The sequence below is a fragment of the Lepisosteus platostomus genome, chromosome 28 (genome assembly GCF_059453375.1).
Source record: "Lepisosteus platostomus isolate fLepPlt1 chromosome 28, fLepPlt1.hap1, whole genome shotgun sequence".
Lineage (NCBI taxonomy): Eukaryota > Metazoa > Chordata > Actinopteri > Semionotiformes > Lepisosteidae > Lepisosteus > Lepisosteus platostomus.
The window spans coordinates 12,272,147-12,344,235 of NC_142638.1; positions in this window are offsets into that span (position 1 = coordinate 12,272,147).

Genomic DNA, 72,089 nt, shown 5'->3' on the forward strand with positions numbered 1-72,089 from the left:
GAATTAATCTTTTATTCTTCACACCTGCAAAGTCATTCCTTCATTGTGTAATATGAAGGCCTTTCATTATTCACGTATACTACAACATCTGAAAATAATAGGTCTTGAAATAGTTGAATGAAAGAAAATCCTGAATAACTCCTCCAAATGCGTGTTACACTTTCATCAAGTACACACACTTTGAATGTGATGAACTATAAAAAGTTATTTTAACCATACCCAATGGAGCTCGGGAGTGCGATTGCATACACAATCATGTTTTCAGTGTTTGGACATCAGCCGTACATCAGAACAATCATTTCACTAACACAGCTCCATGTTGAGTGACTTCCCTCCAAAAACACAAAGTCACTTTCCCTTAGCAATTATTGCATGGACTTAGATTATCTGCCTTCTGCATCAGGCCCTGTATGATATACTGTACAAAGCCAAGCTTTGGGAAAGTGCTTTGTTTGGATCCTTGTCTTTATCCTTTTGGATCCCAGGCTGCTCATTTGCAAATGTGTTTTGACATTAATTATAGTGACTATAGCAATGAGGTGGCACTGTGGTTCACAGAGCTGGGGTCCTGGGTTCAATTCCTGGGGTGCAGTCTGGATGGAATTGTATGTTCTCCCTTCATTTGTGTGGATTTCTTCCAGGTGCTCCAGTTTCTTCCCACAGTCCAAAGACATACAGTACTAGTAGGTTAAGGTGGAACTACAGTCCCAATTTTGCAGACACAAAAGTATTTAATTTCAGTCACAAAATAAAATCATTGACATTATAGAAAAACTTTACAAACTCAAAATTGAGCACAAAATCATGAATTTTGTGAAAGTACTGTAAGTTACGCCATGTTGTAACAAATTCGCATTCAAGTTCCACACAAATTGCGATGTGATGCAGCCCTTCCTGCTCACTAATCACTGTAATGACTAATGCAATGTGATGTAGGAGAGAAAAGGTATAGGTTATGCAGCAAACATTTCACTGCAAAAAACGTTCCATTCCAAGGTTCTTTATGCAGAGTTAACAATGTAATATTATTTATTGGCAAAAACGTAAAAAAGTTGAGAGCAATATTTCCATTGGATTAAACGAGATGTATTCACAAGCCTGCTCCTTTACAATGTCACAGGGCCACATCAGATTACAGGAAGTTTTGCTGCCTCGTTCTGAATCGCAGAACACGGTAATTCTTTAACCTTGAAATGTAGTCTATTTTGTGATGTAAATTGGAGGTTTTACAAGTTATTGTGTGTTCCCCTTTAGATGGCTTCTGGGAAAACTGGCCTCAACACTGTATTGGATAAGGCACTTAGAAAACAGATTCATGCGTGGACCACAGCAATGTCCCTTTACTGAGAGCCAGCAATCAACGGATGTGTCTGATCGTGAATGGTTTTCCCTGTTGTTTGTTGTATTACTCGGTGTTGCATTTTAAGCTGTGCATGAGGCAGGACCCGGAGGCTGCTGCTTCTGCTGGGATTGAGGAAGAGCTGAGCGCCATGTAAGGCAAAGACACTGCGTTCCACTTTATCAGGTGCCTGGAGTGTAAGAGCTGCAGATAATATTGAGTCACATTAATCCCAACATATTTCAAATATTATGAAAATTAAATAAATTAAATCAAATAACTTTCATTAAAAAAATCAATCACACTTTACCTTGCTTTTTCAGTTGTTTTAAAGGAAAATTGATGCAGAGAATGTGTGAATACTACTTTTTGATGGTTCCAAGGCCAATGTGACCTGTTCTATTGCCTGCTAATTGTACGTTCCAGGTTGAACAATTATTTTTAGGAGGTCAAGGTGTATGAATGATAAGAACAGCTTGAAATTTATTTTCACGGTCGACACACATTTTCGCAAGGGAAAAAACTGAAATAACCACAGTTACGCAAACACCAGTCCACCAAAAAAAAATCATTTTATTAAAACAAGGTAACATTTTTTTTTATCATCATACGGATGAACTGTGCTAAATATATTTCTAAAAAGAAAAAGCAGGACGTGAGTCGTGAGCCAAGATCATGACTCTTTTACTCTTCTTCACATCAGTTTTCATCTGTGAGGAGGAGGAGGAGGGCGGCTCCTGATGTGCTGACACTTGGGGATGTGCCTCTGTGCCGGCCTGGGGGCAAAGCGCCGGCCGCAGTGAGGGCAGGGCACGTAGTCGGGGTTTGGATTTGCGGGGGGCTGGGGCAGGTTCACAACCTTCCCTCCTTGCGTGATCACCTGCTGCACCTCCCTGGCCTATTTGATGCTCCGAATGAAATCCTCGTGCTTCTGCCTCCAGTTGTTCTTTCTCAGCTGGGAACAGGAAATGAAACCAATGAAACAGCTTCCAGAAAAAGTCCAGACTAGCACTGCGTACACAGTCTGGTCGTAAACCATTCACAAGGCAAGAAAATATCAATACAGTAATAACGTAGCTTTCTGGGCCTACCTTTCATATCATTGGGTAGAGAGTACAATTTAGTTATGGTTTTGTTTCCCGTGAGTGCTATTTGCTTGATATCTCATGTAGATTTTTACAACAGAATTCAGAAGTCACTAAGACCCATTTATTCTGTCTGGCAAATGTGCCTTTGCGGCAGTTTTTCAGAAGAGTACTTCATAAAACACTTATTTATTGTTTACATTGATTTATAAGCTGAGTCTGACTCTAGGAGAAAACAAGGGAAGCTTGGAAAGAGTTTAAGGATAGCCCTTACCACGATTGGCGGTCTAACCTTCTTCTTATGGATGTATGTCTCCAGTTCTGTTCCCTTGGCCCTGTGCTTGAAAGAGTCAAAAACCTTCCTCTTTGAATTCTGAAGCTTCTTGCAGATCTTGCTGTGTTTCTCCAACCTCTCTACAGCAAACTTCCTGTGACACAGTTCACAGGGCACCAGCTGAGGGTTTCCACTCTGGCTATTCTCATATGGAAATTGCTCAGCGATAGGGCACATCAGACTTGTAGGGGACAAATATCTGTTTTCCACTGACAGAGTTTGTTCATCCAGACATGCGGTGTTATTTCTGAAGTGGGCCTGCGCGGCCTGTGCCGCTGACACGTCACTTTCAGGGAGCCTTGCTTTCTTGAGGTACTTTCTCCTTCCACAGGGGACGTCTTCTAGCCCACGGCTGCAAGGGCTCACTTGACATCTCTCCTGATGGGAAAGCGCAGAGGGAAAGTGCGATTCTGCGCATCCGCCGTCTTCCATTGGAGAACCATAATCAAGGTTGTCTCCTTTGAAAGGAAGGGCTTTCCTTGGAGTGAAGGCTTTTTGCTTCTCCATTCTGCAGGTCAGAAGAGGCACGGCCTTAGAGCAGTGGTTGGCCCACGGTCCTCTGGGGCGAAGCTCGCTCTGCCTCGCCTGGAGTGTCTTCCTTCGGGTCAGGAGTCCTCTATTTTCCCTTCCGGCCACCTCTCTGGAGTCTTCCATCTCTCTCTGAACCATCCTCAGCTCCTCCTGAGGTCTAAAGAGCTTCGCCTGCATCATGGCCTCCTTCTGGCGAATCTCGTCCTTCATCATGGCCTCCTTCCGGCGCATCACATCCTGCAGACTGGCCTCCCTCCGGCGATGCTCCTCCTTCAGTGCGGCCTCTGCCTCGGCCACTTTTCGTAGCTCCTCTTGCAACTGAAAGTGCTCCTTCCCATTGGCATGAGAAGGGCATTGCCCTGGAGGGGTCGCCACCATGGGGAGGACAGTCCTGTCCTTAGGTTTGCGTACTCTTGAGTCCCTCCTGCCCGGCCTCTCGCAGGGCCTCTCATGACCATCCTGAGGCGGGGTGGGGGCAAACAAGGAATCACTCTGTGCTTCCGGGCGGTCCACAGCCCGAACCTCACCAGGGCCGGAGACTTTCCTGTTACCCATAGGCTTCAGGGGGTAAGACCGATCATACCCCACAATGTTCTTCTCGGGGCCCTGTTGGGTTTGGAAGCGATAGCTGTTCCCCGTCTTCTTCTCCGCAGCGTATTTGACATATTGGAAAGATTTTCTCATCTTCTGTAGAGCCGCCTCCTGCCGTCGATTGTATATGGCGATCATTTTTTTCTCCTTTTCCTGCATCAGTTTCTCTTGGAAGGTGTCCTTCAGAAGCTGTATCTTGGGAGGCGGGCAGTACGTGGAGATCAGATCCTGTCGCCTTAAGGGCGCAGGTCGATTCGAGTCTGTGTCCTTCGGGGAGGGGGACAGAGCACCAGGCTTAGGACTGGGCTCCATTGGCAAATGAGATATGAGCTTTGTTTCCCAGGTATCTGGAAAAGGCAAAAATGGCAAATAAATGATATCCTGCACAGTCTAGTATGGTCTAATAGAAAAGAATAAAAAAAACAATTCAGGAAATACACAACTTTTTAATATTAAACCTAATGGTGTTGAATGCTGCATGCTGACTCAGTAGGAGACAGATCCTAAACATAAACATTATAATAAACATTTGTTTCCCAAATAACATTCTCAATGTTCAGAATGCTTAAAGTCATGAGCTTTTTTAAAAATGTTTAACTGAAACCTGGAAATGTACTATTTCATTTCAAAGCTTGTATTATATCTATGATATAAATGTTTTTTATATAAAATTAACCCATTATGCAACAGGGGTTTGAGCAAAAGTCACTGTGAATAAGGGAATTTATCAATATTAATTAGCCGTTTCACTACATTATAGATAGCTGAAGGATTATGATACAGTATATCGATTTCGCTACAAATTGACAAGAATATTTGATGACACTTACCAAACAAGTCTCAAACAGCGGAGAAATAGTTCACCACGACGATAGCAATGCAATGTTTGACTGCATCTCCCTATGTGATATATCTGTATTTGGGTAAATACAGATCACGTAATTCAGGGAGCACTGTTACGTCAGGTCACCAACCATTATTACGACGCTCATATGTCATAGAGCTCCTTAGGATGTTTGTATAATCTTTATCCAAATTTTCATATGGCCGCAGTTACGGCGTTTATTTTACAGTTAATGTAACAGGATGTCATTATATTTTTCTGTCTTTATGGTGGCAGACCACTTAACTAAATCTGAGTAGGCGGTTTCTACAAATGGGTCAGATAAAATATTAAATATACAGTAAAAGCTCACACCTATTCATACCCTTTATGTACTGTATATCTACAATTACGTATACTGTATAATACGATAACTACCATTACAAAATGTCTCCCTTTTGATTTGAAGTGGTTCTTTTAAATAAGTAAATTGCAATCACTTAGCCTACATCTGAGCTCCTAATTCATCGCGACGACGGACTGAGACTCCAGTTGGATTTGTGAGAAGCAAAGGGGTGTGCCTGTTTTAAAACCGATTCATACGTCTTAAACACATGGACATTGATAGCAGTCTGTGTTATATAATTTATCTTTTTATTTTATTTAAATTTAAGTATCACATACACATTTTCAAAGTAACTGTACCCCTTTTAATTATGATCCCCATCGCTCACAGCTCCGAAGCTGAGACGAGGGCTACTTCAGATGGGATTTCCAACATTTCTCTCTTAGCTTGTATACCGGTGGAAAGGAGAGCGCTCTTAAAACGTGTTGATAGTAAGATTGGGATGTATTTGCAGTCTAGATATAGTTTTTTTAATGTTCGGAGCCGCCACAGATTCATTTTCTTACGACTGCTTTTCTGGATGACAATAACAATGCAAACGATGGTGTTAAGGCGAGGCTGTGCCTTAAGGCTCCTCTGCTTACAATATTCAGCGCGTAAATCGCAAACGAGCGCCTCTCTTACGATGAAAATGCGGCAAATAAGAACACGAGATTTAAACCTACGGCTTACAAATTTATGCGTAAACACTAAAACCGTATCTTTAGCAAAACTGGCGAGACAATGTGTTTTATCATTTAAAAAAGTACTGGAAAATAATTAAAGGTTATCACGATAAACAGAGGTTACTGATCTACTGCTGTACGCTGTGACCAAAAATGAGAGTCCCCCGATCCTCGCAGCCTTCATGCTTTGGTCTGGGCCTGGCCGTTTTTTTTTAGGATAATGGGGTCAAGTTAAGAAATTATGCAAGTTTCTAATCAAATCCAAGGGCGCCTCGATCTCCTAAACATCTTTAGAAGGCCGACGGACCACACTGCACGGTCCGGGTCCGGGCCCTGACCCGGTTCTGGATAATGCCAGCTTAAAGTGAAAAATTCTACTGTACATATTATGTTTCTTATTATGGTATATATGTATAATGTGGCGCGACCGCTTCACGAAGCTAGAAAGAAAGTTATCCGCCATTTTTATTTTACCTGCAATTGAATTTGCCATTAAAATCACGATTAATACCGCAGCTGCTAAATTACTTACCTAAAAGCGTTCAGATACAAAAGCACTTGAGCTGTAATGTTTATATACTGTTGGCCCGATGACCTACTTCAAGAAGAATTGTTACATAGACCGCCAAGGACTGTCATCACACTTTACGTCATAAAGCGCTTTAAAACTTTTGACAAGTTCAACACCTCATATTTTGTACTGTTTATCATGGTAAAAGCAACTCAAAGCAATTCTAAAAATGATCGAAAGGTAAAAATACAAGCTTATACGAGCTGTCGTTTTAACATTTATAACATATATTTAAACAAAACATATATAATCTATTTTAATAAAATAGAAAAGTGTTCTTAGTCTTCACTTAAAAGCTGTTAGAAGCTGCCTTTCTGACAAGAGAGTTCTGTGAGTTCCACAGTCTTAGTGCATTAAAGTCAAAACCAGTTGCTTTTTATTTCCTGTTTTACGACAGAGCAAGGAGGGTGTCCACAGACCACTGTGGACCTGCAGACTGATATGGGGGGTAAAAAGTCTAGAAGTTAGTAAATAAGATTTTAGCACATGTTCTAAAACAAACCGGACACCTGTACAGTGATGCCAACACAGTGATCTGAGCTCCTTCTTTGAGTTAAATCCTAGCATCTGCATTTTTTACAAGTTGTTGCTATGGCAGAGCATGACCAGAGCATAACAGAAACCACCCATTTTCTAACCGCTTCATCCAATTCAGGGTCAGGGGGTCAGGGGGTCGCGGGGCACGGGGGAGCCAGAGCCTCAGAAAGTAATAACCAGGAGATACCTGGGACTGGATGGTAGTCCAATGCAGGGAAGACACAGACACTCACCAATTATCCCAGAAGCCAATTAACCTACCAGTAGTTCTTTGAACTGTGGGAGGAAGCCGGAGCACCCAAAGCAAACTCATGCAAACATGGGGAGAACATACAAGCTCCATACAGATAGCACCCCAGGTCCAGAAGTGTACCCAGGGCCTCAGCACTGTGAGCTAGCAATGCTAAACGCTGGGCTACTGTGCATGCTAATTTCTAGGCATCAGGTGATCAATCAGGTAGTGTTTCTCAGATAAAAGGACACCAGTAATTTAGTATGAGATTCAAATTGACCTCAGAACAAAATATAACTTATGTTATATAACTTATATAGAACTTACTACAGCATAACTGTCTTATTTGTAGAAAATATTAACAGCATGCCTATTAAACATACAGTATCTAGCAATCAGCAATCAAAATAAAAACATTTCCAAACATGGAAACTGCCCAGTTAATGAAGCATTTCAAAGACATTAATCTATTCAGTAATTACAGTTTCAAGTAGATAACAGATTTATATTCAGATTACGAAAGTATCATAACAACGGCTGCTTGTGTAAGGAATCCATGAATACCACTGTACATGAGAATTTCACACCTATTTGTAATCAATACACAAAATCCTATTGAATTTCAGGTACTTGTTTATTCAGCATTGCTTGACTCCGCGGACTCCTTGTTGTTTCAATATTCTAGCAATAGGACTAATCGCCAATACAGTGCCGTTGTAATCTATTCCTTCTGCCAGCAGAGGACGGTATTCGCACAGCCAGTTCAGGATAAGATACGGTCCTCGCAGTTCACAGTACAACTGGCCACAGCCGTACTCGGAATATGCTCTCGATAACCTCGTTTAGTTTAAGAACGGCCGTATTTCATATCAACCCACAGATGCATTGCATAAACACTAGAATTCTGGTTGTACTTAAATTGACCGTATACGTTTTGGATTATGTTTAACCTTCTTCAATTTCTTCAACCATATTTTGAGATGATTACGTTTACAGAAGCAAATATTATTCAGTGCTTTTTCTTCACTCCTTTAATCAAACCCACATTTCTTTAAGGAGGGCCATTGTGAAACTCCCCAAAGTGAGCTGAATTAATCTTTTATTCTTCACACCTGCGAAGTCATTCCTTCATTGTGTAATATAAAGGCCTTTCATTATTCACGTATACTACAACATCTGAAAATAATGGGTCTTGAAATAGTTGAATGAAAGAAAATCCTGAATAACTCCTCCAAATGCGTGTTACACTTTCATCAGGTACACACACTTTGAATGTGATGAACTATAAAAAGTTATTTTAACCATACCCAATGGAGCTCGGGAGTGCGATTGCATACACAATCATGTTTTCAGTGTTTGGACATCAGCCGTACATCAGAACAATCATTTCACTAACACAGCTCCATGTTGAGTGACTTCCCTCCAAAAACACAAAGTCACTTTCCCTTAGCAATTATTGCATGGACTTAGATTATCTGCCTTCTGCATCAAGCCCTGTATGATATACTGTACAAAGCCAAGCTTTGGGATAGTGCTTTGTTTGGATCCTTGTCTTGATCCTTTTGGATCCCAGGCTGCTCATTTGCAAATGAGTTTTGACATTAATTATAGTGACTATAGCAATGAGGTGGCACTGTGGTTCACAGAGCTGGGGTCCTGGGTTCAATTCCTGGGGTGCAGTCTGGATGGAATTGTATGTTCTCCCTTCATTTGTGTGGATTTCTTCCAGGTGCTCCAGTTTCTTCCCACAGTCCAAAGACATACAGTACTAGTAGGTTAAGGTGGAACTACAGTCCCAATTTTGCAGACACAAAAGTATTTAATTTCAGTCACAAAATAAAATCATTGACATTATAGAAAAACTTTACAAACTCAAAATTGAGCACAAAATCATGAATTTTGTGAAAGTACTGTAAGTTACGCCATGTTGTAACAAATTCGCATTCAAGTTCCACACAAATTGCGATGTGATGCAGCCCTTCCTGCTCACTAATCACTGTAATGACTAATGCAATGTGATGTAGGAGAGAAAAGGTATAGGTTATGCAGCAAACATTTCACTGCAAAAAACGTTCCATTCCAAGGTTCTTTATGCAGAGTTAACAATGTAGTATTATTTATTGGCAAAAACGTAAAAAAGTTGAGAGCAATATTTCCATTGGATTAAACGAGATGTATTCACAAGCCTGCTCCTTTACAATGTCACAGGGCCACATCAGATTACAGGAAGTTTTGCTGCCTCGTTCTGAATCGCAGAACATGGTAATTCTTTAACCTTGAAATGTAGTCTATTTTGTGATGTAAATTGGAGGTTTTACAAGTTATTGTGTGTTCCCCTTTAGATGGCTTCTGGGAAAACTGGCCTCAACACTGTATTGGATAAGGCACTTAGAAAACAGATTCATGCGTGGACCACAGCAATGTCCCTTTACTGAGAGCCAGCAATCAACGGATGTGTCTGATCGTGAATGGTTTTCCCTGTTGTTTGTTGTATTACTCGGTGTTGCATTTTAAGCTGTGCATGAGGCAGGACCCGGAGGCTGCTGCTTCTGCTGGGATTGAGGAAGAGCTGAGCGCCATGTAAGGCAAAGACACTGCGTTCCACTTTATCAGGTGCCTGGAGTGTAAGAGCTGCAGATAATATTGAGTCACATTAATCCCAACATATTTCAAATATTATGAAAATTAAATAAATTAAATCAAATAACTTTCATTAAAAAAATCAATCACACTTTACCTTGCTTTTTCAGTTGTTTTAAAGGAAAATTGATGCAGAGAATGTGTGAATACTACTTTTTGATGGTTCCAAGGCCAATGTGACCTGTTCTATTGCCTGCTAATTGTACGTTCCAGGTTGAACAATCATTTTTAGGAGGTCAAGGTGTATGAATGATAAGAACAGCTTGAAATTTATTTTCACGGTCGACACACATTTTCGCAAGGGAAAAAAACTGAAATAACCACAGTTACGCAAACACCAGTCCACCAAAAAAAAATCATTTTATTAAAACAAGGTAACATTTTTTTTCTCATCATACGGATGAACTGTGCTAAATATATTTCTAAAAAGAAAAAGCAGGACGTGAGTCGTGAGCCAAGATCATGACTCTTTTACTCTTCTTCACATCAGTTTTCATCTGTGAGGAGGAGGAGGGGGGCGGCTCCTGATGTGCTGACACTTGGGGATGTGCCTCTGTGCCGGCCTGGGGGCAAAGCGCCGGCCGCAGTGAGGGCAGGGCACGTAGTCGGGGTTTGGATTCGCGGGGGGCTGGGGCAGGTTCACAACCTTCCCTCCTTGCGTGATCACCTGCTGCACCTCCCTGGCCTATTTGATGCTCCGAATGAAATCCTCGTGCTTCTGCCTCCAGTTGTTCTTTCTCAGCTGGGAACAGGAAATGAAACCAATGAAACAGCTTCCAGAAAAAGTCCAGACTAGCACTGCGTACACAGTCTGGTCGCAAACCATTCACAAGGCAAGAAAATATCAATACAGTAATAACTTAGCTTTCTGGGCCTACCTTTCATGTCATTGGGTAGAGAGTACAATTTAGTTATGGTTTTGTTTCCCGTGAGTGCTATTTGCTTGATATCTCATGTAGATTTTTACAACAGAATTCAGAAGTCTCTAAGACCCATTTATTCTGTCTGGCAAATGTGCCTTTGCGGCAGTTTTTCAGAAGAGTACTTCATAAAACACTTATTTATTGTTTACATTGATTTATAAGCTGAGTCTGACTCTAGGAGAAAACAAGGGAAGCTTGGAAAGAGTTTAAGGATAGCCCTTACAACGATTGGCGGTCTAACCTTCTTCTTATGGATGTATGTCTCCAGTTCTGTTCCCTTGGCCCTGTGCTTGAAAGAGTCAAAAACCTTCCTCTTTGAATTCTGAAGCTTCTTGCAGATCTTGCTGTGTTTCTCCAACCTCTCTACAGCAAACTTCCTGTGACACAGTTCACAGGGCACCAGCTGAGGGTTTCCACTCTGGCTATTCTCATATGGAAATTGCTCAGCGGTAGGGCACATCAGACTTGTAGGGGACAAATATCTGTTTTCCACTGACAGAGTTTGTTCATCCAGACATGCGGTGTTATTTCTGAAGTGGGCCTGCGTGGCCTGTGCCGCTGACACGTCACTTTCAGGGAGCCTTGCTTTCTTGAGGTACTTTCTTCTTCCACAGGGGACGTCTTCTAGCCCACGGCTGCAAGGGCTCACTTGACGTCTCTCCTGATGGGAAAGCGCAGAGGGAAAGTGCGATTCTGTGCATCCGCCGTCTTCCATTGGAGAACCATAATCAAGGTTGTCTCCTTTGAAAGGAAGGGCTTTCCTTGGAGTGAAGGCTTTTTGCTTCTCCATTCTGCAGGTCAGAAGAGGCACGGCCTTAGAGCGGTGGTTGGCCCACGGTCCTCTGGGGCGAAGCTCGCTCTGCCTCGCCTGGAGTGTCTTCCTTCGGGTCAGGAGTCCTCTATTTTCCCTTCCGGCCACCTCTCTGGAGTCTTCCATCTCTCTCTGAACCATCCTCAGCTCCTCCTGAGCTCTAAAGAGCTTCGCCTGCATCATGGCCTCCTTCTGGCGAATCTCGTCCTTCATCATGGCCTCCTTCCGGCGCATCACATCCTGCAGACTGGCCTCCCTCCGGCGATGCTCCTCCTTCAGCGCGGCCTCTGCCTCGGCCACTTTTCATAGCTCCTCTTGCAACTGAAAGTGCTCCTTCCCATTGGCATGAGAAGGGCATTGCCCTGGAGGGGTCGCCACCATGGGGAGGACAGTCCTGTCCTTAGGTTTGCGTACTCTTGAGTCCCCCCTGTCCGGCCTCTCGCAGGGCCTCTCATGACCATCCTGAGGCGGGGTGGGGGCAAACAAGGAATCACTCTGTGCTTCCGGGCGGTCCACAGCCGGAACCTCACCAGGGCCGGAGACTTTCCTGTTACCCATAGGCTTCAGGGGGTAAGACCGATCATACCCCACAATGTTCTTCTCGGGGCCCTGTTGGGTTTGGAAGCGATAGCTGTTCCCCGTCTTCTTCTCCGCAGCGTATTTGACATATTGGAAAGATTTTCTCATCTTCTGTAGAGCCGCCTCCTGCCGTCGATTGTATATGGCGATCATTTTTTTCTCCTTTTCCTGCATCAGTTTCTCTTGGAAGGTGTCCTTCAGAAGCTGTATCTTGGGAGGCGGGCAGTACGTGGAGATCAGATCCTGTCGCCTTAAGGGCGCGGGTCGATTCGAGTCTGTGTCCTTCGGGGAGGGGGACAGAGCACCAGGCTTAGGACTGGGCTCCATTGGCAAATGAGATATGAGCTTTGTTTCCCAGGTATCTGGAAAAGGCAAAAATGGCAAATAAATGATATCCTGCACAGTCTAGTATGGTCTAATAGAAAAGAATAAAAAAAACTATTCAGGAAATACACAACTTTTTAATATTAAACCTAATGGTGTTGAATGCTGCATGCTGACTCAGTAGGAGACAGATCCTAAACATAAACATTATAATAAACATTTGTTTCCCAAATAACATTCTCAATGTTCAGAATGCTTAAAGTCATGAGCTTTTTTAAAAATGTTTAACTGAAACCTGGAAATGTACTATTTCATTTCAAAGCTTGTATTATATCTATGATATAAATGTTTTTTATATAAAATTAACCCATTATGCAACAGGGGTTTGAGCAAAAGTCACTGTGAATAAGGGAATTTATCAATATTAATTAGCCGTTTCACTACATTATAGATAGCTGAAGGATTATGATACAGTATATCGATTTTGCTACAAATTGACAAGAATATTTGATGACACTTACCAAACAAGTCTCAAACAGCGGAGAAATAGTTCACCACGACGATAGCAATGCAATGTTTGACTGCATCTCCCTATGTGATATATCTGTATTTGGGTAAATACAGATCACGTAATTCAGGGAGCACTGTTACGTCAGGTCACCAACCATTATTACGACGCTCATATGTCATAGAGCTCCTTAGGATGTTTGTATAATCTTTATCCAAATTTTCATATGGCCGCAGTTACGGCGTTTATTTTACAGTTAATGTAACAGGACCACTCAACTAAATCTGAGTAGGCGGTTTCTACAAATGGGTCAGATAAAATATTAAATATACAGTAAAAGCTCACACCTATTCATACCCTTTATGTACTGTATATCTACAATTACGTATACTGTATAATACGATAACTACCATTACAAAATGTCTCCCTTTTGATTTGAAGTGGTTCTTTTAAATAAGTAAATTGCAATCACTTAGCCTACATCTGAGCTCCTAATTCATCGCGACGACGGACTGAGACTCCAGTTGGATTTGTGAGAAGTAAAGGGGTGTGCCTGTTTTAAAACCGATTCATACGTCTTAAACACATGGACATTGATAGCAGTCTGTGTTATATAATTTATCTTTTTATTTTATTTAAATTTAAGTATCACATACACATTTTCAAAGTAACTGTACCCCTTTTAATTATGATCCCCATCGCTCACAGCTCCGAAGCTGAGACGAGGGCTACTTCAGATGGGATTTCCAACATTTCTCTCTTAGCTTGTATACCGGTGGAAAGGAGAGCGCTCTTAAAACGTGTTGATAGTAAGATTGGGATGTATTTGCAGTCTAGATATAGTTTTTTTAATGTTCGGAGCCGCCACAGATTCATTTTCTTACGACTGCTTTTCTGGATGACAATAACAATGCAAACGATGGTGTTAAGGCGAGGCTGTGCCTTAAGGCTCCTCTGCTTACAATATTCAGCGCGTAAATCGCAAACGAGCGCCTCTCTTACGATGAAAATGCGGCAAATAAGAACACGAGATTTAAACCTACGGCTTACAAATTTATGCGTAAACACTAAAACCGTATCTTTAGCAAAACTGGCGAGACAATGTGTTTTATCATTTAAAAAAGTACTGGAAAATAATTAAAGGTTATCACGATAAACAGAGGTTACTGATCTACTGCTGTACGCTGTGACCAAAAATGAGAGTCCCCCGATCCTCGCAGCCTTCATGCTTTGGTCTGGGCCTGGCCGTTTTTTTTTAGGATAATGGGGTCAAGTTAAGAAATTATGCAAGTTTCTAATCAAATCCAAGGGCGCCTCGATCTCCTAAACATCTTTAGAAGGCCGACGGACCACACTGCACGGTCCGGGTCCGGGCCCTGACCCGGTTCTGGATAATGCTAGCTTAAAGTGAAAAATTCTACTGTACATATTATGTTTCTTATTATGGTATATATGTATAATGTGGCGCGACCGCTTCACGAAGCTAGAAAGAAAGTTATCCGCCATTTTTATTTTACCTGCAATTGAATTTGCCATTAAAATCACGATTAATACCGCAGCTGCTAAATTACTTACCTAAAAGCGTTCAGATACAAAAGCACTTGAGCTGTAATGTTTATATACTGTTGGCCCGATGACCTACTTCAAGAAGAATTGTTACATAGACCGCCAAGGACTGTCATCACACTTTACGTCATAAAGCGCTTTAAAACTTTTGACAAGTTCAACACCTCATATTTTGTACTGTTTATCATGGTAAAAGCAACTCAAAGCAATTCTAAAAATGATCGAAAGGTAAAAATACAAGCTTATACGAGCTGTCGTTTTAACATTTATAACATATATTTAAACAAAACATATATAATCTATTTTAATAAAATAGAAAAGTGTTCTTAGTCTTCACTTAAAAGCTGTTAGAAGCTGCCTTTCTGACAAGAGAGTTCTGTGAGTTCCACAGTCTCAGTGCATTAAAGTCAAAACCAGTTGCTTTTTATTTCCTCTTTTACGACAGAGCAAGGAGGGTGTCCACAGACCACTGTGCACCTGCAGACTGATATGGGGGGTAAAAAGTCTAGAAGTTAGTAAATAAGATTTTAGCACATGTTCTAAAACAAACCGGACACCTGTACAGTGATGCCAACACAGTGATCTGAGCTCCTTCTTTGAGTTAAATCCTAGCATCTGCATTTTTTACAAGTTGTTGCTATGGCAGAGCATGACCAGAGCATAACAGAAACCACCCATTTTCTAACCGCTTCATCCAATTCAGGGTCAGGGGGTCAGGGGGTCGCGGGGCACGGGGGAGCCAGAGCCTCAGAAAGTAATAACCAGGAGATACCTGGGACTGGATGGTAGTCCAATGCAGGGAAGACACAGACACTCACCAATTATCCCAGAAGCCAATTAACCTACCAGTAGTTCTTTGAACTGTGGGAGGAAGCCGGAGCACCCAAAGCAAACTCATGCAAACATGGGGAGAACATACAAGCTCCATACAGATAGCACCCCAGGTCCAGAAGTGTACCCAGGGCCTCAGCACTGTGAGCTAGCAATGCTAAACGCTGGGCTACTGTGCATGCTAATTTCTAGGCATCAGGTGATCAATCAGGTAGTGTTTCTCAGATAAAAGGACACCAGTAATTTAGTATGAGATTCAAATTGACCTCAGAACAAAATATAACTTATGTTATATAACTTATATAGAACTTACTACAGCATAACTGTCTTATTTGTAGAAAATATTAACAGCATGCCTATTAAACATACAGTATCTAGCAATCAGCAATCAAAATAAAAACATTTCCAAACATGGAAACTGCCCAGTTAATGAAGCATTTCAAAGACATTAATCTATTCAGTAATTACAGTTTCAAGTAGATAACAGATTTATATTCAGATTACGAAAGTATCATAACAACGGCTGCTTGTGTAAGGAATCCATGAATACCACTGTACATGAGAATTTCACACCTATTTGTAATCAATACACAAAATCCTATTGAATTTCAGGTACTTGTTTATTCAGCATTGCTTGACTCCGCGGACTCCTTGTTGTTTCAATATTCTAGCAATAGGACTAATCGCCAATACAGTGCCGTTGTAATCTATTCCTTCTGCCAGCAGAGGACGGTATTCGCACAGCCAGTTCAGGATAAGATACGGTCCTCGCAGTTCACAGTACAACTGGCCACAGCCGTACTCGGAATATGCTCTCGATAACCTCGTTTAGTTTAAGAACGGCCGTATTTCATATCAACCCACAGATGCATTGCATAAACACTAGAATTCTGGTTGTACTTAAATTGACCTTATACGTTTTGGATTATGTTTAACCTTCTTCAATTTCTTCAACCATATTTTGAGATGATTACGTTTACAGAAGCAAATATTATTCAGTGCTTTTTCTTCACTCCTTTAATCAAACCCACATTTCTTTAAGGAGGGCCATTGTGAAACTCCCCAAAGTGAGCTGAATTAATCTTTTATTCTTCACACCTGCGAAGTCATTCCTTCATTGTGTAATATAAAGGCCTTTCATTATTCACGTATACTACAGTACAACATCTGAAAATAATGGGTCTTGAAATAGTTGAATGAAAGAAAATCCTGAATAACTCCTCCAAATGCGTGTTACACTTTCATCAGGTACACACACTTTGAATGTGATGAACTATAAAAAGTTATTTTAACCATACCCAATGGAGCTCGGGAGTGCGATTGCATACACAATCATGTTTTCAGTGTTTGGACATCAGCCGTACATCAGAACAATCATTTCACTAACACAGCTCCATGTTGAGTGACTTCCCTCCAAAAACACAAAGTCACTTTCCCTTAGCAATTATTGCATGGACTTAGATTATCTGCCTTCTGCATCAAGCCCTGTATGATATACTGTACAAAGCCAAGCTTTGGGATAGTGCTTTGTTTGGATCCTTGTCTTGATCCTTTTGGATCCCAGGCTGCTCATTTGCAAATGAGTTTTGACATTAATTATAGTGACTATAGCAATGAGGTGGCACTGTGGTTCACAGAGCTGGGGTCCTGGGTTCAATTCCTGGGGTGCAGTCTGGATGGAATTGTATGTTCTCCCTTCATTTGTGTGGATTTCTTCCAGGTGCTCCAGTTTCTTCCCACAGTCCAAAGACATACAGTACTAGTAGGTTAAGGTGGAACTACAGTCCCAATTTTGCAGACACAAAAGTATTTAATTTCAGTCACAAAATAAAATCATTGACATTATAGAAAAACTTTACAAACTCAAAATTGAGCACAAAATCATGAATTTTGTGAAAGTACTGTAAGTTACGCCATGTTGTAACAAATTCGCATTCAAGTTCCACACAAATTGCGATGTGATGCAGCCCTTCCTGCTCACTAATCACTGTAATGACTAATGCAATGTGATGTAGGAGAGAAAAGGTATAGGTTATGCAGCAAACATTTCACTGCAAAAAACGTTCCATTCCAAGGTTCTTTATGCAGAGTTAACAATGTAATATTATTTATTGGCAAAAACGTAAAAAAGTTGAGAGCAATATTTCCATTGGATTAAACGAGATGTATTCACAAGCCTGCTCCTTTACAATGTCACAGGGCCACATCAGATTACAGGAAGTTTTGCTGCCTCGTTCTGAATCGCAGAACATGGTAATTCTTTAACCTTGAAATGTAGTCTATTTTGTGATGTAAATTGGAGGTTTTACAAGTTATTGTGTGTTCCCCTTTAGATGGCTTCTGGGAAAACTGGCCTCAACACTGTATTGGATAAGGCACTTAGAAAACAGATTCATGCGTGGACCACAGCAATGTCCCTTTACTGAGAGCCAGCAATCAACGGATGTGTCTGATCGTGAATGGTTTTCCCTGTTGTTTGTTGTATTACTCGGTGTTGCATTTTAAGCTGTGCATGAGGCAGGACCCGGAGGCTGCTGCTTCTGCTGGGATTGAGGAAGAGCTGAGCGCCATGTAAGGCAAAGACACTGCGTTCCACTTTATCAGGTGCCTGGAGTGTAAGAGCTGCAGATAATATTGAGTCACATTAATCCCAACATATTTCAAATATTATGAAAATTAAATAAATTAAATCAAATAACTTTCATTAAAAAAATCAATCACACTTTACCTTGCTTTTTCAGTTGTTTTAAAGGAAAATTGATGCAGAGAATGTGTGAATACTACTTTTTGATGGTTCCAAGGCCAATGTGACCTGTTCTATTGCCTGCTAATTGTACGTTCCAGGTTGAACAATCATTTTTAGGAGGTCAAGGTGTATGAATGATAAGAACAGCTTGAAATTTATTTTCACGGTCGACACACATTTTCGCAAGGGAAAAAAACTGAAATAACCACAGTTACGCAAACACCAGTCCACCAAAAAAAAATCATTTTATTAAAACAAGGTAACATTTTTTTTCTCATCATACGGATGAACTGTGCTAAATATATTTCTAAAAAGAAAAAGCAGGACGTGAGTCGTGAGCCAAGATCATGACTCTTTTACTCTTCTTCACATCAGTTTTCATCTGTGAGGAGGAGGAGGGGGGCGGCTCCTGATGTGCTGACACTTGGGGATGTGCCTCTGTGCCGGCCTGGGGGCAAAGCGCCGGCCGCAGTGAGGGCAGGGCACGTAGTCGGGGTTTGGATTCGCGGGGGGCTGGGGCAGGTTCACAACCTTCCCTCCTTGCGTGATCACCTGCTGCACCTCCCTGGCCTATTTGATGCTCCGAATGAAATCCTCGTGCTTCTGCCTCCAGTTGTTCTTTCTCAGCTGGGAACAGGAAATGAAACCAATGAAACAGCTTCCAGAAAAAGTCCAGACTAGCACTGCGTACACAGTCTGGTCGCAAACCATTCACAAGGCAAGAAAATATCAATACAGTAATAACTTAGCTTTCTGGGCCTACCTTTCATGTCATTGGGTAGAGAGTACAATTTAGTTATGGTTTTGTTTCCCGTGAGTGCTATTTGCTTGATATCTCATGTAGATTTTTACAACAGAATTCAGAAGTCTCTAAGACCCATTTATTCTGTCTGGCAAATGTGCCTTTGCGGCAGTTTTTCAGAAGAGTACTTCATAAAACACTTATTTATTGTTTACATTGATTTATAAGCTGAGTCTGACTCTAGGAGAAAACAAGGGAAGCTTGGAAAGAGTTTAAGGATAGCCCTTACCACGATTGGCGGTCTAACCTTCTTCTTATGGATGTATGTCTCCAGTTCTGTTCCCTTGGCCCTGTGCTTGAAAGAGTCAAAAACCTTCCTCTTTGAATTCTGAAGCTTCTTGCAGATCTTGCTGTGTTTCTCCAACCTCTCTACAGCAAACTTCCTGTGACACAGTTCACAGGGCACCAGCTGAGGGTTTCCACTCTGGCTATTCTCATATGGAAATTGCTCAGCGGTAGGGCACATCAGACTTGTAGGGGACAAATATCTGTTTTCCACTGACAGAGTTTGTTCATCCAGACATGCGGTGTTATTTCTGAAGTGGGCCTGCGTGGCCTGTGCCGCTGACACGTCACTTTCAGGGAGCCTTGCTTTCTTGAGGTACTTTCTTCTTCCACAGGGGACGTCTTCTAGCCCACGGCTGCAAGGGCTCACTTGACGTCTCTCCTGATGGGAAAGCGCAGAGGGAAAGTGCGATTCTGTGCATCCGCCGTCTTCCATTGGAGAACCATAATCAAGGTTGTCTCCTTTGAAAGGAAGGGCTTTCCTTGGAGTGAAGGCTTTTTGCTTCTCCATTCTGCAGGTCAGAAGAGGCACGGCCTTAGAGCGGTGGTTGGCCCACGGTCCTCTGGGGCGAAGCTCGCTCTGCCTCGCCTGGAGTGTCTTCCTTCGGGTCAGGAGTCCTCTATTTTCCCTTCCGGCCACCTCTCTGGAGTCTTCCATCTCTCTCTGAACCATCCTCAGCTCCTCCTGAGCTCTAAAGAGCTTCGCCTGCATCATGGCCTCCTTCTGGCGAATCTCGTCCTTCATCATGGCCTCCTTCCGGCGCATCACATCCTGCAGACTGGCCTCCCTCCGGCAATGCTCCTCCTTCAGCGCGGCCTCTGCCTCGGCCACTTTTCATAGCTCCTCTTGCAACTGAAAGTGCTCCTTCCCATTGGCATGAGAAGGGCATTGCCCTGGAGGGGTCGCCACCATGGGGAGGACAGTCCTGTCCTTAGGTTTGCGTACTCTTGAGTCCCCCCTCTCCGGCCTCTCGCAGGGCCTCTCATGACCATCCTGAGGCGGGGTGGGGGCAAACAAGGAATCACTCTGTGCTTCCGGGCGGTCCACAGCCGGAACCTCACCAGGGCCGGAGACTTTCCTGTTACCCATAGGCTTCAGGGGGTAAGACCGATCATACCCCACAATGTTCTTCTCGGGGCCCTGTTGGGTTTGGAAGCGATAGCTGTTCCCCGTCTTCTTCTCCGCAGCGTATTTGACATATTGGAAAGATTTTCTCATCTTCTGTAGAGCCGCCTCCTGCCGTCGATTGTATATGGCGATCATTTTTTTCTCCTTTTCCTGCATCAGTTTCTCTTGGAAGGTGTCCTTCAGAAGCTGTATCTTGGGAGGCGGGCAGTACGTGGAGATCAGATCCTGTCGCCTTAAGGGCGCGGGTCGATTCGAGTCTGTGTCCTTCGGGGAGGGGGACAGAGCACCAGGCTTAGGACTGGGCTCCATTGGCAAATGAGATATGAGCTTTGTTTCCCAGGTATCTGGAAAAGGCAAAAATGGCAAATAAATGATATCCTGCACAGTCTAGTATGGTCTAATAGAAAAGAATAAAAAAAACTATTCAGGAAATACACAACTTTTTAATATTAAACCTAATGGTGTTGAATGCTGCATGCTGACTCAGTAGGAGACAGATCCTAAACATAAACATTATAATAAACATTTGTTTCCCAAATAACATTCTCAATGTTCAGAATGCTTAAAGTCATGAGCTTTTTTAAAAATGTTTAACTGAAACCTGGAAATGTACTATTTCATTTCAAAGCTTGTATTATATCTATGATATAAATGTTTTTTATATAAAATTAACCCATTATGCAACAGGGGTTTGAGCAAAAGTCACTGTGAATAAGGGAATTTATCAATATTAATTAGCCGTTTCACTACATTATAGATAGCTGAAGGATTATGATACAGTATATCGATTTTGCTACAAATTGACAAGAATATTTGATGACACTTACCAAACAAGTCTCAAACAGCGGAGAAATAGTTCACCACGACGATAGCAATGCAATGTTTGACTGCATCTCCCTATGTGATATATCTGTATTTGGGTAAATACAGATCACGTAATTCAGGGAGCACTGTTACGTCAGGTCACCAACCATTATTACGACGCTCATATGTCATAGAGCTCCTTAGGATGTTTGTATAATCTTTATCCAAATTTTCATATGGCCGCAGTTACGGCGTTTATTTTACAGTTAATGTAACAGGACCACTCAACTAAATCTGAGTAGGCGGTTTCTACAAATGGGTCAGATAAAATATTAAATATACAGTAAAAGCTCACACCTATTCATACCCTTTATGTACTGTATATCTACAATTACGTATACTGTATAATACGATAACTACCATTACAAAATGTCTCCCTTTTGATTTGAAGTGGTTCTTTTAAATAAGTAAATTGCAATCACTTAGCCTACATCTGAGCTCCTAATTCATCGCGACGACGGACTGAGACTCCAGTTGGATTTGTGAGAAGTAAAGGGGTGTGCCTGTTTTAAAACCGATTCATACGTCTTAAACACATGGACATTGATAGCAGTCTGTGTTATATAATTTATCTTTTTATTTTATTTAAATTTAAGTATCACATACACATTTTCAAAGTAACTGTACCCCTTTTAATTATGATCCCCATCGCTCACAGCTCCGAAGCTGAGACGAGGGCTACTTCAGATGGGATTTCCAACATTTCTCTCTTAGCTTGTATACCGGTGGAAAGGAGAGCGCTCTTAAAACGTGTTGATAGTAAGATTGGGATGTATTTGCAGTCTAGATATAGTTTTTTTAATGTTCGGAGCCGCCACAGATTCATTTTCTTACGACTGCTTTTCTGGATGACAATAACAATGCAAACGATGGTGTTAAGGCGAGGCTGTGCCTTAAGGCTCCTCTGCTTACAATATTCAGCGCGTAAATCGCAAACGAGCGCCTCTCTTACGATGAAAATGCGGCAAATAAGAACACGAGATTTAAACCTACGGCTTACAAATTTATGCGTAAACACTAAAACCGTATCTTTAGCAAAACTGGCGAGACAATGTGTTTTATCATTTAAAAAAGTACTGGAAAATAATTAAAGGTTATCACGATAAACAGAGGTTACTGATCTACTGCTGTACGCTGTGACCAAAAATGAGAGTCCCCCGATCCTCGCAGCCTTCATGCTTTGGTCTGGGCCTGGCCGTTTTTTTTTAGGATAATGGGGTCAAGTTAAGAAATTATGCAAGTTTCTAATCAAATCCAAGGGCGCCTCGATCTCCTAAACATCTTTAGAAGGCCGACGGACCACACTGCACGGTCCGGGTCCAGGCCCTGACCCGGTTCTGGATAATGCCAGCTTAAAGTGAAAAATTCTACTGTACATATTATGTTTCTTATTATGGTATATATGTATAATGTGGCGCGACCGCTTCACGAAGCTAGAAAGAAAGTTATCCGCCATTTTTATTTTACCTGCAATTGAATTTGCCATTAAAATCACGATTAATACCGCAGCTGCTAAATTACTTACCTAAAAGCGTTCAGATACAAAAGCACTTGAGCTGTAATGTTTATATACTGTTGGCCCGGTGACCTACTTCAAGAAGAATTGTTACATAGACCGCCAAGGACTGTCATCACACTTTACGTCATAAAGCGCTTTAAAACTTTTGACAAGTTCAACACCTCATATTTTGTACTGTTTATCATGGTAAAAGCAACTCAAAGCAATTCTAAAAATGATCGAAAGGTAAAAATACAAGCTTATACGAGCTGTCGTTTTAACATTTATAACATATATTTAAACAAAACATATATAATCTATTTTAATAAAATAGAAAAGTGTTCTTAGTCTTCACTTAAAAGCTGTTAGAAGCTGCCTTTCTGACAAGAGAGTTCTGTGAGTTCCACAGTCTCAGTGCATTAAAGTCAAAACCAGTTGCTTTTTATTTCCTGTTTTACGACAGAGCAAGGAGGGTGTCCACAGACCACTGTGCACCTGCAGACTGATATGGGGGGTAAAAAGTCTAGAAGTTAGTAAATAAGATTTTAGCACATGTTCTAAAACAAACCGGACACCTGTACAGTGATGCCAACACAGTGATCTGAGCTCCTTCTTTGAGTTAAATCCTAGCATCTGCATTTTTTACAAGTTGTTGCTATGGCAGAGCATGACCAGAGCATAACAGAAACCACCCATTTTCTAACCGCTTCATCCAATTCAGGGTCAGGGGGTCAGGGGGTCGCGGGGCACGGGGGAGCCAGAGCCTCAGAAAGTAATAACCAGGAGATACCTGGGACTGGATGGTAGTCCAATGCAGGGAAGACACAGACACTCACCAATTATCCCAGAAGCCAATTAACCTACCAGTAGTTCTTTGAACTGTGGGAGGAAGCCGGAGCACCCAAAGCAAACTCATGCAAACATGGGGAGAACATACAAGCTCCATACAGATAGCACCCCTGGTCCAGAAGTGTACCCAGGGCCTCAGCACTGTGAGCTAGCAATGCTAAACGCTGGGCTACTGTGCATGCTAATTTCTAGGCATCAGGTGATCAATCAGGTAGTGTTTCTCAGATAAAAGGACACCAGTAATTTAGTATGAGATTCAAATTGACCTCAGAACAAAATATAACTTATGTTATATAACTTATATAGAATTTACTATAGCATAACTGTCTTATTTGTAGAAAATATTAACAGCATGCCTATTAAACATACAGTATCTAGCAATCAGCAATCAAAATAAAAACATTTCCAAACATGGAAACTGCCCAGTTAATGAAGCATTTCAAAGACATTAATCTATTCAGTAATTACAGTTTCAAGTAGATAACAGATTTATATTCAGATTACGAAAGTATATAACAACGGCTGCTTGTGTAAGGAATCCATGAATACCACTGTACATGAGAATTTCACACCTATTTGTAATCAATACACAAAATCCTATTGAATTTCAGGTACTTGTTTATTCAGCATTGCTTGACTCCGCGGACTCCTTGTTGTTTCAATATTCTAGCAATAGGACTAATCGCCAATACAGTACCGTTGTAATCTATTCCTTCTGCCAGCAGAGGACGGTATTCGCACAGCCCGTTCAGGATAAGATACGGTCCTCGCAGTTCACAGTACAACTGGCCACAGCCGTACTCGGAATATGCTCTCGATAACCTCGTTTAGTTTAAGAACGGCCGTATTTCATATCAACCCACAGATGCATTGCATAAACACTAGAATTCTGGTTGTACTTAAATTGACCTTATACGTTTTGGATTATGTTTAACCTTCTTCAATTTCTTCAACCATATTTTGAGATGATTACGTTTACAGAAGCAAATATTATTCAGTGCTTTTTCTTCACTCCTTTAATCAAACCCACATTTCTTTAAGGAGGGCCATTGTGAAACTCCCCAAAGTGAGCTGAATTAATCTTTTATTCTTCACACCTGCGAAGTCATTCCTTCATTGTGTAATATAAAGGCCTTTCATTATTCACGTATACTACAACATCTGAAAATAATGGGTCTTGAAATAGTTGAATGAAAGAAAATCCTGAATAACTCCTCCAAATGCGTGTTACACTTTCATCAGGTACACACACTTTGAATGTGATGAACTATAAAAAGTTATTTTAACCATACCCAATGGAGCTCGGGAGTGCGATTGCATACACAATCATGTTTTCAGTGTTTGGACATCAGCCGTACATCAGAACAATCATTTCACTAACACAGCTCCATGTTGAGTGACTTCCCTCCAAAAACACAAAGTCACTTTCCCTTAGCAATTATTGCATGGACTTAGATTATCTGCCTTCTGCATCAAGCCCTGTATGATATACTGTACAAAGCCAAGCTTTGGGATAGTGCTTTGTTTGGATCCTTGTCTTGATCCTTTTGGATCCCAGGCTGCTCATTTGCAAATGAGTTTTGACATTAATTATAGTGACTATAGCAATGAGGTGGCACTGTGGTTCACAGAGCTGGGGTCCTGGGTTCAATTCCTGGGGTGCAGTCTGGATGGAATTGTATGTTCTCCCTTCATTTGTGTGGATTTCTTCCAGGTGCTCCAGTTTCTTCCCACAGTCCAAAGACATACAGTACTAGTAGGTTAAGGTGGAACTACAGTCCCAATTTTGCAGACACAAAAGTATTTAATTTCAGTCACAAAATAAAATCATTGACATTATAGAAAAACTTTACAAACTCAAAATTGAGCACAAAATCATGAATTTTGTGAAAGTACTGTAAGTTACGCCATGTTGTAACAAATTCGCATTCAAGTTCCACACAAATTGCGATGTGATGCAGCCCTTCCTGCTCACTAATCACTGTAATGACTAATGCAATGTGATGTAGGAGAGAAAAGGTATAGGTTATGCAGCAAACATTTCACTGCAAAAAACGTTCCATTCCAAGGTTCTTTATGCAGAGTTAACAATGTAATATTATTTATTGGCAAAAACGTAAAAAAGTTGAGAGCAATATTTCCATTGGATTAAACGAGATGTATTCACAAGCCTGCTCCTTTACAATGTCACAGGGCCACATCAGATTACAGGAAGTTTTGCTGCCTCGTTCTGAATCGCAGAACATGGTAATTCTTTAACCTTGAAATGTAGTCTATTTTGTGATGTAAATTGGAGGTTTTACAAGTTATTGTGTGTTCCCCTTTAGATGGCTTCTGGGAAAACTGGCCTCAACACTGTATTGGATAAGGCACTTAGAAAACAGATTCATGCGTGGACCACAGCAATGTCCCTTTACTGAGAGCCAGCAATCAACGGATGTGTCTGATCGTGAATGGTTTTCCCTGTTGTTTGTTGTATTACTCGGTGTTGCATTTTAAGCTGTGCATGAGGCAGGACCCGGAGGCTGCTGCTTCTGCTGGGATTGAGGAAGAGCTGAGCGCCATGTAAGGCAAAGACACTGCGTTCCACTTTATCAGGTGCCTGGAGTGTAAGAGCTGCAGATAATATTGAGTCACATTAATCCCAACATATTTCAAATATTATGAAAATTAAATAAATTAAATCAAATAACTTTCATTAAAAAAATCAATCACACTTTACCTTGCTTTTTCAGTTGTTTTAAAGGAAAATTGATGCAGAGAATGTGTGAATACTACTTTTTGATGGTTCCAAGGCCAATGTGACCTGTTCTATTGCCTGCTAATTGTACGTTCCAGGTTGAACAATTATTTTTAGGAGGTCAAGGTGTATGAATGATAAGAACAGCTTGAAATTTATTTTCACGGTCGACACACATTTTCGCAAGGGAAAAAAACTGAAATAACCACAGTTACGCAAACACCAGTCCACCAAAAAAAAATCATTTTATTAAAACAAGGTAACATTTTTTTTCTCATCATACGGATGAACTGTGCTAAATATATTTCTAAAAAGAAAAAGCAGGACGTGAGTCGTGAGCCAAGATCATGACTCTTTTACTCTTTTTCACATCAGTTTTCATCTGTGAGGAGGAGGAGGGGGGCGGCTCCTGATGTGCTGACACTTGGGGATGTGCCTCTGTGCCGGCCTGGGGGCAAAGCGCCGGCCGCAGTGAGTTCAGGGCACGTAGTCGGGGTTTGGATTCGCGGGGGGCTGGGGCAGGTTCACAACCTTCCCTCCTTGCGTGATCACCTGCTGCACCTCCCTGGCCTATTTGATGCTCCGAATGAAATCCTCGTGCTTCTGCCTCCAGTTGTTCTTTCTCAGCTGGGAACAGGAAATGAAACCAATGAAACAGCTTCCAGAAAAAGTCCAGACTAGCACTGCGTACACAGTCTGGTCGCAAACCATTCACAAGGCAAGAAAATATCAATACAGTAATAACTTAGCTTTCTGGGCCTACCTTTCATGTCATTGGGTAGAGAGTACAATTTAGTTATGGTTTTGTTTCCCGTGAGTGCTATTTGCTTGATATCTCATGTAGATTTTTACAACAGAATTCAGAAGTCTCTAAGACCCATTTATTCTGTCTGGCAAATGTGCCTTTGCGGCAGTTTTTAAGAAGAGTACTTCATAAAACACTTATTTATTGTTTACATTGATTTATAAGCTGAGTCTGACTCTAGGAGAAAACAAGGGAAGCTTGGAAAGAGTTTAAGGATAGCCCTTACCACGATTGGCGGTCTAACCTTCTTCTTATGGATGTATGTCTCCAGTTCTGTTCCCTTGGCCCTGTGCTTGAAAGAGTCAAAAACCTTCCTCTTTGAATTCTGAAGCTTCTTGCAGATCTTGCTGTGTTTCTCCAACCTCTCTACAGCAAACTTCCTGTGACACAGTTCACAGGGCACCAGCTGAGGGTTTCCACTCTGGCTATTCTCATATGGAAATTGCTCAGCGGTAGGGCACATCAGACTTGTAGGGGACAAATATCTGTTTTCCACTGACAGAGTTTGTTCATCCAGACATGCGGTGTTATTTCTGAAGTGGGCCTGCGTGGCCTGTGCCGCTGACACGTCACTTTCAGGGAGCCTTGCTTTCTTGAGGTACTTTCTTCTTCCACAGGGGACGTCTTCTAGCCCACGGCTGCAAGGGCTCACTTGACGTCTCTCCTGATGGGAAAGCGCAGAGGGAAAGTGCGATTCTGTGCATCCGCCGTCTTCCATTGGAGAACCATAATCAAGGTTGTCTCCTTTGAAAGGAAGGGCTTTCCTTGGAGTGAAGGCTTTATGCTTCTCCATTCTGCAGGTCAGAAGAGGCACGGCCTTAGAGCGGTGGTTGGCCCACGGTCCTCTGGGGCGAAGCTCGCTCTGCCTCGCCTGGAGTGTCTTCCTTCGGGTCAGGAGTCCTCTATTTTCCCTTCCGGCCACCTCTCTGGAGTCTTCCATCTCTCTCTGAACCATCCTCAGCTCCTCCTGAGCTCTAAAGAGCTTCGCCTGCATCATGGCCTCCTTCTGGCGAATCTCGTCCTTCATCATGGCCTCCTTCCGGCGCATCACATCCTGCAGACTGGCCTCCCTCCGGCGATGCTCCTCCTTCAGCGCGGCCTCTGCCTCGGCCACTTTTCGTAGCTCCTCTTGCAACTGAAAGTGCTCCTTCCCATTGGCATGAGAAGGGCATTGCCCTGGAGGGGTCGCCACCATGGGGAGGACAGTCCTGTCCTTAGGTTTGCGTACTCTTGAGTCCCTCCTGCCCGGCCTCTCGCAGGGCCTCTCATGACCATCCTGAGGCGGGGTGGGGGCAAACAAGGAATCACTCTGTGCTTCCGGGCGGTCCACAGCCGGAACCTCACCAGGGCCGGAGACTTTCCTGTTACCCATAGGCTTCAGGGGGTAAGACCGATCATACCCCACAATGTTCTTCTCGGGGCCCTGTTGGGTTTGGAAGCGATAGCTGTTCCCCGTCTTCTTCTCCGCAGCGTATTTGACATATTGGAAAGATTTTCTCATCTTCTGTAGAGCCGCCTCCTGCCGTCGATTGTATATGGCGATCATTTTTTTCTCCTTTTCCTGCATCAGTTTCTCTTGGAAGGTGTCCTTCAGAAGCTGTATCTTGGGAGGCGGGCAGTACGTGGAGATCAGATCCTGTCGCCTTAAGGGCGCGGGTCGATTCGAGTCTGTGTCCTTCGGGGAGGGGGACAGAGCACCAGGCTTAGGACTGGGCTCCATTGGCAAATGAGATATGAGCTTTGTTTCCCAGGTATCTGGAAAAGGCAAAAATGGCAAATAAATGATATCCTGCACAGTCTAGTATGGTCTAATAGAAAAGAATAAAAAAAACAATTCAGGAAATACACAACTTTTTAATATTAAACCTAATGGTGTTGAATGCTGCATGCTGACTCAGTAGGAGACAGATCCTAAACATAAACATTATAATAAACATTTGTTTCCCAAATAACATTCTCAATGTTCAGAATGCTTAAAGTCATGAGCTTTTTTAAAAATGTTTAACTGAAACCTGGAAATGTACTATTTCATTTCAAAGCTTGTATTATATCTATGATATAAATGTTTTTTATATAAAATTAACCCATTATGCAACAGGGGTTTGAGCAAAAGTCACTGTGAATAAGGGAATTTATCAATATTAATTAGCCGTTTCACTACATTATAGATAGCTGAAGGATTATGATACAGTATATCGATTTTGCTACAAATTGACAAGAATATTTGATGACACTTACCAAACAAGTCTCAAACAGCGGAGAAATAGTTCACCACGACGATAGCAATGCAATGTTTGACTGCATCTCCCTATGTGATATATCTGTATTTGGGTAAATACAGATCACGTAATTCAGGGAGCACTGTTACGTCAGGTCACCAACCATTATTACGACGCTCATATGTCATAGAGCTCCTTAGGATGTTTGTATAATCTTTATCCAAATTTTCATATGGCCGCAGTTACGGCGTTTATTTTACAGTTAATGTAACAGGATGTCATTATATTTTTCTGTCTTTATGGTGGCAGACCACTCAACTAAATCTGAGTAGGCGGTTTCTACAAATGGGTCAGATAAAATATTAAATATACAGTAAAAGCTCACACCTATTCATACCCTTTATGTACTGTATATCTACAATTACGTATACTGTATAATACGATAACTACCATTACAAAATGTCTCCCTTTTGATTTGAAGTGGTTCTTTTAAATAAGTAAATTGCAATCACTTAGCCTACATCTGAGCTCCTAATTCATGGCGACGACGGACTGAGACTCCAGTTGGATTTGTGAGAAGTAAAGGGGTGTGCCTGTTTTAAAACCGATTCATACGTCTTAAACACATGGACATTGATAGCAGTCTGTGTTATATAATTTATCTTTTTATTTTATTTAAATTTAAGTATCACATACACATTTTCAAAGTAACTGTACCCCTTTTAATTATGATCCCCATCGCTCACAGCTCCGAAGCTGAGACGAGGGCTACTTCAGATGGGATTTCCAACATTTCTCTCTTAGCTTGTATACCGGTGGAAAGGAGAGCGCTCTTAAAACGTGTTGATAGTAAGATTGGGATGTATTTGCAGTCTAGATATAGTTTTTTTAATGTTCGGAGCCGCCACAGATTCATTTTCTTACGACTGCTTTTCTGGATGACAATAACAATGCAAACGATGGTGTTAAGGCGAGGCTGTGCCTTAAGGCTCCTCTGCTTACAATATTCAGCGCATAAATCGCAAACGAGCGCCTCTCTTACGATGAAAATGCGGCAAATAAGAACACGAGATTTAAACCTACGGCTTACAAATTTATGCGTAAACACTAAAACCGTATCTTTAGCAAAACTGGCGAGACAATGTGTTTTATCATTTAAAAAAGTACTGGAAAATAATTAAAGGTTATCACGATAAACAGAGGTTACTGATCTACTGCTGTACGCTGTGACCAAAAATGAGAGTCCCCCGATCCTCGCAGCCTTCATGCTTTGGTCTGGGCCTGGCCGTTTTTTTTTAGGATAATGGGGTCAAGTTAAGAAATTATGCAAGTTTCTAATCAAATCCAAGGGCGCCTCGATCTCCTAAACATCTTTAGAAGGCCGACGGACCACACTGCACGGTCCGGGTCCGGGCCCTGACCCGGTTCTGGATAATGCCAGCTTAAAGTGAAAAATTCTACTGTACATATTATGTTTCTTATTATGGTATATATGTATAATGTGGCGCGACCGCTTCACGAAGCTAGAAAGAAAGTTATCCGCCATTTTTATTTTACCTGCAATTGAATTTGCCATTAAAATCACGATTAATACCGCAGCTGCTAAATTACTTACCTAAAAGCGTTCAGATACAAAAGCACTTGAGCTGTAATGTTTATATACTGTTGGCCCGATGACCTACTTCAAGAAGAATTGTTACATAGACCGCCAAGGACTGTCATCACACTTTACGTCATAAAGCGCTTTAAAACTTTTGACAAGTTCAACACCTCATATTTTGTACTGTTTATCATGGTAAAAGCAACTCAAAGCAATTCTAAAAATGATCGAAAGGTAAAAATACAAGCTTATACGAGCTGTCGTTTTAACATTTATAACATATATTTAAACAAAACATATATAATCTATTTTAATAAAATAGAAAAGTGTTCTTAGTCTTCACTTAAAAGCTGTTAGAAGCTGCCTTTCTGACAAGAGAGTTCTGTGAGTTCCACAGTCTCAGTGCATTAAAGTCAAAACCAGTTGCTTTTTATTTCCTGTTTTACGACAGAGCAAGGAGGGTGTCCACAGACCACTGTGCACCTGCAGACTGATATGGGGGGTAAAAAGTCTAGAAGTTAGTAAATAAGATTTTAACATATGTTCTAAAACACACCGGACACCTGTACAGTGATGCCAACACAGTGATCTGAGCTCCTTCTTTGAGTTAAATCCTAGCATCTGCATTTTTTACAAGTTGTTGCTATGGCAGAGCATGACCAGAGCATAACAGAAACCACCCATTTTCTAACCGCTTCATCCAATTCAGGGTCAGGGGGTCAGGGGGTCGCGGGGCACGGGGGAGCCAGAGCCTCAGAAAGTAATAAGCAGGAGATACCTGGGACTGGATGGTAGTCCAATGCAGGGAAGACACAGACACTCACCAATTATCCCAGAAGCCAATTAACCTACCAGTAGTTCTTTGAAGTGTGGGAGGAAGCCGGAGCACCCAAAGCAAACTCATGCAAACATGGGGAGAACATACAAGCTCCATACAGATAGCACCCCAGGTCCAGAAGTGTACCCAGGGCCTCAGCACTGTGAGCTAGCAATGCTAAACGCTGGGCTACTGTGCATGCTAATTTCTAGGCATCAGGTGATCAATCAGGTAGTGTTTCTCAGATAAAAGGACACCAGTAATTTAGTATGAGATTCAAATTGACCTCAGAACAAAATATAACTTATGTTATATAACTTATATAGAACTTACTACAGCATTACTGTCTTATTTGTAGAAAATATTAACAGCATGCCTATTAAACATACAGTATCTAGCAATCAGCAATCAAAATAAAAACATTTCCAAACATGGAAACTGCCCAGTTAATGAAGCATTTCAAAGACATTAATCTATTCAGTAATTACAGTTTCAAGTAGATAACAGATTTATATTCAGATTACGAAAGTATCATAACAATGGCTGCTTGTGTAAGGAATCCATGAATACCACTGTACATGAGAATTTCACACCTATTTGTAATCAATACACAAAATCCTATTGAATTTCAGGTACTTGTTTATTCAGCATTGCTTGACTCCGCGGACTCCTTGTTGTTTCAATATTCTAGCAATAGGACTAATCGCCAATACAGTGCCGTTGTAATCTATTCCTTCTGCCAGCAGAGGACGGTATTCGCACAGCCAGTTCAGGATAAGATACGGTCCTCGCAGTTCACAGTACAACTGGCCACAGCCGTACTCGGAATATGCTCTCGATAACCTCGTTTAGTTTAAGAACGGCCGTACAGATGCAGCCATTCAAAATGCGCGGTAAAAACCCGCGGTACGGTAACCTACCTTCAAGCAACCGCGGGGCACCGGAGCATACCGCAGGGCAAGTGAATGGCTGGCCAAAATGACCGACAGGGGCACTCGTGGTGCATTGGTTGGTAGTGCAAAGATTTAATCATTTAATGTCTTTACTGTGCACATTTTAATCCGCTTAGTTTTGAATATTTATATGGATTTTACCACTAAAGGGAAATTTTAGTAGCTGAGCATAAAAAGAAGAGGAGCATAACGCACCTGAAGGTCATAAACGATATTAATTTAAAACATTACTGTATGTATGTAAACTGTACTGTGTATGGCTGGTCTTGGTAGTTTAAAGAAAAAATACACACCAGTCTTCCATTTCTCCCTAAACATTTTAAGCATGAAAGTTTTATGAAACGGTACCCAAATATGCGATTGCTGTATAGAATGAATTTTAATTAAAAAAAAATATTTAACACGAACATTAAGCTGTTTACATCTTCCGCCTGAGAACAGTCACCCGTTGCTACCCAACGCAGAATGGTGATTGGCTGACACCATCTGACACCCCTCTGATTGGAGAAAAAAGACGTGCTGGTTTGCTATACCAGGAAGAGGATTTCTTTCAATTCTAAACGTGTATTTTAAAAGTTTAAGAAATAAAAACCTTACAGCGTACACAGATTTCTAAACTGATCAGGATCGTTATCTTTGTCTTATGCATAATAATGTTCACCGCTCTGTCCAGCAAATTAATAATAAACTTTATTTTATATAGCTTTTTAAACGAATAAGTAATTAGATTGCTCATAAACCTAATCACTTGCTTTTTCTTTTTATTTAGGCTCAGATTTCAACTATAGATCGTATTATTAATAACCATAATAACAACCAACCAACAAAAACAACCATATAAACATAATACCAACCAAAAACATAGATAACAACCACAATACAAAATCAAATAATCAAACCATTTTACACTCGCAAGTCCTCCAATTATCATAATCCCGCCCCTTATGCAAAACCAAACCTTCCTCCCATCCCAGTTTATCCTGTTTATCATAAACAAAATCCACCTCAATTTTCAACATAAAGCATTACACAAAATCAATACCTCAACACTCCATACTCAACAACGATAATTCACAAACAGCCAGAACATGTAACTACACATTCCCAAACATACCTACTTTCCATAGCCCCGCCCCTTATGCAAAACCAACATCCCTCCCCTGTTCTCTCTCTCCCCTGGCGGTTGTAATTGTTTTTATTTTCAAATAAATTTTAGCAAAGTCATGTATTTTAAAAATCTTAAGATTTTTCTATATATGTCTTTATTTAGTGGTTTCATTAGTGACAAAGGCTAAACTTTCTTGGAAAAATGTCTTTTATGTAAACTATGTTTGCTATTAATTCATTCAGGGCTAAAATATGTTCATTGTTTTCTAATGAAAGAAGGGTTCCTTTCGCCGTAGTCGGGAGCCTAGCCTTTAACTAGTAAGTACTGTATTTACTGGGTTTTTGAGGGGGGGTGTCTTTCGCTAGAAATCTCGCCTCCTACTAAATACTAAATACCCGTGAAACCGGTTCAATTCGTCACAGCCAGCACTCCTGCAGAGAGTTGGGTTGTACTTGCAGTGTATACAGTACACGCGTTATGCTCTTCGTTAATGTCTGTGAAGTTTTATTTAATCTCTGAGCCATACTGATTCTTCTGGAAGCCAGTTTCCGCCAGGGAGTAAAAAAAAAAAACACACTATGGTATTCTCTCCAATGCAGTGCAGTTAAAAACATACCTCTGATGCTGCTCCTAAATGAATATCGTTTATGACCATCAGAAGCTTTATGCTCCTTTTCTTTTTCCAGTGGATTGAACAGGGAGAGGCATTTCATGATGTACTTTTCACTGATGAAACAACAGTGGCTCTGGAACAGTTTTCAACCATGTCGTTTTATAAAAAGGGGAGATATGTACACGTTACTGAAGCTAAAAGTTTAGCCTTTGTCGCTAATGTAAACACTAAATAAAGACATATAGAAATCCCTACGTTACAGACTGTATATGGCTGGTATTGGTAGTTTAAAGAAAAAATACACACCAGTATTCCACTTTCTCCCTAAACATTTTTAGGATCAGAGTCTTACATGTGGTTATTTCGAAAACGTTTGTACGTGCTCCTTCTTACCATGTTACTGTTTACCGTTACTGACCATATTAAGTTTAAGTGCCTGTGGGCACTTTTCCTGTCCGTGGGGGGTGGACCGTCTTTCATTAGAAGGTTAGTCTGTTCTACTTTGAGAATGTAGGGGGGTGGGAAGTGCCCGCGGTCATTTAATTAGTATTAAAATCTTAGTTATCTTTCTAGTTCACAGGTTTGCATGCATAATTTAATTTTGAAAGCCACTGAGACATCAGGTACTACTGTTGTATTTATGAAAAAGAAACAAAACAAAAAACATACTAACAACTGTGCCATCCTACTCCTTAGTTAATACATTTTATTATTCATAAACAGTTAACATTGTTAGCAAAATATTTTGAATTATATTTAGCCCTATTTTTTCTTTAGTTTTGTATTTAACTTATTATATGATAGTCAGACTTAATGTATATTTGAACAATGAAAATATATTTTTACAAGATTTTACATTAAGCACTTAAAATTAATATGGTTAATAATAGTAAACTGTAACATGATGTAACAAGATCGGTTAAACTGCTAAGAAAATCCTTTCAGAGAAAATGTTTCAGGTGTGAAGAACAAACCTGTTCCCACACACCCTGCCCCCACTACCATTAGAATATACACAAACATTTTAGCGTTTCATTCTGAGCAGAAGACCCTCACACCTGAAGAGTGCTGGCTGTGACGAATTAAACCGGTTTTACAGGTTTCAATCACAGATTGGGACTCAGTAAAGTAACACACAGCGCCACTGGATTTGATAATACTGTACCTAACCAAAATCCGCAATATGGAAACAGAACCTGTGTAATTGTTGATAGATGATGTACTCGTAACATTTTTTCAAGACGAACTACAACATTTAAAAAATGACTTGTATGTACTTGATATCTCTAATCAATCCACGGGTTCCAGCACAAAACGAAACTAAAACGCATACCGTTTCGCGCTTCTTATTAGTTGCTCAAAAGTAATTTGACCGTATGAAATGCATAATATAAACCTAGAAACATATACGTGAGCAGTACTTAAGCACTGTAGTATCGGTGTTAAGACATACCTCTCAAATACTGTAAATCAAGTTAAAAATATCTCAAGACCGATTCTGGTCGTAATGAAACCATGTTTCGTGTATGTTTTCTTTTTCATCTTGAAATAACTCATTTCTAAATACCTTTTTCACTGTTAACATCTTGTAGCAACTTTGCGACAAAATATACACTCTGACAGTTCATCCTGCTACCAACATTAAATAAAACAAATCTTAAGATCTCTATATTTATGTCTTTATTTAGTGGTTTCATTCGAAGCTTACAATGTTTAGGGAGAAATGGAATACTGGTGTGTATTTTTTTCTTTAAAGTACCGAGACCAGCCATATACTGTATGTTTATGTTAAGATTTCCCTTCAGTGGTAAAATTAGATATGAATATTCAATACTTAAACGGGCACAGTTAAGACATTAAATATAGATATACATATTGTATACAGTACAGTTTGCATACGGTAATATGTTTATGTTACGCGATTAAAAAATAAATAAATAAAACTGAAAGGTCCAGCACCAGCTGGATTCGAACACACAACCTGCCAGTTGGTAGTCACGCAACTAGACCAGTAGGCTACAAGACAGCTCGCATAAGCAGGCAGGCGAAACAGCCCTCCCGCAGTACACGGATATAATCATACCGTTATTAAATTCTTGAGATACGCGATTCCATATTATATTCCCTTTAAATCAAATTCTAAAAGTATGCTTGTTGACTCCGGTATCACGTTAGTTAAAGACTTCGAAGCTTACAATGTTTAGGGAGAAATGGAATACTGGTGTGTATTTTTTTCTTTTCATGATAGGTGTCGCATTTTAAATCATTTTCGTAGTTAGAAATTATGAAACGCCCTGTTAAAAGCAAGGAAGTTTTTATGCCCGTTGAAGTAAAACAAAATGCCTGACAAAGTATGGCTTGGACAGATTCCAAGTGCTTGTACAAATGTGCTAAAGAAATTATACTTTGAGTATACAGCTTGTCCAAAGTCATCCATTATTAATACTATTAGTAATATCTTCAGTAAAGGCTTTGATGCATAAATATTTCTGATAAAGGTAGGTTGTGTACTTTTGTCCAACTGAGCAATCTTGCTTTCATAAAATATACCAACATTTGAATGACTGATGATTAACATGCTGTAATATACAGTTCAAAATTAAAGGCTCGAATGCTGTACATGAGAGGTTAAGCTCCCCCTGGCGGTTTTACAAGGCGACGCCGGATAGCTAGTCACGTGACACACGTGATACCGCGTGATACCCCGGTGGGCGTGTCGCGGTATGCCGTGAAATACCTCACCCATTTTGAATGGCTGCATCTGTATTTCATATCAACCCACAGATGCATTGCATAAACACTAGAATTCTGGTTGTACTTAAATTGACCTTATACGTTTTGGATTATGTTTAACCTTCTTCAATTTCTTCAACCATATTTTGAGATGATTACGTTTACAGAAGCAAATATTATTCAGTGCTTTTTCTTCACTCCTTTAATCAAACCCACATTTCTTTAAGGAGGGCCATTGTGAAACTCCCCAAAGTGAGCTGAATTAATCTTTTATTCTTCACACCTGCGAAGTCATTCCTTCATTGTGTAATATAAAGGCCTTTCATTATTCACGTATACTACAACATCTGAAAATAATGGGTCTTGAAATAGTTGAATGAAAGAAAATCCTGAATAACTCCTCCAAATGCGTGTTACACTTTCATCAGGTACACACACTTTGAATGTGATGAACTATAAAAAGTTATTTTAACCATACCCAATGGAGCTCGGGAGTGCGATTGCATACACAATCATGTTTTCAGTGTTTGGACATCAGCCGTACATCAGAACAATCATTTCACTAACACAGCTCCATGTTGAGTGACTTCCCTCCAAAAACACAAAGTCACTTTCCCTTAGCAATTATTGCATGGACTTAGATTATCTGCCTTCTGCATCAAGCCCTGTATGATATACTGTACAAAGCCAAGCTTTGGGATAGTGCTTTGTTTGGATCCTTGTCTTGATCCTTTTGGATCCCAGGCTGCTCATTTGCAAATGAGTTTTGACATTAATTATAGTGACTATAGCAATGAGGTGGCACTGTGGTTCACAGAGCTGGGGTCCTGGGTTCAATTCCTGGGGTGCAGTCTGGATGGAATTGTATGTTCTCCCTTCATTTGTGTGGATTTCTTCCAGGTGCTCCAGTTTCTTCCCACAGTCCAAAGACATACAGTACTAGTAGGTTCAGGTGGAACTACAGTCCCAATTTTGCAGACACAAAAGTATTTAATTTCAGTCACAAAATAAAATCATTGACATTATAGAAAAACTTTACAAACTCAAAATTGAGCACAAAATCATGAATTTTGTGAAAGTACTGTAAGTTACGCCATGTTGTAACAAATTCGCATTCAAGTTCCACACAAATTGCGATGTGATGCAGCCCTTCCTGCTCACTAATCACTGTAATGACTAATGCAATGTGATGTAGGAGAGAAAAGGTATAGGTTATGCAGCAAACATTTCACTGCAAAAAACGTTCCATTCCAAGGTTCTTTATGCAGAGTTAACAATGTAATATTATTTATTGGCAAAAACGTAAAAAAGTTGAGAGCAATATTTCCATTGGATTAAACGAGATGTATTCACAAGCCTGCTCCTTTACAATGTCACAGGGCCACATCAGATTACAGGAAGTTTTGCTGCCTCGTTCTGAATCGCAGAACATGGTAATTCTTTAACCTTGAAATGTAGTCTATTTTGTGATGTAAATTGGAGGTTTTACAAGTTATTGTGTGTTCCCCTTTAGATGGCTTCTGGGAAAACTGGCCTCAACACTGTATTGGATAAGGCACTTAGAAAACAGATTCATGCGTGGACCACAGCAATGTCCCTTTACTGAGAGCCAGCAATCAACGGATGTGTCTGATCGTGAATGGTTTTCCCTGTTGTTTGTTGTATTACTCGGTGTTGCATTTTAAGCTGTGCATGAGGCAGGACCCGGAGGCTGCTGCTTCTGCTGGGATTGAGGAAGAGCTGAGCGCCATGTAAGGCAAAGACACTGCGTTCCACTTTATCAGGTGCCTGGAGTGTAAGAGCTGCAGATAATATTGAGTCACATTAATCCCAACATATTTCAAATATTATGAAAATTAAATAAATTAAATCAAATAACTTTCATTAAAAAAATCAATCACACTTTACCTTGCTTTTTCAGTTGTTTTAAAGGAAAATTGATGCAGAGAATGTGTGAATACTACTTTTTGATGGTTCCAAGGCCAATGTGACCTGTTCTATTGCCTGCTAATTGTACGTTCCAGGTTGAACAATTATTTTTAGGAGGTCAAGGTGTATGAATGATAAGAACAGCTTGAAATTTATTTTCACGGTCGACACACATTTTCGCAAGGGAAAAAAACTGAAATAACCACAGTTACGCAAACACCAGTCCACCAAAAAAAAATCATTTTATTAAAACAAGGTAACATTTTTTTTCTCATCATACGGATGAACTGTGCTAAATATATTTCTAAAAAGAAAAAGCAGGACGTGAGTCGTGAGCCAAGATCATGACTCTTTTACTCTTCTTCACATCAGTTTTCATCTGTGAGGAGGAGGAGGGGGGCGGCTCCTGATGTGCTGACACTTGGGGATGTGCCTCTGTGCCGGCCTGGGGGCAAAGCGCCGGCCGCAGTGAGGGCAGGGCACGTAGTCGGGGTTTGGATTCGCGGGGGGCTGGGGCAGGTTCACAACCTTCCCTCCTTGCGTGATCACCTGCTGCACCTCCCTGGCCTATTTGATGCTCCGAATGAAATCCTCGTGCTTCTGCCTCCAGTTGTTCTTTCTCAGCTGGGAACAGGAAATGAAACCAATGAAACAGCTTCCAGAAAAAGTCCAGACTAGCACTGCGTACACAGTCTGGTCGCAAACCATTCACAAGGCAAGAAAATATCAATACAGTAATAACGTAGCTTTCTGGGCCTACCTTTCATGTCATTGGGTAGAGAGTACAATTTATTTATGGTTTTGTTTCTCGTGAGTGCTATTTGCTTGATATCTCATGTAGATTTTTACAACAGAATTCAGAAGTCTCTAAGACCCATTTATTCTGTCTGGCAAATGTGCCTTTGCGGCAGTTTTTCAGAAGAGTACTTCATAAAACACTTATTTATTGTTTACATTGATTTATAAGCTGAGTCTGACTCTAGGAGAAAACAAGGGAAGCTTGGAAAGAGTTAAAGGATAGCCCTTACCACGATTGGCGGTCTAACCTTCTTCTTATGGATGTATGTCTCCAGTTCTGTTCCCTTGGCCCTGTGCTTGAAAGAGTCAAAAACCTTCCTCTTTGAATTCTAAGCTTCTTGCAGATCTTGCTGTGTTTCTCCAACCTCTCTACAGCAAACTTCCTGTGACACAGTTCACAGGGCACCAGCTGAGGGTTTCCACTCTGGCTATTCTCATATGGAAATTGCTCAGCGGTAGGGCACATCAGACTTGTAGGGGACAAATATCTGTTTTCCACTGACAGAGTTTGTTCATCCAGACATGCGGTGTTATTTCTGAAGTGGGCCTGCGTGGCCTGTGCCGCTGACACGTCACTTTCAGGGAGCCTTGCTTTCTTGAGGTACTTTCTTCTTCCACAGGGGACGTCTTCTAGCCCACGGCTGCAAGGGCTCACTTGACGTCTCTCCTGATGGGAAAGCGCAGAGGGAAAGTGCGATTCTGTGCATCCGCCGTCTTCCATTGGAGAACCATAATCAAGGTTGTCTCCTTTGAAAGGAAGGGCTTTCCTTGGAGTGAAGGCTTTTTGCTTCTCCATTCTGCAGGTCAGAAGAGGCACGGCCTTAGAGCGGTGGTTGGCCCACGGTCCTCTGGGGCGAAGCTCGCTCTGCCTCGCCTGGAGTGTCTTCCTTCGGGTCAGGAGTCCTCTATTTTCCCTTCCGGCCACCTCTCTGGAGTCTTCCATCTCTCTCTGAACCATCCTCAGCTCCTCCTGAGCTCTAAAGAGCTTCGCCTGCATCATGGCCTCCTTCTGGCGAATCTCGTCCTTCATCATGGCCTCCTTCCGGCGCATCACATCCTGCAGACTGGCCTCCCTCCGGCGATGCTCCTCCTTCAGCGCGGCCTCTGCCTCGGCCACTTTTCGTAGCTCCTCTTGCAACTGAAAGTGCTCCTTCCCATTGGCATGAGAAGGGTATTGCCCTGGAGGGGTCGCCACCATGGGGAGGACAGTCCTGTCCTTAGGTTTGCGTACTCTTGAGTCCCTCCTGCCCGGCCTCTCGCAGGGCCTCTCATGACCATCCTGAGGCGGGGTGGGGGCAAACAAGGAATCACTCTGTGCTTCCGGGCGGTCCACAGCCGGAACCTCACCAGGGCCGGAGACTTTCCTGTTACCCATAGGCTTCAGGGGGTAAGACCGATCATACCCCACAATGTTCTTCTCGGGGCCCTGTTGGGTTTGGAAGCGATAGCTGTTCCCCGTCTTCTTCTCCGCAGCGTATTTGACATATTGGAAAGATTTTCTCATCTTCTGTAGAGCCGCCTCCTGCCGTCGATTGTATATGGCGATCATTTTTTTCTCCTTTTCCTGCATCAGTTTCTCTTGGAAGGTGTCCTTCAGAAGCTGTATCTTGGGAGGCGGGCAGTACGTGGAGATCAGATCCTGTCGCTTTAAGGGCGCGGGTCGATTCGAGTCTGTGTCCTTCGGGGAGGGGGACAGAGCACCAGGCTTAGGACTGGGCTCCATTGGCAAATGAGATATGAGCTTTGTTTCCCAGGTATCTGGAAAAGGCAAAAATGGCAAATAAATGATATCCTGCACAGTCTAGTATGGTCTAATAGAAAAGAATAAAAAAAACAATTCAGGAAATACACAACTTTTTAATATTAAACCTAATGGTGTTGAATGCTGCATGCTGACTCAGTAGGAGACAGATCCTAAACATAAACATTATAATAAACATTTGTTTCCCAAATAACATTCTCAATGTTCAGAATGCTTAAAGTCATGAGCTTTTTTAAAAATGTTTAACTGAAACCTGGAAATGTACTATTTCATTTCAAAGCTTGTATTATATCTATGATATAAATGTTTTTTATATAAAATTAACCCATTATGCAACAGGGGTTTGAGCAAAAGTCACTGTGAATAAGGGAATTTATCAATATTAATTAGCCGTTTCACTACATTATAGATAGCTGAAGGATTATGATACAGTATATCGATTTCGCTACAAATTGACAAGAATATTTGATGACACTTACCAAACAAGTCTCAAACAGCGGAGAAATAGTTCACCACGACGATAGCAATGCAATGTTTGACTGCATCTCCCTATGTGATATATCTGTATTTGGGTAAATACAGATCACGTAATTCAGGGAGCACTGTTACGTCAGGTCACCAACCATTATTACGACGCTCATATGTCATAGAGCTCCTTAGGATGTTTGTATAATCTTTATCCAAATTTTCATATGGCCGCAGTTACGGCGTTTATTTTACAGTTAATGTAACAGGACCACTCAACTAAATCTGAGTAGGCGGTTTCTACAAATGGGTCAGATAAAATATTAAATATACAGTAAAAGCTCACACCTATTCATACCCTTTATGTACTGTATATCTACAATTACGTATACTGTATAATACGATAACTACCATTACAAAATGTCTCCCTTTTGATTTGAAGTGGTTCTTTTAAATAAGTAAATTGCAATCACTTAGCCTACATCTGAGCTCCTAATTCATCGCGACGACGGACTGAGACTCCAGTTGGATTTGTGAGAAGTAAAGGGGTGTGCCTGTTTTAAAACCGATTCATACGTCTTAAACACATGGACATTGATAGCAGTCTGTGTTATATAATTTATCTTTTTATTTTATTTAAATTTAAGTATCACATACACATTTTCAAAGTAACTGTACCCCTTTTAATTATGATCCCCATCGCTCACAGCTCCGAAGCTGAGACGAGGGCTACTTCAGATGGGATTTCCAACATTTCTCTCTTAGCTTGTATACCGGTGGAAAGGAGAGCGCTCTTAAAACGTGTTGATAGTAAGATTGGGATGTATTTGCAGTCTAGATATAGTTTTTTTAATGTTCGGAGCCGCCACAGATTCATTTTCTTACGACTGCTTTTCTGGATGACAATAACAATGCAAACGATGGTGTTAAGGCGAGGCTGTGCCTTAAGGCTCCTCTGCTTACAATATTCAGCGCATAAATCGCAAACGAGCGCCTCTCTTACGATGAAAATGCGGCAAATAAGAACACGAGATTTAAACCTACGGCTTACAAATTTATGCGTAAACACTAAAACCGTATCTTTAGCAAAACTGGCGAGACAATGTGTTTTATCATTTAAAAAAGTACTGGAAAATAATTAAAGGTTATCACGATAAACAGAGGTTACTGATCTACTGCTGTACGCTGTGACCAAAAATGAGAGTCCCCCGATCCTCGCAGCCTTCATGCTTTGGTCTGGGCCTGGCCGTTTTTTTTTAGGATAATGGGGTCAAGTTAAGAAATTATGCAAGTTTCTAATCAAATCCAAGGGCGCCTCGATCTCCTAAACATCTTTAGAAGGCCAACGGACCACACTGCACGGTCCGGGTCCGGGCCCTGACCCGGTTCTGGATAATGCCAGCTTAAAGTGAAAAATTCTACTGTACATATTATGTTTCTTATTATGGTATATATGTATAATGTGGCGCGACCGCTTCACGAAGCTAGAAAGAAAGTTATCCGCCATTTTTATTTTACCTGCAATTGAATTTGCCATTAAAATCACGATTAATACCGCAGCTGCTAAATTACTTACCTAAAAGCGTTCAGATACAAAAGCACTTGAGCTGTAATGTTTATATACTGTTGGCCCGATGACCTACTTCAAGAAGAATTGTTACATAGACCGCCAAGGACTGTCATCACACTTTACGTCATAAAGCGCTTTAAAACTTTTGACAAGTTCAACACCTCATATTTTGTACTGTTTATCATGGTAAAAGCAACTCAAAGCAATTCTAAAAATGATCGAAAGGTAAAAATACAAGCTTATACGAGCTGTCGTTTTAACATTTATAACATATATTTAAACAAAACATATATAATCTATTTTAATAAAATAGAAAAGTGTTCTTAGTCTTCACTTAAAAGCTGTTAGAAGCTGCCTTTCTGACAAGAGAGTTCTGTGAGTTCCACAGTCTCAGTGCATTAAAGTCAAAACCAGTTGCTTTTTATTTCCTCTTTTACGACAGAGCAAGGAGGGTGTCCACAGACCACTGTGCACCTGCAGACTGATATGGGGGGTAAAAAGTCTAGAAGTTAGTAAATAAGATTTTAGCACATGTTCTAAAACAAACCGGACACCTGTACAGTGATGCCAACACAGTGATCTGAGCTCCTTCTTTGAGTTAAATCCTAGCATCTGCATTTTTTACAAGTTGTTGCTATGGCAGAGCATGACCAGAGCATAACAGAAACCACCCATTTTCTAACCGCTTCATCCAATTCAGGGTCAGGGGGTCAGGGGGTCGCGGGGCACGGGGGAGCCAGAGCCTCAGAAAGTAATAACCAGGAGATACCTGGGACTGGATGGTAGTCCAATGCAGGGAAGACACAGACACTCACCAATTATCCCAGAAGCCAATTAACCTACCAGTAGTTCTTTGAACTGTGGGAGGAAGCCGGAGCACCCAAAGCAAACTCATGCAAACATGGGGAGAACATACAAGCTCCATACAGATAGCACCCCCGGTCCAGAAGTGTACCCAGGGCCTCAGCACTGTGAGCTAGCAATGCTAAACGCTGGGCTACTGTGCATGCTAATTTCTAGGCATCAGGTGATCAATCAGGTAGTGTTTCTCAGATAAAAGGACACCAGTAATTTAGTATGAGATTCAAATTGACCTCAGAACAAAATATAACTTATGTTATATAACTTATATAGAACTTACTACAGCATAAGTGTCTTATTTGTAGAAAATATTAACAGCATGCCTATTAAACATACAGTATCTAGCAATCAGCAATCAAAATAAAAACATTTCCAAACATGGAAACTGCCCAGTTAATGAAGCATTTCAAAGACATTAATCTATTCAGTAATTACAGTTTCAAGTAGATAACAGATTTATATTCAGATTACGAAAGTATCATAACAACGGCTGCTTGTGTAAGGAATCCATGAATACCACTGTACATGAGAATTTCACACCTATTTGTAATCAATACACAAAATCCTATTGAATTTCAGGTACTTGTTTATTCAGCATTGCTTGACTCCGCGGATTCCTTGTTGTTTCAATATTCTAGCAATAGGACTAATCGCCAATACAGTGCCGTTGTAATCTATTCCTTCTGCCAGCAGAGGACGGTATTCGCACAGCCAGTTCAGGATAAGATACGGTCCTCGCAGTTCACAGTACAACTGGCCACAGCCGTACTCGGAATATGCTCTCGATAACCTCGTTTAGTTTAAGAACGGCCGTATTTCATATCAACCCACAGATGCATTGCATAAACACTAGAATTCTGGTTGTACTTAAATTGACCTTATACGTTTTGGATTATGTTTAACCTTCTTCAATTTCTTCAACCATATTTTGAGATGATTATGTTTACAGAAGCAAATATTATTCAGTGCTTTTTCTTCACTCCTTTAATCAAACCCACATTTCTTTAAGGAGGGCCATTGTGAAACTCCCCAAAGTGAGCTGAATTAATCTTTTATTCTTCACACCTGCGAAGTCATTCCTTCATTGTGTAATATAAAGGCCTTTCATTATTCACGTATACTACAACATCTGAAAATAATGGGTCTTGAAATAGTTGAATGAAAGAAAATCCTGAATAACTCCTCCAAATGCGTGTTACACTTTCATCAGGTACACACACTTTGAATGTGATGAACTATAAAAAGTTATTTTAACCATACCCAATGGAGCTCGGGAGTGCGATTGCATACACAATCATGTTTTCAGTGTTTGGACATCAGCCGTACATCAGAACAATCATTTCACTAACACAGCTCCATGTTGAGTGACTTCCCTCCAAAAACACAAAGTCACTTTCCCTTAGCAATTATTGCATGGACTTAGATTATCTGCCTTCTGCATCAAGCCCTGTATGATATACTGTACAAAGCCAAACTTTGGGATAGTGCTTTGTTTGGATCCTTGTCTTGATCCTTTTGGATCCCAGGCTGCTCATTTGCAAATGAGTTTTGACATTAATTATAGTGACTATAGCAATGAGGTGGCACTGTGGTTCACAGAGCTGGGGTCCTGGGTTCAATTCCTGGGGTGCAGTCTGGATGGAATTGTATGTTCTCCCTTCATTTGTGTGGATTTCTTCCAGGTGCTCCAGTTTCTTCCCACAGTCCAAAGACATACAGTACTAGTAGGTTAAGGTGGAACTACAGTCCCAATTTTGCAGACACAAAAGTATTTAATTTCAGTCACAAAATAAAATCATTGACATTATAGAAAAACTTTACAAACTCAAAATTGAGCACAAAATCATGAATTTTGTGAAAGTACTGTAAGTTACGCCATGTTGTAACAAATTCGCATTCAAGTTCCACACAAATTGCGATGTGATGCAGCCCTTCCTGCTCACTAATCACTGTAATGACTAATGCAATGTGATGTAGGAGAGAAAAGGTATAGGTTATGCAGCAAACATTTCACTGCAAAAAACGTTCCATTCCAAGGTTCTTTATGCAAAGTTAACAATGTAATATTATTTATTGGCAAAAACGTAAAAAAGTTGAGAGCAATATTTCCATTGGATTAAACGAGATGTATTCACAAGCCTGCTCCTTTACAATGTCACAGGGCCACATCAGATTACAGGAAGTTTTGCTGCCTCGTTCTGAATCGCAGAACATGGTAATTCTTTAACCTTGAAATGTAGTCTATTTTGTGATGTAAATTGGAGGTTTTACAAGTTATTGTGTGTTCCCCTTTAGATGGCTTCTGGGAAAACTGGCCTCAACACTGTATTGGATAAGGCACTTAGAAAACAGATTCATGCGTGGACCACAGCAATGTCCCTTTACTGAGAGCCAGCAATCAACGGATGTGTCTGATCGTGAATGGTTTTCCCTGTTGTTTGTTGTATTACTCGGTGTTGCATTTTAAGCTGTGCATGAGGCAGGACCCGGAGGCTGCTGCTTCTGCTGGGATTGAGGAAGAGCTGAGCGCCATGTAAGGCAAAGACACTGCGTTCCACTTTATCAGGTGCCTGGAGTGTAAGAGCTGCAGATAATATTGAGTCACATTAATCCCAACATATTTCAAATATTATGAAAATTAAATAAATTAAATCAAATAACTTTCATTAAAAAAATCAATCACACTTTACCTTGCTTTTTCAGTTGTTTTAAAGGAAAATTGATGCAGAGAATGTGTGAATACTACTTTTTGATGGTTCCAAGGCCAATGTGACCTGTTCTATTGCCTGCTAATTGTACGTTCCAGGTTGAACAATTATTTTTAGGAGGTCAAGGTGTATGAATGATAAGAACAGCTTGAAATTTATTTTCACGGTCGACACACATTTTCGCAAGGGAAAAAAACTGAAATAACCACAGTTACGCAAACACCAGTCCACCAAAAAAAAATCATTTTATTAAAACAAGGTAACATTTTTTTTATCATCATACGGATGAACTGTGCTAAATATATTTCTAAAAAGAAAAAGCAGGACGTGAGTCGTGAGCCAAGATCATGACTCTTTTACTATTCTTCACATCAGTTTTCATCTGTGAGGAGGAGGAGGGGGGCGGCTCCTGATGTGCTGACACTTGGGGATGTGCCTCTGTGCCGGCCTGGGGGCAAAGCACCGGCCGCAGTGAGGGCAGGGCACGTAGTCGGGGTTTGGATTCGCGGGGGGCTGGGGCAGGTTCACAACCTTCCCTCCTTGCGTGATCACCTGCTGCACCTCCCTGGCCTATTTGATGCTCCGAATGAAATCCTCGTGCTTCTGCCTCCAGTTGTTCTTTCTCAGCTGGGAACAGGAAATGAAACCAATGAAACAGCTTCCAGAAAAAGTCCAGACTAGCACTGCGTAAACAGTCTGGTCGCAAACCATTCACAAGGCAAGAAAATATCAATACAGTAATAACTTAGCTTTCTGGGGCTACCTTTCAGGTCATTGGGTAGAGAGTACAATTTAGTTATGGTTTTGTTTCCCGTGAGTGCTATTTGCTTGATATCTCATGTAGATTTTTACAACAGAATTCAGAAGTCACTAAGACCCATTTATTCTGTCTGGCAAATGTGCCTTTGCGGCAGTTTTTCAGAAGAGTACTTCATAAAACACTTATTTATTGTTTACATTGATTTATAAGCTGAGTCTGACTCTAGGAGAAAACAAGGGAAGCTTGGAAAGAGTTTAAGGATAGCCCTTACCACGATTGGCGGTCTAACCTTCTTCTTATGGATGTATGTCTCCAGTTCTGTTCCCTTGGCCCTGTGCTTGAAAGAGTCAAAAACCTTCCTCTTTGAATTCTGAAGCTTCTTGCAGATCTTGCTGTGTTTCTCCAACCTCTCTACAGCAAACTTCCTGTGACACAGTTCACAGGGCACCAGCTGAGGGTTTCCACTCTGGCTATTCTCATATGGAAATTGCTCAGCGATAGGGCACATCAGACTTGTAGGGGACAAATATCTGTTTTCCACTGACAGAGTTTGTTCATCCAGACATGCAGTGTTATTTCTGAAGTGGGCCTGCGCGGCCTGTGCCGCTGACACGTCACTTTCAGGGAGCCTTGCTTTCTTGAGGTACTTTCTCCTTCCACAGGGGACGTCTTCTAGCCCACGGCTGCAAGGGCTCACTTGACATCTCTCCTGATGGGAAAGCGCAGAGGGAAAGTGCGATTCTGCGCATCCGCCGTCTTCCATTGGAGAACCATAATCAAGGTTGTCTCCTTTGAAAGGAAGGGCTTTCCTTGGAGTGAAGGCTTTTTGCTTCTCCATTCTGCAGGTCAGAAGAGGCACGGCCTTAGAGCAGTGGTTGGCCCACGGTCCTCTGGGGCGAAGCTCGCTCTGCCTCGCCTGGAGTGTCTTCCTTCGGGTCAGGAGTCCTCTATTTTCCCTTCCGGCCACCTCTCTGGAGTCTTCCATCTCTCTCTGAACCATCCTCAGCTCCTCCTGAGGTCTAAAGAGCTTCGCCTGCATCATGGCCTCCTTCTGGCGAATCTCGTCCTTCATCATGGCCTCCTTCCGGCGCATCACATCCTGCAGACTGGCCTCCCTCCGGCGATGCTCCTCCTTCACCGCGGCCTCTGCCTCGGCCACTTTTCGTAGCTCCTCTTGCAACTGAAAGTGCTCCTTCCCATTGGCATGAGAAGGGCATTGCCCTGGAGGGGTCGCCACCATGGGGAGGACAGTCCTGTCCTTAGGTTTGCGTACTCTTGAGTCCCTCCTGCCCGGCCTCTCGCAGGGCCTCTCATGACCATCCTGAGGCGGGGTGGGGGCAAACAAGGAATCACTCTGTGCTTCCGGGCGGTCCACAGCCGGAACCTCACCAGGGCCGGAGACTTTCCTGTTACCCATAGGCTTCAGGGGGTAAGACCGATCATACCCCACAATGTTCTTCTCGGGGCCCTGTTGGGTTTGGAAGCGACAGCTGTTCCCCGTCTTCTTCTCCGCAGCGTATTTGACATATTGGAAAGATTTTCTCATCTTCTGTAGAGCCGCCTCCTGCCGTCGATTGTATATGGCGATCATTTTTTTCTCATTTTCCTGCATCAGTTTCTCTTGGAAGGTGTCCTTCAGAAGCTGTATCTTGGGAGGCGGGCAGTACGTGGAGATCAGATCCTGTCGCCTTAAGGGCGCAGGTCGATTCGAGTCTGTGTCCTTCGGGGAGGGGGACAGAGCACCAGGCTTAGGACTGGGCTCCATTGGCAAATGAGATATGAGCTTTGTTTCCCAGGTATCTGGAAAAGGCAAAAATGGCAAATAAATGATATCCTGCACAGTCTAGTATGGTCTAATAGAAAAGAATAAAAAAAACAATTCAGGAAATACACAACTTTTTAATATTAAACCTAATGGTGTTGAATGCTGCATGCTGACTCAGTAGGAGACAGATCCTAAACATAAACATTATAATAAACATTTGTTTCCCAAATAACATTCTCAATGTTCAGAATGCTTAAAGTCATGAGCTTTTTTAAAAATGTTTAACTGAAACCTGGAAATGTACTATTTCATTTCAAAGCTTGTATTATATCTATGATATAAATGTTTTTTATATAAAATTAACCCATTATGCAACAGGGGTTTGAGCAAAAGTCACTGTGAATAAGGGAATTTATCAATATTAATTAACCGTTTCACTACATTATAGATAGCTGAAGGATTATGATACAGTATATCGATTTCGCTACAAATTGACAAGAATATTTGATGACACTTACCAAACAAGTCTCAAACAGCGGAGAAATAGTTCACCACGACGATAGCAATGCAATGTTTGACTGCATCTCCCTATGTGATATATCTGTATTTGGGTAAATACAGATCACGTAATACAGGGAGCACTGTTACGTCAGGTCACCAACCATTATTACGACGCTCATATGTCATAGAGCTCCTTAGGATGTTTGTATAATCTTTATCCAAATTTTCATATGGCCGCAGTTACGGCGTTTATTTTACAGTTAATGTAACAGGATGTCATTATATTTTTCTGTCTTTATGGTGGCAGACCACTTAACTAAATCTGAGTAGGCGGTTTCTACAAATGGGTCAGATAAAATATTAAATATACAGTAAAAGCTCACACCTATTCATACCCTTTATGTACTGTATATCTACAATTACGTATACTGTATAATACGATAACTACCATTACAAAATGTCTCCCTTTTGATTTGAAGTGGTTCTTTTAAATAAGTAAATTGCAATCACTTAGCCTACATCTGAGCTCCTAATTCATCGCGACGACGGACTGAGACTCCAGTTGGATTTGTGAGAAGTAAAGGGGTGTGCCTGTTTTAAAACCGATTCATACGTCTTAAACACATGGACATTGATAGCAGTCTGTGTTATATAATTTATCTTTTTATTTTATTTAAATTTAAGTATCACATACACATTTTCAAAGTAACTGTACCCCTTTTAATTATGATCCCCATCGCTCACAGCTCCGAAGCTGAGACGAGGGCTACTTCAGATGGGATTTCCAACATTTCTCTCTTAGCTTGTATACCGGTGGAAAGGAGAGCGCTCTTAAAACGTGTTGATAGTAAGATTGGGATGTATTTGCAGTCTAGATATAGTTTTTTTTAATGTTCGGAGCCGGCACAGATTCATTTTCTTACGACTGCTTTTCTGGATGACAATAACAATGCAAACGATGGTGTTAAGGCGAGGCTGTGCCTTAAGGCTCCTCTGCTTACAATATTCAGCGCGTAAATCGCAAACGAGCGCCTCTCTTACGATGAAAATGCGGCAAATAAGAACACGAGATTTAAACCTACGGCTTACAAATTTATGCGTAAACACTAAAACCGTATCTTTAGCAAAACTGGCGAGACAATGTGTTTTATCATTTAAAAAAGTACTGGAAAATAATTAAAGGTTATCACGATAAACAGAGGTTACTGATCTACTACTGTACGCTGTGACCAAAAATGAGAGTCCCCCGATCCTCGCAGCCTTCATGCTTTGGTCTGGGCCTGGACGTTTTTTTTTTAGGATAATGGGGTCAAGTTAAGAAATTATGCAAGTTTCTAATCAAATCCAAGGGCGCCCCGATCTCCTAAACATCTTTAGAAGGCCGACGGACCACACTGCACGGTCCGGGTCCGGGCCCTGACCCGGTTCTGGATAATGCCAGCTTAAAGTGAAAAATTCTACTGTACATATTATGTTTCTTATTATTGTATATATGTATAATGTGGCGCGACCGCTTCACGAAGCTAGAAAGAAAGTTATCCGCCATTTTTATTTTACCTGCAATTGAATTTGCCATTAAAATCACGATTAATACCGCAGCTGCTAAATTACTTACCTAAAAGCGTTCAGATACAAAAGCACTTGAGCTGTAATGTTTATATTGTAACGCAACGGGGGCTCAGGCGGGCGCCCTTGCCGCATCTGTTCGGCCCCATCCCGACTGGAGGCTCGAACCCGGGACTTCCGCATCTCTCTGCAGCGACCTAGCCCCGTGAGCCAAAGAGAGATCTCTCCTCAGCCCAGTAGCTGTGGTCCTGCTATCACAGGGAAGGGCGGTGACGTCACCCGCTCTGGTACGCCGGCTCTTACACACTGCTTGTTGGCCGTAAGCGTTACACTCATCCCATCCCGCTTCTGACACCAATGTAACGCAACGGGGGCTCAGGCGGGCGCCTTTGCCGCATCTGGTCGGCCCCATCCCAACTGGAGGCTCGAACCCGGGACTTCCGCGTCTCTCTGCAGCGACCTAGCCCCGTGAGCCAAAGAGAGATCTCTCTACAGCCCAGTAGCTGTGGTCCTGCTATCACAGGGAAGGGCGGTGACGTCACCCCGCTCTGGTACGCCGGCTCTTACACACAGTGCTTGTCGGCCGTAAGCGTTACACTATACTGTTGGCCCGATGACCTACTTCAAGAAGAATTGTTACATAGACCGCCAAGGACTGTCATCACACTTTACGTCATAAAGCGCTTTAAAACTTTTGACAAGTTCAACACCTCATATTTTGTACTGTTTATCATGGTAAAAGCAACTCAAAGCAATTCTAAAAATGATCGAAAGGTAAAAATACAAGCTTATACGAGCTGTCGTTTTAACATTTATAACATATATTTAAACAAAACATATATAATCTATTTTAATAAAATAGAAAAGTGTTCTTAGTCTTCACTGAAAAGCTGTTAGAAGCTGCCTTTCTGACAAGAGAGTTCTGTGAGTTCCACAGTCTCAGTGCATTAAAGTCAAAACCAGTTGCTTTTTATTTCCTATTTTACGACAGAGCAAGGAGGGTGTCCACAGACCACTGTGCACCTGCAGACTGATATGGGGGGTAAAAAGTCTAGAAGTTAGTAAATAAGATTTTAGCACATGTTCTAAAACAAACCGGACACCTGTACAGTGATGCCAACACAGTGATCTGAGCTCCTTCTTTGAGTTAAATCCTAGCATCTGCATTTTTTACAAGTTGTTGCTATGGCAGAGCATGACCAGAGCATAACAGAAACCACCCATTTTCTAACCGCTTCATCCAATTCAGGGTCAGGGGGTCAGGGGGTCGCGGGGCACGGGGGAGCCAGAGCCTCAGAAAGTAATAAGCAGGAGATACCTGGGACTGGATGGTAGTCCAATGCAGGGAAGACACAGACACTCACCAATTATCCCAGAAGCCAATTAACCTACCAGTAGTTCTTTGAACTGTGGGAGGAAGCCGGAGCACCCAAAGCAAACTCATGCAAACATGGGGAGAACATACAAGCTCCATACAGATAGCACCCCAGGTCCAGAAGTGTACCCAGGGCCTCAGCACTGTGAGCTAGCAATGCTAAACGCTGGGCTACTGTGCATGCTAATTTCTAGGCATCAGGTGATCAATCAGGTAGTGTTTCTCAGATAAAAGGACACCAGTAATTTAGTATGAGATTCAAATTGACCTCAGAACAAAATATAACTTATGTTATATAACTTATATAGAACTTACTACAGCATAACTGTCTTATTTGTAGAAAATATTAGCAGCATGCCTATTAAACATACAGTATCTAGCAATCAGCAATCAAAATAAAAACATTTCCAAACATGGAAACTGCCCAGTTAATGAAGCATTTCAAAGACATTAATCTATTCAGTAATTACAGTTTCAAGTAGATAACAGATTTATATTCAGATTACGAAAGTATCATAACAACGGCTGCTTGTGTAAGGAATCCATGAATACCACTGTACATGAGAATTTCACACCTATTTGTAATCAATACACAAAATCCTATTGAATTTCAGGTACTTGTTTATTCAGCATTGCTTGACTCCGCGGACTCCTTGTTGTTTCAATATTCTAGCAATAGGACTAATCGCCAATACAGTGCCGTTGTAATCTATTCCTTCTGCCAGCAGAGGACGGTATTCGCACAGCCAGTTCAGGATAAGATACGGTCCTCGCAGTTCACAGTACAACTGGCCACAGCCGTACTCGGAATATGCTCTCGATAACCTCGTTTAGTTTAAGAACGGCCGTATTTCATATCAACCCACAGATGCATTGCATAAACACTAGAATTCTGGTTGTACTTAAATTGACCTTATACGTTTTGGATTATGTTTAACCTTCTTCAATTTCTTCAACCATATTTTGAGATGATTACGTTTACAGAAGCAAATATTATTCAGTGCTTTTTCTTCACTCCTTTAATCAAACCCACATTTCTTTAAGGAGGGCCATTGTGAAACTCCCCAAAGTGAGCTGAATTAATCTTTTATTCTTCACACCTGCGAAGTCATTCCTTCATTGTGTAATATAAAGGCCTTTCATTATTCACGTATACTACAACATCTGAAAATAATGGGTCTTGAAATAGTTGAATGAAAGAAAATCCTGATTAACTCCTTCAAATGCGTGTTACACTTTCATCAGGTACACACACTTTGAATGTGATGAACTATAAAAAGTTATTTTAACCATACCCAATGGAGCTCGGGAGTGCGATTGCATACACAATCATGTTTTCAGTGTTTGGACATCAGCCGTACATCAGAACAATCATTTCACTAACACAGCTCCATGTTGAGTGACTTCACTCCAAAAACACAAAGTCACTTTCCCTTAGCAATTATTGCATGGACTTGGATCCCAGGCTGCTCATTTGCAAATGAGTTTTGACATTAATTATAGTGACTATAGCAATGAGGTGGCACTGTGGTTCACAGAGCTGGGGTCCTGGGTTCAATTCCTGGGGTGCAGTCTGGATGGAATTGTATGTTCTCCCTTCATTTGTGTGGATTTCTTCCAGGTGCTCCAGTTTCTTCCCACAGTCCAAAGACATACAGTACTAGTAGGTTCAGGTGGAACTACAGTCCCAATTTTGCAGACACAAAAGTATTTAATTTCAGTCACAAAATAAAATCATTGACATTATAGAAAAACTTTACAAACTCAAAATTGAGCACAAAATCATGAATTTTGTGAAAGTACTGTAAGTTACGCCATGTTGTAACAAATTCGCATTCAAGTTCCACACAAATTGCGATGTGATGCAGCCCTTCCTGCTCACTAATCACTGTAATGACTAATGCAATGTGATGTAGGAGAGAAAAGGTATAGGTTATGCAGCAAACATTTCACTGCAAAAAACGTTCCATTCCAAGGTTCTTTATGCAGAGTTAACAATGTAATATTATTTATTGGCAAAAACGTAAAAAAGTTGAGAGCAATATTTCCATTGGATTAAACGAGATGTATTCACAAGCCTGCTCCTTTACAATGTCACAGGGCCACATCAGATTACAGGAAGTTTTGCTGCCTCGTTCTGAATCGCAGAACATGGTAATTCTTTAACCTTGAAATGTAGTCTATTTTGTGATGTAAATTGGAGGTTTTACAAGTTATTGTGTGTTCCCCTTTAGATGGCTTCTGGGAAAACTGGCCTCAACACTGTATTGGATAAGGCACTTAGAAAACAGATTCATGCGTGGACCACAGCAATGTCCCTTTACTGAGAGCCAGCAATCAACGGATGTGTCTGATCGTGAATGGTTTTCCCTGTTGTTTGTTGTATTACTCGGTGTTGCATTTTAAGCTGTGCATGAGGCAGGACCCGGAGGCTGCTGCTTCTGCTGGGATTGAGGAAGAGCTGAGCGCCATGTAAGGCAAAGACACTGCGTTCCACTTTATCAGGTGCCTGGAGTGTAAGAGCTGCAGATAATATTGAGTCACATTAATCCCAACATATTTCAAATATTATGAAAATTAAATAAATTAAATCAAATAACTTTCATTAAAAAAATCAATCACACTTTACCTTGCTTTTTCAGTTGTTTTAAAGGAAAATTGATGCAGAGAATGTGTGAATACTACTTTTTGATGGTTCCAAGGCCAATGTGACCTGTTCTATTGCCTGCTAATTGTACGTTCCAGGTTGAACAATTATTTTTAGGAGGTCAAGGTGTATGAATGATAAGAACAGCTTGAAATTTATTTTCACGGTCGACACACATTTTCGCAAGGGAAAAAAACTGAAATAACCACAGTTACGCAAACACCAGTCCACCAAAAAAAAATCATTTTATTAAAACAAGGTAACATTTTTTTATCATCATATGGATGAACTGTGCTAAATATATTTCTAAAAAGAAAAAGCAGGACGTGAGTCGTGAGCCAAGATCATGACTCTTTTACTCTTCTTCACATCAGTTTTCATCTGTAAGGAGGAGGAGGAGGGCGGCTCCTGATATGCTGACACTTGGGGATGTGCCTCTGTGCCGGCCTGGGGGCAAAGCGCCGGCCGCAGTGAGTGCAGGGCACGTAGTCGGGGTTTGGATTCGCGGGGGGCTGGGGCAGGTTCACAACCTTCCCTCCTTGCGTGATCACCTGCTGCACCTCCCTGGCCTATTTGATGCTCCGAATGAAATCCTCGTGCTTCTGCCTCCAGTTGTTCTTTCTCAGCTGGGAACAGGAAATGAAACCAATGAAACAGCTTCCAGAAAAAGTCCAGACTAGCACTGCGTACACAGTCTGGTCGCAAACCATTCACAAGGCAAGAAAATATCAATACAGTAATAACGTAGCTTTCTGGGCCTACCTTTCATGTCATTGGGTAGAGAGTACAATTTAGTTATGGTTTTGTTTCCCGTGAGTGCTATTTGCTTGATATCTCATGTAGATTTTTACAACAGAATTCAGAAGTCACTAAGACCCATTTATTCTGTCTGGCAAATGTGCCTTTGCGGCAGTTTTTCAGAAGAGTACTTCATAAAACACTTATTTATTGTTTACATTGATTTATAAGCTGAGTCTGACTCTAGGAGAAAACAAGGGAAGCTTGGAAAGAGTTTAAGGATAGCCCTTACCACGATTGGCGGTCTAACCTTCTTCTTATGGATGTATGTCTCCAGTTCTGTTCCCTTGGCCCTGTGCTTGAAAGAGTCAAAAACCTTCCTCTTTGAATTCTGAAGCTTCTTGCAGATCTTGCTGTGTTTCTCCAACCTCTCTACAGCAAACTTCCTGTGACACAGTTCACAGGGCACCAGCTGAGGGTTTCCACTCTGGCTATTCTCATATGGAAATTGCTCAGCGGTAGGGCACATCAGACTTGTAGGGGACAAATATCTGTTTTCCACTGACAGAGTTTGTTCATCCAGACATGCGGTGTTATTTCTGAAGTGGGCCTGCGCGGCCTGTGCCGCTGACACGTCACTTTCAGGGAGCCTTGCTTTCTTGAGGTACTTTCTCCTTCCACAGGGGACGTCTTCTAGCCCACGGCTGCAAGGGCTCACTTGACGTCTCTCCTGATGGGAAAGCGCAGAGGGAAAGTGCGATTCTGCGCATCCGCCGTCTTCCATTGGAGAACCATAATCAAGGTTGTCTCCTTTGAAAGGAAGGGCTTTCCTTGGAGTGAAGGCTTTTTGCTTCTCCATTCTGCAGGTCAGAAGAGGCACGGCCTTAGAGCGGTGGTTGGCCCACGGTCCTCTGGGGCGAAGCTCGCTCTGCCTCGCCTGGAGTGTCTTCCTTCGGGTCAGGAGTCCTCTATTTTCCCTTCCGGCCACCTCTCTGGAGTCTTCCATCTCTCTCTGAACCATCCTCAGCTCCTCCTGAGCTCTAAAGAGCTTTGCCTGCATCATGGCCTCCTTCTGGCGAATCTCGTCCTTCATCATGGCCTCCTTCCGGCGCATCACATCCTGCAGACTGGCCTCCCTCCGGCGATGCTCCTCCTTCAGCGCGGCCTCTGCCTCGGCCACTTTTCGTACCTCCTCTTGCAACTGAAAGTGCTCCTTCCCATTGGCATGAGAAGGCCATTGCCCTGGAGGGGTCGCCACCATGGGGAGGACAGTCCTGTCCTTAGGTTTGCGTACTCTTGAGTCCCTCCTGCCCGGCCTCTCGCAGGGCCTCTCATGACCATCCTGAGGCGGGGTGGGGGCAAACAAGGAATCACTCTGTGCTTCCGGGCGGTCCACAGCCGGAACCTCACCAGGGCCGGAGACATTCCTGTTACCCATAGGCTTCAGGGGGTAAGACCGATCATACCCCACAATGTTCTTCTCGGGGCCCTGTTGGGTTTGGAAGCGATAGCTGTTCCCCGTCTTCTTCTCCGCAGCGTATTTGACTTATTGGAAAGATTTTCTTATCTTCTGTAGAGCCGCCTCCTGCCGTCGATTGTATATGGCGATCATTTTTTTCTCATTTTCCTGCATCAGTTTCTCTTGGAAGGTGTCCTTCAGAAGCTGTATCTTGGGAGGCGGGCAGTATGTGGAGATCAGATCCTGTCGCCTTAAGGGCGCGGGTCGATTCGAGTCTGTGTCCTTCGGGGAGGGGGACAGAGCACCAGGCTTAGGACTGGGCTCCATTGGCAAATGAGATATGAGCTTTGTTTCCCAGGTATCTGGAAAAGGCAAAAATGGCAAATAAATGATATCCTGCACAGTCTAGTATGGTCTAATAGAAAAGAATAAAAAAAACAATTCAGGAAATACACAACTTTTTAATATTAAACCTCATGGTGTTGAATGCTGCATGCTGACTCAGTAGGAGACAGATCCTAAACATAAACATTAGTTTCCCAAATAACATTCTCAATGTTCAGAATGCTTAAAGTCATGAGCTTTTTTAAAATTGTTTAACTGAAACCTGGAAATGTACTATTTCATTTCAAAGCTTGTATTATATCTATGATATAAATGTTTTTTATATAAAATTAACCCATTATGCAACAGGGGTTTGAGCAAAAGTCACTGTGAATAAGGGAATTTATCAATATTAATTAACCGTTTCACTACATTATAGATAGCTGAAGGATTATGATACAGTATATCGATTTCGCTACAAATTGACAAGAATATTTGATGACACTTACCAAACAAGTCTCAAACAGCGGAGAAATAGTTCACCACGACGATAGCAATGCAATGTTTGACTGCATCTCCCTATGTGATATATCTGTATTTGGGTAAATACAGATCACGTAATTCAGGGAGCACTGTTACGTCAGGTCACCAACCATTATTACGACGCTCATATGTCATAGAGCTCCTTAGGATGTTTGTATAATCTTTATCCAAATTTTCATATGGCCGCAGTTACGGCGTTTATTTTACAGTTAATGTAACAGGATGTCATTATATTTTTCTGTCTTTATGGTGGCAGACCACTTAACTAAATCTGAGTAGGCGGTTTCTACAAATGGGTCAGATAAAATATTAAATATACAGTAAAAGCTCACACCTATTCATACCCTTTATGTACTGTATATCTACAATTACGTATACTGTATAATACGATAACTACCATTACAAAATGTCTCCCTTTTGATTTGAAGTGGTTCTTTTAAATAAGTAAATTGCAATCACTTAGCCTACATCTGAGCTCCTAATTCATCGCGACGACGGACTGAGACTCCAGTTGGATTTGTGAGAAGTAAAGGGGTGTGCCTGTTTTAAAACCGATTCATACGTCTTAAACACATGGACATTGATAGCAGTCTGTGTTATATAATTTATCTTTTTATTTTATTTAAATTTAAGTAACTGTACCCCTTTTAATTATGATCCCCATCGCTCACAGCTCCGAAGCTGAGACGAGGGCTACTTCAGATGGGATTTCCAACATTTCTCTCTTAGCTTGTATACCGGTGGAAAGGAGAGCGCTCTTAAAACGTGTTGATAGTAAGATTGGGATGTATTTGCAGTCTAGATATAGTTTTTTTAATGTTCGGAGCCGGCACAGATTCATTTTCTTACGACTGCTTTTCTGGATGACAATAACAATGCAAACGATGGTGTTAAGGAAGGCCTTAAGGCTCCTCTGCTTACAATGTTCAGCGCGTAAATCGCAAACGAGCGCCTCTCTTACGATGAAAATGCGGCAAATAAGAACACGAGATTTAAACCTACGGCTTACAAATTTATGCGTAAACACTAAAACCGTATCTTTAGCAAAACTGGCGAGACAATGTGTTTTATCATTTAAAAAAGTACTGGAAAATAATTAAAGGTTATCACGATAAACAGAGGTTACTGATCTACTACTGTACGCTGTGACCAAAAATGAGAGTCCCCCGATCCTCGCAGCCTTCATGCTTTGGTCTGGGCCTGGCCGTTTTTTTTTAGGATAATGGGGTCAAGTTAAGAAATTATGCAAGTTTCTAATCAAATCCAAGGGCGCCCCGATCTCCTAAACATCTTTAGAAGGCCGACGGACCACACTGCACGGTCCGGGTCCGGGCCCTGACCCGGTTCTGGATAATGCCAGCTTAAAGTGAAAAATTCTACTGTACAAATTATGTTTCTTATTATGGTATATATGTATAATGTGGCGCGACCGCTTCACAAAGCTAGAAAGAAAGTTATCCGCCATTTTTATTTTACCTGCAATTGAATTTGCCATTAAAAACACGATTAATACCGCAGCTGCTAAATTACTTACCTAAAAGCGTTCAGATACAAAAGCACTTGAGCTGTAATGTTTATATACTGTTGGCCCGATGACCTACTTCAAGAAGAATTGTTACATAGACCGCCAAGGACTGTCATCACACTTTACGTCATAAAGCGCTTTAAAACTTTTGACAAGTTCAACACCTCATATTTTGTACTGTTTATCATGGTAAAAGCAACTCAAAGCAATTCTAAAAATGATCGAAAGGTAAAAATACAAGCTTATACGAGCTGTCGTTTTAACACTTATAACATATATTTAAACAAAACATATATAATCTATTTTAATAAAATAGAAAAGTGTTCTTAGTCTTCACTTAAAAGCTGTTAGAAGCTGCCTTTCTGACAAGAGAGTTCTGTGAGTTCCACAGTCTCAGTGCATTAAAGTCAAAACCAGTTGCTTTTTATTTCCTGTTTTACGACAGAGCAAGGAGGGTGTCCACAGACCACTGTGCACCTGCAGACTGATATGGGGGGTAAAAAGTCTAGAAGTTAGTAAATAAGATTTTAGCACATGTTCTAAAACACACCGGACACCTGTACAGCGATGCCAACACAGTGATCTGAGCTCCTTCTTTGAGTTAAATCCTAGCATCTGCATTTTTTACAAGTTGTTGCTATGGCAGAGCATGACCAGAGCATAACAGAAACCACCCATTTTCTAACCGCTTCATCCAATTCAGGGTCAGGGGGTCAGGGGGTCGTGGGGCACGGGGGAGCCAGAGCCTCAGAAAGTAATAAGCAGGAGATACCTGGGACTGGATGGTAGTCCAATGCAGGGAAGACACAGACACTCACCAATTATCCCAGAAGCCAATTAACCTACCAGTAGTTCTTTGAACTGTGGGAGGAAGCCGGAGCACCCAAAGCAAACTCATGCAAACATGGGGAGAACATACAAGCTCCATACAGATAGCACCCCAGGTCCAGAAGTGTACCCAGGGCCTCAGCACTGTGAGCTAGCAATGCTAAACGCTGGGCTACTGTGCATGCTAATTTCTAGGCATCAGGTGATCAATCAGGTAATGTTTCTCAGATAAAAGGACACCAGTAATTTAGTATGAGATTCAAATTGACCTCAGAACAAAATATAACTTATGTTATATAACTTATATAGAACTTACTACAGCATAACTGTCTTATTTGTAGAAAATATTAACAGCATGCCTATTAAACATACAGTATCTAGCAATCAGCAATCAAAATAAAAACATTTCCAAACATGGAAACTGCCCAGTTAATGAAGCATTTCAAAGACATTAATCTATTCAGTAATTACAGTTTCAAGTAGATAACAGATTTATATTCAGATTACGAAAGTATCATAACAACGGCTGCTTGTGTAAGGAATCCATGAATACCACTGTACATGAGAATTTCACACCTATTTGTAATCAATACACAAAATCCTATTGAATTTCAGGTACTTGTTTATTCAGCATTGCTTGACTCCGCGGATTCCTTGTTGTTTCAATATTCTAGCAATAGGACTAATCGCCAATACAGTGCCGTTGTAATCTATTCCTTCTGCCAGCAGAGGACGGTATTCGCACAGCCAGTTCAGGATAAGATACGGTCCTCGCAGTTCACAGTACAACTGGCCACAGCCGTACTCGGAATATGCTCTCGATAACCTCGTTTAGTTTAAGAACGGCCGTATTTCATATCAACCCACAGATGCATTGCATAAACACTAGAATTCTGGTTGTACTTAAATTGACCTTATACGTTTTGGATTATGTTTAACCTTCTTCAATTTCTTCAACCATATTTTGAGATGATTATGTTTACAGAAGCAAATATTATTCAGTGCTTTTTCTTCACTCCTTTAATCAAACCCACATTTCTTTAAGGAGGGCCATTGTGAAACTCCCCAAAGTGAGCTGAATTAATCTTTTATTCTTCACACCTGCGAAGTCATTCCTTCATTGTGTAATATAAAGGCCTTTCATTATTCACGTATACTACAACATCTGAAAATAATGGGTCTTGAAATAGTTGAATGAAAGAAAATCCTGAATAACTCCTCCAAATGCGTGTTACACTTTCATCAGGTACACACACTTTGAATGTGATGAACTATAAAAAGTTATTTTAACCATACCCAATGGAGCTCGGGAGTGCGATTGCATACACAATCATGTTTTCAGTGTTTGGACATCAGCCGTACATCAGAACAATCATTTCACTAACACAGCTCCATGTTGAGTGACTTCCCTCCAAAAACACAAAGTCACTTTCCCTTAGCAATTATTGCATGGACTTAGATTATCTGCCTTCTGCATCAAGCCCTGTATGATATACTGTACAAAGCCAAACTTTGGGATAGTGCTTTGTTTGGATCCTTGTCTTGATCCTTTTGGATCCCAGGCTGCTCATTTGCAAATGAGTTTTGACATTAATTATAGTGACTATAGCAATGAGGTGGCACTGTGGTTCACAGAGCTGGGGTCCTGGGTTCAATTCCTGGGGTGCAGTCTGGATGGAATTGTATGTTCTCCCTTCATTTGTGTGGATTTCTTCCAGGTGCTCCAGTTTCTTCCCACAGTCCAAAGACATACAGTACTAGTAGGTTAAGGTGGAACTACAGTCCCAATTTTGCAGACACAAAAGTATTTAATTTCAGTCACAAAATAAAATCATTGACATTATAGAAAAACTTTACAAACTCAAAATTGAGCACAAAATCATGAATTTTGTGAAAGTACTGTAAGTTACGCCATGTTGTAACAAATTCGCATTCAAGTTCCACACAAATTGCGATGTGATGCAGCCCTTCCTGCTCACTAATCACTGTAATGACTAATGCAATGTGATGTAGGAGAGAAAAGGTATAGGTTATGCAGCAAACATTTCACTGCAAAAAACGTTCCATTCCAAGGTTCTTTATGCAAAGTTAACAATGTAATATTATTTATTGGCAAAAACGTAAAAAAGTTGAGAGCAATATTTCCATTGGATTAAACGAGATGTATTCACAAGCCTGCTCCTTTACAATGTCACAGGGCCACATCAGATTACAGGAAGTTTTGCTGCCTCGTTCTGAATCGCAGAACATGGTAATTCTTTAACCTTGAAATGTAGTCTATTTTGTGATGTAAATTGGAGGTTTTACAAGTTATTGTGTGTTCCCCTTTAGATGGCTTCTGGGAAAACTGGCCTCAACACTGTATTGGATAAGGCACTTAGAAAACAGATTCATGCGTGGACCACAGCAATGTCCCTTTACTGAGAGCCAGCAATCAACGGATGTGTCTGATCGTGAATGGTTTTCCCTGTTGTTTGTTGTATTACTCGGTGTTGCATTTTAAGCTGTGCATGAGGCAGGACCCGGAGGCTGCTGCTTCTGCTGGGATTGAGGAAGAGCTGAGCGCCATGTAAGGCAAAGACACTGCGTTCCACTTTATCAGGTGCCTGGAGTGTAAGAGCTGCAGATAATATTGAGTCACATTAATCCCAACATATTTCAAATATTATGAAAATTAAATAAATTAAATCAAATAACTTTCATTAAAAAAATCAATCACACTTTACCTTGCTTTTTCAGTTGTTTTAAAGGAAAATTGATGCAGAGAATGTGTGAATACTACTTTTTGATGGTTCCAAGGCCAATGTGACCTGTTCTATTGCCTGCTAATTGTACGTTCCAGGTTGAACAATTATTTTTAGGAGGTCAAGGTGTATGAATGATAAGAACAGCTTGAAATTTATTTTCACGGTCGACACACATTTTCGCAAGGGAAAAAAACTGAAATAACCACAGTTACGCAAACACCAGTCCACCAAAAAAAAATCATTTTATTAAAACAAGGTAACATTTTTTTTATCATCATACGGATGAACTGTGCTAAATATATTTCTAAAAAGAAAAAGCAGGACGTGAGTCGTGAGCCAAGATCATGACTCTTTTACTATTCTTCACATCAGTTTTCATCTGTGAGGAGGAGGAGGGGGGCGGCTCCTGATGTGCTGACACTTGGGGATGTGCCTCTGTGCCGGCCTGGGGGCAAAGCACCGGCCGCAGTGAGGGCAGGGCACGTAGTCGGGGTTTGGATTCGCGGGGGGCTGGGGCAGGTTCACAACCTTCCCTCCTTGCGTGATCACCTGCTGCACCTCCCTGGCCTATTTGATGCTCCGAATGAAATCCTCGTGCTTCTGCCTCCAGTTGTTCTTTCTCAGCTGGGAACAGGAAATGAAACCAATGAAACAGCTTCCAGAAAAAGTCCAGACTAGCACTGCGTAAACAGTCTGGTCGCAAACCATTCACAAGGCAAGAAAATATCAATACAGTAATAACTTAGCTTTCTGGGGCTACCTTTCAGGTCATTGGGTAGAGAGTACAATTTAGTTATGGTTTTGTTTCCCGTGAGTGCTATTTGCTTGATATCTCATGTAGATTTTTACAACAGAATTCAGAAGTCACTAAGACCCATTTATTCTGTCTGGCAAATGTGCCTTTGCGGCAGTTTTTCAGAAGAGTACTTCATAAAACACTTATTTATTGTTTACATTGATTTATAAGCTGAGTCTGACTCTAGGAGAAAACAAGGGAAGCTTGGAAAGAGTTTAAGGATAGCCCTTACCACGATTGGCGGTCTAACCTTCTTCTTATGGATGTATGTCTCCAGTTCTGTTCCCTTGGCCCTGTGCTTGAAAGAGTCAAAAACCTTCCTCTTTGAATTCTGAAGCTTCTTGCAGATCTTGCTGTGTTTCTCCAACCTCTCTACAGCAAACTTCCTGTGACACAGTTCACAGGGCACCAGCTGAGGGTTTCCACTCTGGCTATTCTCATATGGAAATTGCTCAGCGATAGGGCACATCAGACTTGTAGGGGACAAATATCTGTTTTCCACTGACAGAGTTTGTTCATCCAGACATGCAGTGTTATTTCTGAAGTGGGCCTGCGCGGCCTGTGCCGCTGACACGTCACTTTCAGGGAGCCTTGCTTTCTTGAGGTACTTTCTCCTTCCACAGGGGACGTCTTCTAGCCCACGGCTGCAAGGGCTCACTTGACATCTCTCCTGATGGGAAAGCGCAGAGGGAAAGTGCGATTCTGCGCATCCGCCGTCTTCCATTGGAGAACCATAATCAAGGTTGTCTCCTTTGAAAGGAAGGGCTTTCCTTGGAGTGAAGGCTTTTTGCTTCTCCATTCTGCAGGTCAGAAGAGGCACGGCCTTAGAGCAGTGGTTGGCCCACGGTCCTCTGGGGCGAAGCTCGCTCTGCCTCGCCTGGAGTGTCTTCCTTCGGGTCAGGAGTCCTCTATTTTCCCTTCCGGCCACCTCTCTGGAGTCTTCCATCTCTCTCTGAACCATCCTCAGCTCCTCCTGAGGTCTAAAGAGCTTCGCCTGCATCATGGCCTCCTTCTGGCGAATCTCGTCCTTCATCATGGCCTCCTTCCGGCGCATCACATCCTGCAGACTGGCCTCCCTCCGGCGATGCTCCTCCTTCACCGCGGCCTCTGCCTCGGCCACTTTTCGTAGCTCCTCTTGCAACTGAAAGTGCTCCTTCCCATTGGCATGAGAAGGGCATTGCCCTGGAGGGGTCGCCACCATGGGGAGGACAGTCCTGTCCTTAGGTTTGCGTACTCTTGAGTCCCTCCTGCCCGGCCTCTCGCAGGGCCTCTCATGACCATCCTGAGGCGGGGTGGGGGCAAACAAGGAATCACTCTGTGCTTCCGGGCGGTCCACAGCCGGAACCTCACCAGGGCCGGAGACTTTCCTGTTACCCATAGGCTTCAGGGGGTAAGACCGATCATACCCCACAATGTTCTTCTCGGGGCCCTGTTGGGTTTGGAAGCGACAGCTGTTCCCCGTCTTCTTCTCCGCAGCGTATTTGACATATTGGAAAGATTTTCTCATCTTCTGTAGAGCCGCCTCCTGCCGTCGATTGTATATGGCGATCATTTTTTTCTCATTTTCCTGCATCAGTTTCTCTTGGAAGGTGTCCTTCAGAAGCTGTATCTTGGGAGGCGGGCAGTACGTGGAGATCAGATCCTGTCGCCTTAAGGGCGCAGGTCGATTCGAGTCTGTGTCCTTCGGGGAGGGGGACAGAGCACCAGGCTTAGGACTGGGCTCCATTGGCAAATGAGATATGAGCTTTGTTTCCCAGGTATCTGGAAAAGGCAAAAATGGCAAATAAATGATATCCTGCACAGTCTAGTATGGTCTAATAGAAAAGAATAAAAAAAACAATTCAGGAAATACACAACTTTTTAATATTAAACCTAATGGTGTTGAATGCTGCATGCTGACTCAGTAGGAGACAGATCCTAAACATAAACATTATAATAAACATTTGTTTCCCAAATAACATTCTCAATGTTCAGAATGCTTAAAGTCATGAGCTTTTTTAAAAATGTTTAACTGAAACCTGGAAATGTACTATTTCATTTCAAAGCTTGTATTATATCTATGATATAAATGTTTTTTATATAAAATTAACCCATTATGCAACAGGGGTTTGAGCAAAAGTCACTGTGAATAAGGGAATTTATCAATATTAATTAACCGTTTCACTACATTATAGATAGCTGAAGGATTATGATACAGTATATCGATTTCGCTACAAATTGACAAGAATATTTGATGACACTTACCAAACAAGTCTCAAACAGCGGAGAAATAGTTCACCACGACGATAGCAATGCAATGTTTGACTGCATCTCCCTATGTGATATATCTGTATTTGGGTAAATACAGATCACGTAATACAGGGAGCACTGTTACGTCAGGTCACCAACCATTATTACGACGCTCATATGTCATAGAGCTCCTTAGGATGTTTGTATAATCTTTATCCAAATTTTCATATGGCCGCAGTTACGGCGTTTATTTTACAGTTAATGTAACAGGATGTCATTATATTTTTCTGTCTTTATGGTGGCAGACCACTTAACTAAATCTGAGTAGGCGGTTTCTACAAATGGGTCAGATAAAATATTAAATATACAGTAAAAGCTCACACCTATTCATACCCTTTATGTACTGTATATCTACAATTACGTATACTGTATAATACGATAACTACCATTACAAAATGTCTCCCTTTTGATTTGAAGTGGTTCTTTTAAATAAGTAAATTGCAATCACTTAGCCTACATCTGAGCTCCTAATTCATCGCGACGACGGACTGAGACTCCAGTTGGATTTGTGAGAAGTAAAGGGGTGTGCCTGTTTTAAAACCGATTCATACGTCTTAAACACATGGACATTGATAGCAGTCTGTGTTATATAATTTATCTTTTTATTTTATTTAAATTTAAGTATCACATACACATTTTCAAAGTAACTGTACCCCTTTTAATTATGATCCCCATCGCTCACAGCTCCGAAGCTGAGACGAGGGCTACTTCAGATGGGATTTCCAACATTTCTCTCTTAGCTTGTATACCGGTGGAAAGGAGAGCGCTCTTAAAACGTGTTGATAGTAAGATTGGGATGTATTTGCAGTCTAGATATAGTTTTTTTTAATGTTCGGAGCCGGCACAGATTCATTTTCTTACGACTGCTTTTCTGGATGACAATAACAATGCAAACGATGGTGTTAAGGCGAGGCTGTGCCTTAAGGCTCCTCTGCTTACAATATTCAGCGCGTAAATCGCAAACGAGCGCCTCTCTTACGATGAAAATGCGGCAAATAAGAACACGAGATTTAAACCTACGGCTTACAAATTTATGCGTAAACACTAAAACCGTATCTTTAGCAAAACTGGCGAGACAATGTGTTTTATCATTTAAAAAAGTACTGGAAAATAATTAAAGGTTATCACGATAAACAGAGGTTACTGATCTACTACTGTACGCTGTGACCAAAAATGAGAGTCCCCCGATCCTCGCAGCCTTCATGCTTTGGTCTGGGCCTGGACGTTTTTTTTTTAGGATAATGGGGTCAAGTTAAGAAATTATGCAAGTTTCTAATCAAATCCAAGGGCGCCCCGATCTCCTAAACATCTTTAGAAGGCCGACGGACCACACTGCACGGTCCGGGTCCGGGCCCTGACCCGGTTCTGGATAATGCCAGCTTAAAGTGAAAAATTCTACTGTACATATTATGTTTCTTATTATTGTATATATGTATAATGTGGCGCGACCGCTTCACGAAGCTAGAAAGAAAGTTATCCGCCATTTTTATTTTACCTGCAATTGAATTTGCCATTAAAATCACGATTAATACCGCAGCTGCTAAATTACTTACCTAAAAGCGTTCAGATACAAAAGCACTTGAGCTGTAATGTTTATATTGTAACGCAACGGGGGCTCAGGCGGGCGCCCTTGCCGCATCTGTTCGGCCCCATCCCGACTGGAGGCTCGAACCCGGGACTTCCGCATCTCTCTGCAGCGACCTAGCCCCGTGAGCCAAAGAGAGATCTCTCCTCAGCCCAGTAGCTGTGGTCCTGCTATCACAGGGAAGGGCGGTGACGTCACCCGCTCTGGTACGCCGGCTCTTACACACTGCTTGTTGGCCGTAAGCGTTACACTCATCCCATCCCGCTTCTGACACCAATGTAACGCAACGGGGGCTCAGGCGGGCGCCTTTGCCGCATCTGGTCGGCCCCATCCCAACTGGAGGCTCGAACCCGGGACTTCCGCGTCTCTCTGCAGCGACCTAGCCCCGTGAGCCAAAGAGAGATCTCTCTACAGCCCAGTAGCTGTGGTCCTGCTATCACAGGGAAGGGCGGTGACGTCACCCCGCTCTGGTACGCCGGCTCTTACACACAGTGCTTGTCGGCCGTAAGCGTTACACTATACTGTTGGCCCGATGACCTACTTCAAGAAGAATTGTTACATAGACCGCCAAGGACTGTCATCACACTTTACGTCATAAAGCGCTTTAAAACTTTTGACAAGTTCAACACCTCATATTTTGTACTGTTTATCATGGTAAAAGCAACTCAAAGCAATTCTAAAAATGATCGAAAGGTAAAAATACAAGCTTATACGAGCTGTCGTTTTAACATTTATAACATATATTTAAACAAAACATATATAATCTATTTTAATAAAATAGAAAAGTGTTCTTAGTCTTCACTGAAAAGCTGTTAGAAGCTGCCTTTCTGACAAGAGAGTTCTGTGAGTTCCACAGTCTCAGTGCATTAAAGTCAAAACCAGTTGCTTTTTATTTCCTATTTTACGACAGAGCAAGGAGGGTGTCCACAGACCACTGTGCACCTGCAGACTGATATGGGGGGTAAAAAGTCTAGAAGTTAGTAAATAAGATTTTAGCACATGTTCTAAAACAAACCGGACACCTGTACAGTGATGCCAACACAGTGATCTGAGCTCCTTCTTTGAGTTAAATCCTAGCATCTGCATTTTTTACAAGTTGTTGCTATGGCAGAGCATGACCAGAGCATAACAGAAACCACCCATTTTCTAACCGCTTCATCCAATTCAGGGTCAGGGGGTCAGGGGGTCGCGGGGCACGGGGGAGCCAGAGCCTCAGAAAGTAATAAGCAGGAGATACCTGGGACTGGATGGTAGTCCAATGCAGGGAAGACACAGACACTCACCAATTATCCCAGAAGCCAATTAACCTACCAGTAGTTCTTTGAACTGTGGGAGGAAGCCGGAGCACCCAAAGCAAACTCATGCAAACATGGGGAGAACATACAAGCTCCATACAGATAGCACCCCAGGTCCAGAAGTGTACCCAGGGCCTCAGCACTGTGAGCTAGCAATGCTAAACGCTGGGCTACTGTGCATGCTAATTTCTAGGCATCAGGTGATCAATCAGGTAGTGTTTCTCAGATAAAAGGACACCAGTAATTTAGTATGAGATTCAAATTGACCTCAGAACAAAATATAACTTATGTTATATAACTTATATAGAACTTACTACAGCATAACTGTCTTATTTGTAGAAAATATTAGCAGCATGCCTATTAAACATACAGTATCTAGCAATCAGCAATCAAAATAAAAACATTTCCAAACATGGAAACTGCCCAGTTAATGAAGCATTTCAAAGACATTAATCTATTCAGTAATTACAGTTTCAAGTAGATAACAGATTTATATTCAGATTACGAAAGTATCATAACAACGGCTGCTTGTGTAAGGAATCCATGAATACCACTGTACATGAGAATTTCACACCTATTTGTAATCAATACACAAAATCCTATTGAATTTCAGGTACTTGTTTATTCAGCATTGCTTGACTCCGCGGACTCCTTGTTGTTTCAATATTCTAGCAATAGGACTAATCGCCAATACAGTGCCGTTGTAATCTATTCCTTCTGCCAGCAGAGGACGGTATTCGCACAGCCAGTTCAGGATAAGATACGGTCCTCGCAGTTCACAGTACAACTGGCCACAGCCGTACTCGGAATATGCTCTCGATAACCTCGTTTAGTTTAAGAACGGCCGTATTTCATATCAACCCACAGATGCATTGCATAAACACTAGAATTCTGGTTGTACTTAAATTGACCTTATACGTTTTGGATTATGTTTAACCTTCTTCAATTTCTTCAACCATATTTTGAGATGATTACGTTTACAGAAGCAAATATTATTCAGTGCTTTTTCTTCACTCCTTTAATCAAACCCACATTTCTTTAAGGAGGGCCATTGTGAAACTCCCCAAAGTGAGCTGAATTAATCTTTTATTCTTCACACCTGCGAAGTCATTCCTTCATTGTGTAATATAAAGGCCTTTCATTATTCACGTATACTACAACATCTGAAAATAATGGGTCTTGAAATAGTTGAATGAAAGAAAATCCTGATTAACTCCTTCAAATGCGTGTTACACTTTCATCAGGTACACACACTTTGAATGTGATGAACTATAAAAAGTTATTTTAACCATACCCAATGGAGCTCGGGAGTGCGATTGCATACACAATCATGTTTTCAGTGTTTGGACATCAGCCGTACATCAGAACAATCATTTCACTAACACAGCTCCATGTTGAGTGACTTCACTCCAAAAACACAAAGTCACTTTCCCTTAGCAATTATTGCATGGACTTGGATCCCAGGCTGCTCATTTGCAAATGAGTTTTGACATTAATTATAGTGACTATAGCAATGAGGTGGCACTGTGGTTCACAGAGCTGGGGTCCTGGGTTCAATTCCTGGGGTGCAGTCTGGATGGAATTGTATGTTCTCCCTTCATTTGTGTGGATTTCTTCCAGGTGCTCCAGTTTCTTCCCACAGTCCAAAGACATACAGTACTAGTAGGTTCAGGTGGAACTACAGTCCCAATTTTGCAGACACAAAAGTATTTAATTTCAGTCACAAAATAAAATCATTGACATTATAGAAAAACTTTACAAACTCAAAATTGAGCACAAAATCATGAATTTTGTGAAAGTACTGTAAGTTACGCCATGTTGTAACAAATTCGCATTCAAGTTCCACACAAATTGCGATGTGATGCAGCCCTTCCTGCTCACTAATCACTGTAATGACTAATGCAATGTGATGTAGGAGAGAAAAGGTATAGGTTATGCAGCAAACATTTCACTGCAAAAAACGTTCCATTCCAAGGTTCTTTATGCAGAGTTAACAATGTAATATTATTTATTGGCAAAAACGTAAAAAAGTTGAGAGCAATATTTCCATTGGATTAAACGAGATGTATTCACAAGCCTGCTCCTTTACAATGTCACAGGGCCACATCAGATTACAGGAAGTTTTGCTGCCTCGTTCTGAATCGCAGAACATGGTAATTCTTTAACCTTGAAATGTAGTCTATTTTGTGATGTAAA